At 46.9% G+C, this 71,458-nt stretch overlaps 1 protein-coding gene and 1 pseudogene across 4 annotated transcripts; one reads left to right on the top strand and one right to left on the bottom strand.

The window, feature by feature from the left end:
• Positions 1 to 13,793: 13,793 nt before the first annotated feature.
• On the bottom strand, positions 13,794 to 70,037 carry SMARCAL1 (SWI/SNF related, matrix associated, actin dependent regulator of chromatin, subfamily a like 1). 4 transcript variants are annotated; one of them, XM_059052784.2, is made up of 18 exons: positions 69,585 to 70,037; positions 68,579 to 68,615; positions 67,316 to 68,187; positions 66,464 to 66,514; positions 62,880 to 63,122; positions 59,415 to 59,465; positions 53,801 to 53,987; positions 50,054 to 50,204; positions 48,286 to 48,444; positions 46,484 to 46,549; positions 40,000 to 40,140; positions 34,118 to 34,336; positions 27,967 to 28,037; positions 23,429 to 23,531; positions 20,508 to 20,690; positions 19,278 to 19,378; positions 18,170 to 18,266; positions 13,794 to 14,665 (listed from the first exon to the last, which is right to left on the bottom strand). In XM_059052784.2, exons 3-18 carry the CDS (start codon positions 68,127 to 68,129, stop codon positions 14,447 to 14,449), a joined length of 2,856 nt encoding a protein of 951 aa, XP_058908767.1. In that variant the 5' UTR covers positions 68,130 to 68,187; positions 68,579 to 68,615; positions 69,585 to 70,037; the 3' UTR covers positions 13,794 to 14,446. The 4 variants fall into 4 exon arrangements, with proteins under 4 accessions (XP_058908767.1, XP_058908766.1, XP_066882932.1 ...); XM_059052783.2 differs by having other exon boundaries at positions 69,713 to 70,014; XM_067026831.1 differs by lacking the exon at positions 40,000 to 40,140 and having other exon boundaries at positions 69,585 to 70,014.
• LOC131750287 (tetratricopeptide repeat protein 23-like) lies at positions 36,279 to 38,113 on the top strand (annotated as a pseudogene).
• Positions 70,038 to 71,458: the final 1,421 nt, after the last annotated feature.

Here is a 71,458-nt window from a genome sequence, read left to right as displayed (position 1 = left end):
ATGAGTGGACCATAACTTCTAAGGTTCTTGGGAAGATTAAATAATTTCTGTGAGGTACCTAGTGGGCATTTCTAAATGATGGCTATTATGTTGAGATGGTGATGATGATACATGATTTCAATGTCTCTTGATGCCTTTTCAATCCTATTTTCTGTTCTGCCACACTCAGGGAACTTCAACATATCTGCTTTCTACTTCTTCTTAAAAATATGCGCATCTCAAAAAAAATGCGCATCTCTTGTCTCCTTAATTTCTTTAGCTTGAGAACAATGAGACTATTAAAATCATGGCTACTGCCACTGACTACATGGCTACTGCGGATGGAGTAGGGTGTGCTCAGTGTCCCTCAGTTTCACCAGAGGCTCCACCCACACATTCTCTGTCCCTTTAGGGTGGAGGATGGCAAGGGGCCAAGGGAGCAAGTCTCCTCCAGAAGAGAAACACACTGCCTTTGGGAGACGATGTCTGGAAACCTTTCCACCCAAACTATGCCCTGTCTCCAGAAAACTGTAAATTAAAACGTGTTAGTGCAAACAAACAGGACTGGTGAAGGAGTGTTGAGAAACAAGCACTTGGAAGTTCCCTGGTGATCCAGAGGTTAGGACTCGGCACTTTCACTGTGGTGGCCTGGGTTCAATCCCTGGTCAGGGAACTAAAATCCTGCAAGCCGTGTGGCTCAGCCAAAAAAAAAAAAAAAAAAAACCCAAGCACTCTCCTGGCCCTCCTGTTCCAGTCTGTGCCTCTAGGCCAGGCAGGGGTGGTGCTCACTCATCCAGGGAGGGTGGGTAAGCACGGCCAGCCTCGCACTGGGGCAGCCCGAACTGAGGTGAGCTCTCCTGGGCTGGCTCTAGAGTCTTGTTCAGATCATCTTTTAGCACATTTACCATCGCCCACCCCATCTCCTGTATAGCCTCCTATGTCTCTGGCCTTCAAAGGGACACAGAGAGAGAGCAAGAGAAGAGAGGATGCATGAGTAGAAATGCAGTAGAGTGCCTGAAAATGAGACACTCCATTATAAGAGGAAGTCGTTGGGACTCTCCTGGTGGCGCAGTGGTTAAGAATCCGCCTGCCAATGCAGGGGACACGGGTTCGATTCCTGGCCCGGGAAGGTCCCACACGCCATGGAGCAACTAAACCGTGTGCCACAACTACTGAGCCTGAGCTCTAGAGCATGTGTGCCACAACTACGGAAGCCCACATGCCTAGAGCCTGTGTTCCGCAACGAGAGAAGCCACTGCAGTGAGAAGCCCACGCACCACAATGCATGAAGAGTAGGCCCCGCTTGCCCAAACTGGAGAAAGCCCGCGCGCGGCAATGAAGACCCAAGGCAGCCATAAATAAATAAATAAAAGAGGAAATTGTTCATGTTCAGAGCAGTTTTTTCAAAACTCAACACTTCTCTTTAAATAGCATGCTTGAGGATGTACAAATAGCACTCTCATGAAATCAGCCCTAAGTGACTTCAGAGAATTGTGCGTGGAGTCTCAATTTGTCTTATCTGTGGGCTAATAAATCTCCATCCCCATTAGAGAATCATCAGGTATAGAAGTTGTTAACTGTGATGTGTGCCCATAAAAGTTTCCGTCAAAAGCTCTGCTGAGTCACCCCTCCTCCACAGGAGCCCTCAAAATTTACTTTTTGCCTTTAGAAAAATAAATAAGTTAAAAGTTGCTTCCGGAGAAGAGTTCTTGTAGCTGTTGTGCTGCATTGACCGGTTCTCTTGGGGGCATATGGAACATTTTATTCTTGAAAGAAATCTGAGGTGCAAGCATCATCCTACATTCATCTCATGCCAGAGACAGAAAGGGCTTATCCCGGGGTCCTGGGGCCCATGTTGTTTCTTCACTTTGTGCCTGAAGAGCTCTTGCTCGCCCTTCTCTGATAGCCATAGACAAGAGCAAAGTCTGCATAGAACTGTCAAAGAGTACTGTAAGCCAGGCTCCCCAGGGAAGAGCCAACTCAGCAAGAGGAGGGAGAGGCTGCCAAGGCCAAGGCCTGGACACCTGGAAAGAATCAGCTGTCTGAATTGGATTCAGCGCAAGAATTCCTTCCTTCCTCTCTTCTCTCTACAAATTTACTTTAAATTCATTCTAGTGGTTCGTTGTTTTTTGAATGGACATTTCATAGAGAATTGACACAGGCAGTTAAATCCATCAGGATGGGAGTTACCCGGCAACTCTTAAAAGGGATAAGGGAGAGCAATATGAAACAATGGCCAAATGCACTATGTAAAATGAGCCATTGTCAGTATGAAGCATTTGATACAACTTTTATAAAAGCAAATTCTATGTATATTTACACAGATTTGTATACATAGGGAATAAGTTACCGATGGCTTCATCCCAAATTGTTTATATTAGTTATTACCTCTAGGAAATAGGGCTAGGAGTAGGAGGGTTGAGGATGTAGGACTTTCATTTTTTTATTTAGGCATTTCTAGATTAGTTCATTTTTCTATAAAATTTATAGTAGTGAATAGAGCAATGGCTGAAGGGACAGGCTTTTCAATAAATGGTGCTGAGATAACTGCATATTCATATGGAAAAATATTAACCTTGACCTTATCTCACTCCATGTGCAAAAATAAACTCCAGTTGGATTGTACATCTAAACTTTAAAAGCAAAACAATAAAGCTTCTAGAAGATATTATATTCATAACTTTGGGGTCATGGTTACACAGGTTTTTATTTTATATTTTAAATAATATTTAATAGTATTATAATTATTTTATAATATTTTGTTAAGCTGTAAATTTGTTTCATGAACTCTTTTGTACTGTTTCATCCCCCGAAAGAGGAGTTAAAAGGAAGGGGAAGAGTGCTTGGTACTCAACGTATCTGTTGAATGGGTTGAGGGGGGGTGTGGGCAGAGGGTGTTACAAAATCAAATAATTGTTAGCTGTCATAATACCCCAAAGACCATGACTCACAGGCTTTTCAATGCTTTCTACTATGATGAGGAATCCATTTCTTTCGCTGAGACCCGCCCCCGGGAAGACGCAGCACCAAAATAAAACATAGGTATGAGAGATTGAGCCAGTGAATCCTCTTTAAGCTTCTAAGCCTTTTTTTACATTGTAATCCTGAACTTGGGTAAGAAGTCAGAGGATAGGGTAAAAAAATAAGGATAGACTTCTTTTCATCCCCTTTGCAGTTTAAATTTCACTTGAAAAGAGCTTCAGAAAACATCGGTTTCCAATAGACAAGAATGCACAGATAAGGCAAACCCCATGAGCCGGGAGGGAGGGGAGGGCACCTCCAGATCTGTTTCTCAGCTCTCCCTCTGACCTAGAAAAAGCCTCGTGGGAAGCCAAGACGGAAAAGACATGATTAATTCAAGCACAAGCGGATCAAGGCTAACAGGCTGCCTTTTGGAGTCTTCCTGACGCCGGCCCTAGAGGCAGAAATTAACCAGGGTCATTCAGGGAGCAAGACTTCACTTGCTGACCTGGTGAGCAGAGGCAGAGCAGCGGCAGTGAGCCTTTAAGGGGAACATTGATGGCGGGGAGAGGAGTTGTACCAGATTCCCCCAGATGTTCTTCAATCCAGCTGATGTTTCCAGAAAACATGGGAGGCCACTCTGTGTGGCAGGCCTGGGGCGAATGAAGCAGGTTATCTGTTAATTTAACTTAGAAGTGATTCTTCTAAGTGACACTGTGTGTCTCAAAACCTACACAGTCATTTTTCTTTTGAAGTGTACCCCTTGTATCCTAGCCATATCCCTGGAGTAAGGAGGGACTATTAATAGGAGTAGGAAATGAGATCCTAAGCAATTAAAGAACTTGACAGAACGCTGCCAGTGGAGGCTATAGAAAAGCTGTACCCACACTCCCCAGAGACTCTGATGAGGGTGGAGGAAGCAGCAGGCAGGAGGCAGCGTCTCCGCAGGTGTCCACAGACTCACAGGAGAGGGCTTCTGAACGTTTCTCAAGCTGTGTGATGTACGTGCGTCGAGCAGAGGCTATGGAGAGGCAGTGGGGTCGGCCAGGAAGAAATGCTCCTTTCTGAAACTCAGGATCGGACTGCGATCCAAAACCTTTCTCCTTCTCGGCCCTTAACTCATTCCTAACGAATTTCCCCTAATGAAGTGACTATATTGTTTCCATTAATGAGCTCCCAAGACTGCAGAAATCACATGGGCAAAGTTTATGTAGGATTGCTAGCATTTCTTTTTGCATAGGTTCTGTCCCCATTGGGCCACCTCCCAGCAGGCCACCCGGTGCACAAGTGAACATGTTATTCTCCATATCTGCGTTGATCACTGTGTCCACTGCAGATTATGAACCTCCAAGACCAATAGCCATGAAGTGATGTAATTGGCTTTCCACAGCTCCCACTCTTGAAGGGACTTAATACAGCTTATCTGATGAAACAGCAGCCACTGCTCTATGTTAATCACTCTTAGGAAAACATTTAAGTTGCTATTTAGGGGAACATTATAGTACAATTTATTTACTTATTTATTTATGAATTTTATTATTTTATATACAACACGTTCTTATTAGTTATCTATTTTATACACATTAGTGTATACATGTCAATCCCAATCTCCCTATTCATCTCACCACCACCCCTCCGCTTTCCCCCCTGGTGTCCAAACGTTTGTCCTCTACATCTGTGTCTCTATTTCTGCCCTGCAAACCCGTTCATCTGTACCATTTTTCTAGATTCCACATATATGCATTAATAAATGATATTTGTTTTTCTCTTTCTGACTTACTTCACTTTGTGTGACATCTCTAGATCCATCCACATCTCTACAAATAACCCAATTTTGTTCCTTTTTATGGCTGAGTAATATTCCATTGTATATATGTACCACATCTTCTTTATCCATTCATCTGTCATGGGCATTTAGGTTGCTTCCATGACCTGGCTATTGTAAATAGTGCTGCAATGAACATTGGGGTGCATGTGTCTTTTTGAATTATGGTTTTCTCTGGGTATATGCCCAGGAGTGGGATTGCCAGGTCATATGGTAGTTCTATTTTTAGTTTTTTAAGGAACCTCCATACTGTTCTCCATAGTGGCTATATCAATTTACATTCCTATCAACAGTGCAAGACGGTTCCCTTTTCTCCACACCCTCTCCAGCATTTGTTGTTTGTAGATTTTCTGATGATGCCCATTCTAATTGGTGTGAGGTGATACCTCAATGTAGTTTTGATTTGCATTTCTCTAATAATTAGTGACGTTGAGCAGCTTTTCACATGCTTCTTGGCCATCTGTCTTCTTTGGTGAAATGTCTATTTAGGTCTTCTGCCCATTTTTGGATTGGGTTTTTTGTTTTTTTAATATTGAGCTGCATGAGCTGTTTATATGTTTTGGAGATCGGTCCTTTGTCTGTTGATTCATTTGCAAATATTTTCTCCCATTGTGAGGGTTGTTTATTCATCTTGTTTGTAGTTTCCTTTGCTTTGCAACAGCTTTTAAGTTTCATTAGGTCCCATTTGTTTATTTTTGTTTTTATTTCCATTACTCTAGGAGATGGATCAAAAAAGATATTGCTGTGATTTATGTCAAAGAGTGTTCTTCCTAGGTTTTCCTCTAAGAGTTTTATAGTGTCTGGTCTTACATTTAGGTTTCTAATCCATTTTGAGTTTATTTTTGTGTATGGTGTTTTGGAGTGTTCTAATTTCATTCTTTTACATGTAGCTGTCCAGTTTTCCCAGCACCACTTTTTTAAAAAAAATTAATTAATTAATTAATTAATGGCTGCATTGGGTCTTCGTTGCTGTGCACGGGCTTCTCATTGCGGTGGCCTCTGTTGTTGCGGGGCATGAGTTTTTGGTGCGCGGGCCCCAGGAGCTGTGGCTCGAAGGCTCTAGGGCACAGGCTCAGTAGTTGTGGCGCACAGGCTTAGCTACTCCGCGGCATGTGGGATCTTCCCGGACCAGGGCTCAAACCCGTGTCTCCTGCATTGGCAGGCGGATTCTTAACCACTGCACCACCAGGGAAGCCCCAGCACCAGTTATTGAAGAGATTGTCTTTTCTCCATTGTATATCCTTGCCTCCTTTGTCATAGATTACTTGACCATAGGTGTGTGGGTTTATCTCTGGCCTTTCTATACTGTTCCATTGATCTATATTTCTGTTTTTGTGCCAGTACCATATTGTCTTGATTACTGTAACTTTGTAGTATAGTCTGAAGTCAGGGAGTCTAATTCCTCCAGCTCTGTTTATTTTCCCTGAAGACTTCTTTGGCTATTCGGGGTCTTTTGTGTTTCCATACAAATTTTAAGATTTTTTTTTTCTAGTTCTGTAAAAATTGCCACTGGTAATTTGATAGGGATTGCATTGAATCTGTAGATTGTGTTGGGTAGTATAGTCATTTTCACAATATTGATTCTTCCAATCCAAGAACATGGTATATCTCTCCATCTGTGTCATCTTTGATTTATTTCATCAGTGTGTTATAGTTTTCTGAGTACAGGTCTTTTGTCTCCTTAGGTAGGTTTATTCCTAGGTATTTTATTCCTTTTGTTGCAATGGTGAATGGGATTGTTTCCTTAATTTCTCTTTCTGATCTTTCGTTGTTAGTGTATAGGAATGCAAGAGATTTCTGTGCATTAAAAATTTTGTATCCTGCAACTTTACCAAATTCATTGATTAGCTCTAGTAGTTTTCTGGTGACATCTTTAGGATTCTCTATGTATAGTATCATGTCATCTGCAGACAGTGATAGTTTTATTGCTTCTTTTCCAATTTGGATTCCTTTTCTTTCTTTTTCTTCTCTGATTGCCATGGCTAGGACTTCCAAAACTATGTTGAATAATAGTGGCGAGGGTACTTCCCTGGTGGCGCAGTGGTTAAGAATCCACCTGCCAGTGCAGGGACATGGGTTTGAGCCCGGGTCTGGGAACATCCCACATGCCGTGGAGCAACTAAGCCTGTGCGCCACAACTACTGAGCCTGTGCTCTAGAGCCTGTGAGCCACAACTACTGAGCCCATGTGCCACAGTTACTGAAGCCAGTGTGCCTAGAGCCGATGCTCCACAACAAGTGAAGCCACCACAATGAGAAGCCTGTACACTGCAACGAAGACCCAAAACAGCCAAAAAAAAAAAAAAAATAGTGGCAAGAGTGGACATCCTTGTCTTGTTCCTGATCTTAGGGGAAATGCTTTCAGTTTTTCACCATTGAGAATGATGTTTGCTGTGGGTTTGTCGTATATGGCCTTTATTATGTTGAGGTAGGTTCCCTCTATGCCCACTTTCTGGAGCGTTTTTATCATAAATGGGTGTTGAATTTTGTCAAAAGCTCTTTCTGCATCTATTGAGATGATCATATCGTTTTTATTCTTCAATTTGTTAATATAGTGTATCACATTGATTGTTTTGCGTATATTGAAGAATCCTTGCATCCCTGAGATAAATCCCACTTGATCATGGTGTATGATCTTTTTAATGTGTTGTTGGATTCTGTTTGCTAGTATTTTGTTGAGGATTTTTTGCATCTATATTTATCAATAATATTGGTCTGTAATTTTGTTTTTTTGTAGTATCTTTGTCTGGTTTTGGTATCAGGGTGATGGTGGCCTCATAGAATGAGTTTGGGAGTGTTCCTTCCTCTGCAATTTTTAGGAAGAGTTTGAGAAGGATGGGTGTTAGCTCTTCACTAAATTTTTTTTTGTGTGTGTGGTATGCGGGTCTCTCACTGCTGTGGAGCATAGGCTCTGGACGCGCAGGCCCAGTGGCCACAGCCCATGGGCCCAGCTGCTCCATGGCACATGGCATCCTCCCAGACCAGGGCACGAACCCACGTCCCCTGCATCGGCAGGCAGACTCCCAACCACTGCGCCACCAGGGAAGCCCTGTTGGAAGATTTTTAATCACAGTTTCAATTTCATTACTTATGACTGGTCTGTTTATACTTTCTATTTCTTCTTGGTTCAGTCTTGGAAGGTTATACCTTTCTAAGAATTTGTGCATTTCTTCCAGGTTGTCCATTGTATTGGCATAGAATTGCTTGTAGTAGTCTCTTAGGATGCTTTGTATTTTTGCGGTGTCTGTTGCAACTTCTCCTTTTTCGTTTCTAATTTTATTGATTTGAGTCCTCTCCTTTTTCTTGATGAGTCTGGCTAAAGGTTTATCAATTTTGTTTATATTCTCAAAGAACCAGCTTTTAGTTTTATTGATCTTTGCTATTGTTTTGTTTCTATTTCATTTATTTCTGCTCTGACCTTTATGATTTCTTTCCTTCTACTAACTTTGGGTTTTGTTTGTTTTTCTTTCTCTAGTTCCTTTAGGTGTAAGGTTAGATTGTTTGAGATTTTTCGTTTCTTGAGGTAGGCTTGTAAAGCCATAAACTTCCCTCTTAGAACTGCCTTTGCGGCATCCCATAGGTTTTGGATCATCGTGTTTTCATTGTAACTTTTCTGTAGGTATTTTTTGATTTCCTCTTTGATTTCTTCAGTGCTGTCTTGGTTATTTAGTAACGTATTGTTTAGCCTCCATGTGTTTGTGTTTTTTACGTTTCTTTCCCTATAATTGATTGCTAATCTCATAGCGTTGTGGTCAGAAAAGATGCTTGAAATGATTTCAGTTTTCTTAAATTTACTGAGACTTGATTTGTGACCCACTATGTGATCTATCCTAGAGAATGTTCCATGTGCACTTGAGAAGAAATTGTAATCTGCTGTTTTTGGATGGAATGTCCTATAAATATAAATTAAATCTATCTGGTCTATTGTGTCATTTAAAGCTTGTGTTTTATTAATTTTCTGTCTGGATGATCTGTCCATTGGTGTAAGTAAGGGGTTAAAAGTCCCCCACTATTATTGTGTTACTGTCGATTTCCTCTTTTATAGCTGTTAGCAGTTACCTTATGTATTGAGGTGCTCGTGTGTTGAGTGCCTATATATTTATAACATATCTTCTTCTTGGATTGATCCCTTGATCATTATGTAGTGTCTTGTAATATTCTTTATTTTTAAATCTATTTTATCTGATATGAGTGTTGCTACTCCAGCTTTCTTTTGATTTCCATTTGCATGGAATATCTTTTTCCATCCCCTCACTTTCAGTCTGTATGTGTCCCTAGTTCTTTTTTTTTTTTGTGGTACGCGGGCCTCTCACCGTTGTGGCCTCTCCTGTTGCGGAGCACAGGCTCCGGACGTGCAGGCTCAGCGGCAGTGGCTCACGGGCCCAGCCGGTCCACGGCATGTGGGATCCTCCCGGACTGGGGCAAGAACCCGTGTCCTCTGCATCGGCAGGCAGACTCTCAACCACTGCGCCACCAGGGAAGCCCTGTCCCTAGTTCTGAAGTGGGTCTCCTGTAGACAGCATATATATGGGTCTTGTTTTTGTATCTATTCAACAAGCCTGTGTCTTTTGGTTGGAGCATTTAATCCACTCACATTTAAGGTAATTATCAATATGTATCTTCCTATTACCATTTATTAATTGTTATGGGTTTGTTTTTGTAGGTCCTTTTCTTCTCTTGTGTTTCCCACTTAGAGAAGTTCCTTTAGCATTTGTTGTAGAGCTGGTTTGGTGGTGCTGAATTCTCTTAGCTTTTGCTTGTCTGTAAAGCTTTTGATTTCTCTGTCAAATCTGAATGAGATCCTTGCCGGGTAGAGTAATCTTGGTTGTAGGTTCTTCCCTTTCATCACTTTACATATATCATGCCACTCCCTTCTGGCTTGTAGAGTTTCTGCTGAGAAATCAGCTGTTAACCTTATGGGAGTTCCCTTGTATGTTATTTGTCGTTTTTCCCTTCTTGCTTTCACTAATTTTTCTTTGTCTTTAATTTTTATCAGTTTGATTACTATGTGTCTCGGCATGTTTCTCCTTGGATTTATCCTGACTGGGACTGTCTGTGCTTCCTGGACTTGGGTGGCTATTTTCTTTCCCATGTTTGGGAAGTTTTTGACTATAATCTCTTCAAATATTTTCTTGAGTCCTTTCTCTCTCTCTTCTCCTTCTGGGACCCCTATAATGTGAATGTTGTTGCATTTAATGTTGTCCCAGAGGTCTCTTAGGCTGTCTTCATTTCTTTTCATCCTTTTTTCTTTATTTTTTTCCGTGGCAGTGAATTCCACCATTCTGTCTTCCACATCAGTTATCCGTTCTTCTGCCTGTTATTCTGCTATTGATTCCTTCTGGTGTATTTTTCATTTGTTATTGTATTGTTCATCTCTGTTTGTTTGTTCTTTAATTCTTCTAGGTGTTTGTTTTTTAATTCTTCTAGGTCTTTGTTAAACATTTCTTGCATCTTCTTGATCTTTGCCTCTACTCTTTTTCCAAGGTCCTGGATCATCTTCACTATCATTATTCTGAATTTCTGGAAGGTTGCCTATCTCCACTTCATTTAGTTGTTTTTCTGGGGTTTTATTTTGTTCCTTCATCTGGTACAAAGTCCTCTGCCTTTTCATTTTGTCTATCTTTCTGTGACTGTGGTTTTCCTTCCACAGGCTGCAGAATGGTAGTTCTTCTTGCTTCTGTTGTCTTCCCTCTCTATAGTAAAATTTAGATAGACAATCATTTGTCCTCTGGAAGCTTCCAGCAAGACTGGTCATGTTATAGACAAACATGTTGACAGCTGACAAAATTAAAAAATAAATACAGATTTGGGAGTGAGATGGTGTGAGACAACTTCAGGTGGCCCAAAGGAGGGCCCAGACAAGAGTTCTCTCCCAAGCCTTTGGCCCTGAATTTTCTCCAGACAACCGTGGGTAGTTCTCATGTCAGCGGGTGATAAGGATACCAAAATCCCGATCATTTTTGGATATCTGGGGCCCCAGCAGGGCTTCTCATGTCAGGATAAGCCAGCGGATGTAGGCTCAGCTGCTAATCTCCACAGTCCTTCTCGGAAAGACAGAAGAAGCAACTCAGGCTCCTTAGACTTAGGTGTTCAGGCTGGACTTTCCAAAGAGCTCTGACCCTGCAGGGAAGCTAGGAGCAGCGGATCAACACTGTGATTAATAGGAAGCACAATCACCAAAAACCAAGGTTGACAGAGGAAAGCAGAAAGGTCAGCATCTTCCTAGTTATTTCCTGAGTCTGGAGTTTACAGAGGACATGACCCCCAGTCCAGAATGTGCTGAGAGGTCAGTAAGCCTGAACAGCAGTGAGGGGGGTTGGTTGGCCCCCAAAGATCCCCCCTCTCAACTGGAGCTGTCTGGGAGCCCAGGAAAGGGCACTCAAAGGGATGAGAAAGGGGTGCATTCCAGGGTCTTGTTCTGGTTTGTTGAGCAGAGTGGCAAGGCGGCCAGGGGCCTGCAGGGAAGCCAGCACAGGTTCACAGCCAGGGCCGAGTCCCTCGGGAGGGGGTCGTGTAACAAAATGCTCACAGGCCCCCCCAAAGCACTGTGGGCCTCCAGCCCCGGCAGAACAGCACACTGACGCCTAGAGTGGGCTCTCGGGGGACGGCCAGGCTGCAGAGGCCACTCTGCTTCTTCCCAGCTGAGATGCCCTCAGCTCAGTTTCTGCATCTGCACAATGAAAATTTAACTACCTTCCTCCGAGGTGGGGTTCATTATGTCAGTATGAGAAAAGTGCTCATCCTGGTCAGGGCCCCGCATCTACTACACAGTTCAAAACCATTCAGGCTTAACAAACAATCCACACACCATCACACCAGCACAACTAGGCAGCTTTCACTGCCGCCAAGAACACTGGTCTCACTCCAAGCCCTCACTTACACTTGGGCCCTGGCTTCCTATAACACCAGTTAGAGCAGCAACTTCTTTATTTTTGAAACTTAAATAAAAAATCCCCATCCTGGACACCCATTTGGATGGCCTTCTCCTCTTCCCAACCCTAAAAGTTGAGCGCTCGGCTTTCGGTCAGATCTGCTTTTCTCCTGAAGCCACCGGACCCCTAGAGGATCTCATTTGGCCGCGTGACTATAAATACCAGGTACATCCGGTGGAGGCAGAAGCAGAAGACAGATACCCTACTGCGTACGGAACATCTCTGCTTGGACATTGCTACAGGCTGGGTTTTCCAGAAACAAACTGAGACGGAGTGTGGGGTGCAGGATGTTTATTAGGGATCACCTGTGAAAGGAGAGGGGAGGAAGCAGGCTGGGGAAGAGGGAGGTGAGCTGTGAGGCAGGCCTGGAAGAGCCGCTGACCACCCAGCGTGGAGTGGGAGCCATGCAGTGAAGACTGCCCATCGGCGGTGTCCCGCATCAGACCCACCTTGCTCAGTCACCGGTGCAGGCTGCCCCGGGAAGGGTGTAACCTCAGACAAAGTGGATTTCTGTGGCCTGAGACTAACCGGAAGTTGTGGCCAGGTGGAGGCTATTTGCTGATTGCACTTCTGCCACCGGGCAGCAAGTCCCTCCTCCAAGGGGGAGCTGGGTGGGCATCTCCAGGGCTGCCACACACTGCCCAGTGGCTATCTCAAATTCAGCAAGTCCACAACCAACCCTTGATTTCGCCCCCACAACTTCTCCCGTTTGTTTGTTTTTGTTTTTTAATCTCAAAGTGGCCAAGAGCACTATCAATTTGCTGAGGCAAAAACCCAGGTCTCAGTATTGACTCTTCCTCAGATGCCCATGGGCGATCCATCTGCAAATTCTTTCAGCTTCACACCCAAGATGTATCCAGAGTCCAACCACTTTCCCACCTCCTTCACACCCCTCCCTGGCTCAGCCCACCTCAGCATTGCCCCTGTGGTCAGCTGCAAGAGCTCAGTAGGCCCTCCTGCTCCACAGGTCCGTTTGCTCATCCTTCCTGACCTCTTTCCTATACACAAACTGGGCGATCTTTTTTTTTTTTTTTTGCGGTACGCGGGCCTCTCACTGTTGTGGCCTCTCGCGTTGCGGAGCACAGGCTCCGGACGCGCAGGCTCAGCGGCCGTGGCTCACGGGCCCAGCCGCTCCGCGGCATGTGGGATCTTCCCGGACCGGGGCACGAACCCGCGTCCCCTGCATCGGCAGGCGGACTCTCAACCACTGTGCCACGAGGGAAGCCCTGGGCGATCTTTTAAAAATATAATCAGATTGCCTCATACCCCTGCTCAAAACCAGTCAATGGTTTCCATTCATGTTCAGAATGAAATCCGAATCCTTACCACGACCCAGGAGCGCTACATCATCTGGCCCAGCTCTCTCTTCAGTGTCATCACCTTACTCTTCCCACGTGATACACCACTCCCCTCACCCCTCTCTAAACCTGCGCTGCCAACATAGGGGCTCCCGGGCACTTGAAACATGCCTAGTTGAGACTGAGATGTGCAGTTAGTATTAAATACACACTGGATTTTGAAGACCTGGTATGAAAAAGAGAATAAAAAGTTTCTCAGTAATTTTTTTTTTTTTTTCTTTTTTTTGTGGTACGCGGGCCTCTCACTGCTGTGGCCTCTCCCGTTGCGGACGCGCAGGCTCAGCGGCCATGGCTCACGGGCCCAGCCGCTCCACGGCATGTGGGATCTTCCCGGACCGGGGCACGAACCCGCGTCCCCTGCATCGGCAGGCGGACTCCCAACCACCGCGCCACCAGGGAAGCCCAGTAATTTTTAAAATAGTGATTATGTTGAAAGGACAGTATTTTGAATATATTGGGTTAAAAAAAGTATTACGAATTCGATCCTTCATTTTGAAAAATACTCTTTGGAAATAAAGAAGGATCAAATTAGCAATGCTAATATAACACATATGTGCCCTGTGTTATATTTCTGTTGGACGGTGCCGCTCTAAACCAGTGGTTAGCAAACTATGATCCGTGGGCCAAATCCTGCTCACTGCCTGTTTTTGTATGGCCTGTGAGCCAAGTACAGTTTTTAAGTGGTTGAAAATAAAAGCATAGTAATTTGTGACACATGAAAATTCTGAGAAGCTCAAAATTCAGTGTCCATAACAGAATTTTATTGGAAAAGAGCCACAGTCACTTGTTCCGGATTATCTAATGGTTGATTTTGCACCACAGAAGCAGAGCTGAGCAGTTCCAACACAGACATCCTGGCTCATAAAGCCAAAAGTAATTACTATCTGGCTATTTATAGAAAAAGCTTGTCAACCCCTGCTCTAAACCCTTAGCTTACTGTATTTTTTTTTTTTTAAAGAACATATAACTATTGCCTCTCCTGTTACATGATAACTTCAGCAAAGGCATGTACTTTCTTCTTTTCTTTAGTGAATTGCTGCCAGCACCTAGAACAGTGCCTGGCACATATTAGGTGCTCTATAAATATTTGTTGAATCAATCAATTTTACAAGTCTAGAGTTCCGGTGCTGTGTAGGAAGCACCTCATTAATTAAAGAACATGCATCACCACTACTACAGCCCACTGTCTGTTTCTCAGCAGGTTAAGCTAAGGTTAATTAAGACCCAAGCAAACCCACACATAATGAAGGGAAATGCTGACACATGCCCGCTGGGCTTGGAGACAGAGACCAACACTGTGGTAATGACCAGGGGAACATAGGCTTTCAAAAAAAAAAATGCCTTATTTTATTTTAATAAATTCCATGATTTTTAATGCATTTTTGGCCCCTCTTACAGAGGAGAGGTAAAGCTGTCCCAGTCATCAAAAAATTCAAATCTGCTCTTCTTCAGCGGACTGCCTGTCAATGCGCTTTCATCCAGTGTGTCTCCCATGTCCTGGGAACCACTTCCTGGGTCAAATGACTCCGCTGCCTCCAGGAGCTCCATATCGCTTCCGTCTTCCTCAAAGGACTTCTGGAAAAGGTCATAGATCTTCTGCTGCTTTGGGTCCTTCACCAGAGTAGGAAAAGACAAAGACATCAGCACCCAGGCACCAACACTGGCCCTCTCTCCACCACTGTTGGACCAGCTCAGTAAACTATCAATCACTCAGGCAGCCTCACTACCTTTGTGTCTGGCTTCTTAGCTTCTCTGCTGCTTGCTGGGTAAGGAAGGAAAAACACAAAACGAACTGTGTTGTGAAAGCAACACAGGACCTGCTCTCACACTAATTTATGTTGGGAATGTTTTCTCCCTTCTAACTTTACAAATCAGTCTTTCAGTATTGAAACGGCTCCCAAGCCTTTCTCCACTAAGAGGTTAGTTAGGCTGTAATTCAACTCCCAAATTGGTGTGTTCAGCCACGGTTTATATCTAGTTTTCAGAGCGGTTATAAAACACACACTTAACACATTGATAGGTAGATACATGTACCTGTTTCTGACTACCCTAAAGTTATAAATGATCAAAATGCCCTCCAATTGCATCTATGCATTGACAACGATGGTGCAGTGCTAAAATCACGCCCAGCTGTTATGACCACAGCAGACGACGGGCTTGCTCTCACCCCTTTGCTGATCTCTCCTCTGTCTAAATTCCTAACCCTGGCCATCATTCAACCCAGAGGCACATATTCAGTATCTCCATTGACCTCCCACAGGTCCATAAAACTAAGCCTGTCTAAAAACCACAACCATCTGTCATCTCACTCCTACATCCCCAAACCAGGTCCTGTTCCCTAGTTTTGATGGTCTCGCACTATTCTCATAGTCCCCCCAGCTTGCAATCACCAGGGCATCCTGAGTCCGTATCTCACACATCAAACTGCATCAGGTTGGTTTCTCTCGGTTCCCTCCCAGATACTTTGTAGGCAGGCTCTTTACTTGGGCCACATTGCTTTGTACCTGCCTGGATCTGCAATGGCTTCACTGCACTTCCCACCTCAGGCCTCTTCCCATGTCAACTGCTCACCGGTCTTTTCCAGGCTAATTTTTCCCTACAGACTATCCTCTAACAAGATATTCCTATCACATCACTGGGCACCCCTGTGCCTACCTCATCAAGTCTAATGCTGCTTCCCTGGCTTTCCAGGCCTTTTGTAGTCAGCTCTCACCCTAACCGGCCACTATTTCTTTGCTTTCACAGAAGCCCTCCACACTGGCGAAGTGAAGTTCTTGAAAACTGATCCTGCAAGGACTCTAGATTATTCAATAATCTGTACCCTACATTCTCTCACCTTTCAGGATCCCAGCTATTCGGAAGTGACATGAAAGGTCATTAAGGTCAGCCCCACACCAGCCGCATGTCCTCCTCTGTGACATCAGCTTTTGTCTGAGCAACTGCGCAAGGTCGAGGAAATGCCGCCCACAAGGCAGCCTACTCCAGGTAGAAATAGCTGTCCACGTGCATTTGAGGAGGTGACGGCAACGCTATGTGCTAACTTGGAGCATGCGTAATTAAAGGGAAGCAAGTTCCAAGATCAGACAATATTTCACTTCCCTTCTCAGAAGGCAGGCAGGCAGACATGACCTCTTCTGCTTTTGGCTCCTATACACGAGGCAACACTTTCTTTTCCTAATAGTTGATACAGTTTTCAGCCCTATTTTAATTTTTTAAAAGTGATATAATTATTAATCAAAATAAATATTGATAAACTCCACTTGTACTTTAGGCAGAAATGCTTTTTTTAAAAAAATTATTTTTGGCTGCATCGGGTCTTTGTTGCTGTGCGTGGGCTTTCTCTAGTCGCGGAGAGCGGGGGCTACTCTGTTGTGGTGCACGGGCTTCTCGTTGCAGTGGCTTCCCTTGTGGCGGAACACGGGCTCTAGGTGCACAGGCTTCAGGAGTTGTGGCTCACGGTTTTAGAGCACAGGCTCAGTTAGTTGTGGCTCGCGGGCTCTAGAGCACAGGCTCAGTTATTTGTGGCGCACGGGCTCAGTAGTTGTGGCTCACGGTTTCTAGAGCACAGGCTCAGTAGTTGTGGTGCACGGGCTTAGTTGCTCCGCGGCATGTGGGATCCTCCCGGACCAGGGCTCGAACCCCTGTCCCCTGCACTGGCAGGCGGATTCTGCGCCACCAGGGAAGTCCCTAGGCAGAAATTCTTAACTAATTCAAAGCAACTGAGGGTCAGGCCAGTGTAAATAAATGAGTTATAAATAAACCTATTCTCATTAGTTGAGAATCCTCTAAAAATAAGTCTCTTTCTTTTCAAAGGGCACATAACAACCAAGGCTCTGTCAAAACAGTCACCATTCAACTGAATTAGACAGTTCTTCAAAATGTTTAAAAGGAAGGTTGTTTTAAAATTGGCTTATTAATTATAAGGATAATTTGTACCCTGTGTTTAAAAATATGATCTCCCCCGAGTCTTATTTATCCCAGTAATTACATTACGAAGAAAGAATTTAGTTGCAAGCAAATGTAAATGAAAGATTATATCCTCAGACAAGTCTTAGCATCACCTACAAGATCGTGTCGACCTGACTCTGCTTCTGACGCCGGGCAATTCCACAGGAAGGAGGAGGCATGTCAGCTTCCTGAAGCGCAGGGCCGCCTTTCTACACGAGGCTCAGACCTCTGTCCATGCTCTCATTAGAAATAACCCCCCAGGGGCCCCCTCCATCAGGCAGGACCTCCCGAGTCAACCACCCGAGGACCTCCCGAGGACCTTCCTCGTCAACCACCCGAGCAGGTGAAAGAAGACCAGCCTTTGGGAGTTTTTGCACCTCTGGCTCCTCTACCTTGTTTCATTGAAATGGAGGGGGAAGGGCTGTGGCAGCCATGGGGCTGGAGAGCGAGGCCAGGGCAGGCCTGCTGGGCCCTGGGCTGCCCTCTCCAGAGGCAAAGGCAGGCCTGCTGGGCCCTGGGCTGCCCTCTCCAGAGGCAAACAGGCCTCCTCTCCGCACCTCTGACAAGGCCCCACCTGGTCACGGAAGGATGGCTCACCGGCCTCTTACTCTCCTTGACAATAAGAGGGGCTGTCACACAGGGAATGCTGGCTGAGTTTGGAAGCCTTCCGCCTGGGCTGGCTTCAAGTGACCCATGGCTGCGGGAGAGTCCTGCAGCTCCGCAAGCCTCTGCTCATCCCTTTATGAAATGGGGAGACACTGAGGATAAGGTGCAGCAACAGAGGGGAAAATATGTTACACAGAAGCAACACCCTATGTGAAACACTCCCAGTTCTGCGATGTCTTAGGGTGGTGGTGTTGTTGCTATGGACTTTTTGCAACAATTCAGCTGTTGCCATGGGGCGTTTTCTGTCAGTTTCCAACGGCCTGATGGAAGAGGCAGCATTTAGAGGCCCTGGTTTTTGAGGATCGAGGAGGGCATGTAGAAGCAGCAGGAGTTAATGCCAGCACTTCTCCATAAACGGATGCACACACACAGATTGACCCGAGAACGAATGCAGCCATCATTTTAGCTCCCCAGCTGGGGGAGGTCCCCAGGAGTGATTCACACCTTCCCGCTCAGGACCTCTGGACACCCCAGTGGCAGGGAGCCACATGCTGGTGTTACCTTGTAGAAATAATCTGCGGCTTCTGTCATTTCTGAAAAACTGGTCTCAGAAAGCCCGGCTTCACCCAGAACTTTAATCTTCTCTTGAATCAGGGGCCTGTTGGGGAGAAATGAGCTGCAGTGGAAACAACCTGCACAGTACCATCAGACCGATTACAGCGAGACCAGCCCCTGTTCTTGTGAGACACGCTCACTGTTTCACATCTCTCCATCTCTTCAGGCACAAACGCCCATCCTGAAATACTGACCTCCTCCTCTATGGTAAACCGATCAAGTCAGGGCTCACATCGTCAGGCTCAAAATTCTTTCTACTGGAAGATGTGTAGGAAATAAATGCTACTGCAACAAAAATTTGAACCTGGTGCTGTTATGAGCTGCCCAATTAACAAATCCATTAACAGAGAGGGAAGTAGGGGCAACCCACATGCATAATAAAGGTGAGATGCCTTAGTCATAATGCTGGAAACAGAGATAGGTAGTGGAAACTAATGAGAGAATCAAGAAACAATATGAGGAAGGGAGAAATGGAACTGGGGAGGGAGCATTTGGGGAGGAAGGGAGAAATGGAACTGGGGAGGGAGCATTTGGGGAGTTTTTGCCCAAGTAATGGACATGAAACCCCAGAGTTAAAAATCTGCCCCCATCTCTGCTAAGGAAGCACTACATGGCCCAGGGTGAGCCACTGTCCCCCGATGGCCCAGCAGTAGCACTGTAAGACGTGGCCTTACGGGTACCAGCACACCTCACAAGGGGGCCAAGGGGGCAGCCTCCCTGACTCAGCAAATGCCTTCACGTCTGGGAACAGAGTGTTTTACAAACAAAATTCCACCAACGTTTCATCCCAATAAGTTCTCCTCCCTTGTCTCAGGTCAGTGGGAAGGAGCCACATCCCCTTATTCCTACAGGATTTCCTCATGCCCCCTGCAGCCCCACCAGTTAACACTGTGCAGGAGGTCAAACAGGGTCATGAGGAAAGGGGGAGCGCACTACTAGCAGGTCTTCTGTGTGGATCCCTGGAGACCTGCCCCGAAGCAGAGGCTCTTCGGGAGCAAAGGAAATACGTCATCGGTGTCGACCCAACTGCCGGGCCAGCCAGGGGAGGCCTCACCAAAGGTAGTCATCAGCCGTGCCTCTCGCCACCAGGTAGTGGATGCCCACGGATCTCGACTGTCCGATGCGGTGCACCCGGTCCTCAGCCTGCATCAGCACCTGCGGGGCGGGGATCGGGATGCATGTAGCTCAAGGCTGGAGGCCGCTCAGCCCAGCACAGCAGGTGGCCTCCTGCCCCGGAGCCTCACCACAACCCTTCCTCCTCACTGTGTGTCACGTGGCAGGGGGCCTGCAAGCCTCTGTCCACAGACGGTCCGTCATCTGACAAGAGGGAGAAGCAAGCGCAATACCGGTCAGCAGGGGGGACCTCGAGCTGCAGCTGGGTAGCTGCGGATGACCCTTCAGGGCCGGGCCAGGTGCTGGGCGCTGCAGAGGGAGAGCCAGCTTCAGCTCTGCCACCAGCTGTGACGAAGGAGACCCGACACCCCGCCGCTCTTCCTCCACGGCATGAAGAGTTATCTTCTAACCAGACACAGATACCGCGCCCGGGGGAGAGGCCACGTGTGATCAGGGGGTAGGGCAGCTTTTTTATACGGTGGTAAACCCTACAACAAATCATGAAAACCGAGAACGTGGTTTCCATTATAAAATGCCTTCACGCTCTAAGCCCACCCATCGTTACAGCCGTCGCCGACGTGTGGTGGATGAGAGCCACACTGGTCAGGACACCAGAAGGGATACAACTTCTTTCTGGAGTTGAGGAGAAAACTTTTGAGTCCAAGCAAATGTCTTCCATCTGCTGCCACAGCTGATCAAGATAAGGCCAGAGGGCACGCTGGGCATGTTCAGGGAATACCCACTGCAGCCACCCTGTTGTGGCCCCACTGGTACAGTGGCTCCCGGGGGCGGTTGATAAAAAGGGGCTCAGGCTGGGAAGCCAGAGGCCTGGGGCCAGGGCTGCCACGTGCTCCCCTGAAGTGACAGCTATGCTCTTGAGCTCCCTGTGCTCCCATTTCTTCATGGAGAGATGGATCCTGAGACTCCTTCTAAAACTTCAATCTTCCCATTGGTAATAAGATGGTCGATAAGCCTGCTACTTAGCAGGTTGTTGTGAAGACCTAACACCTGGACAGTGGATGTGCAAAGTATAAGCGGGTTTAGCAGGCCTAACAAGAAACAGAGGGAAGATGGCGCAGGCACCAGGGACAGCGCACAGAAGCCCCACTACCCCGCCCCCACCCCCCCGCCACTGGCTCTGTCTGCCAGCAGCCAGGAGCACGCCCCTCACCCCTGGGTTCCAAAAGAGCTCCGCGAACACCACCAGGTCAGCCGAGGAGAAGGTGAGGCCCATGTTGGCGGCAGTGATGGACAGCACAGCCACGGCGGGCCCCTCTGACAGCTGGAACTGCTGGCACAGGTCCTCGCGGTTGGCCGAGGAGGTGGAGCCATCGATGCGGATGTGCTTCACACGCTGCGGGAACAGGAGAGGGAAGCAAGGTGGGCGCGGGTGTGGGGCCGCGGCGGCACGGCTCCTTGGACAGAGCCCCGCGCTGCTCTGGCTCCAAGCCAGGTGGAGCATCAAGCTCGCCACTCCGTCCTGCTTTCCGAGCTTCTTTCCTGGTCTTTCCTGTCCTTTCAAATTGAAACTTGTGCTGAGATAACTGTAGGCTCCCATGTAGTTTAAGCAGTAATACAGAGTAGGATTCCTCTTATGACTTGCCCAGTTTCCTCCACTGGTAATATTGGTGAAACTACAGCATAATATCACACCCAGGATGCTGACTTTGATACAATCCACTGACCTTATCCAGACTTCCCCAGTTTTACTTGCAACTCCTGTGTGTGTGTGTTCTATACGACTGTATCTCGAATGTGGGTTTTCACGTATCTGCCTTCACAGTCGAGACAGTGAACAGTTCTAACTGCACAGGGATGCTCTGTAGCCCTTTTATAGCCCTGCCCGCCTCCCTCCTGCCTCCCCCTCACCCACCCAGTCCCTACGGATCTGCCCTGCATTTCTACAATGTTCCATTTCAGGAACATTTATTTATAAATGGAGTCAAATACTGTGCAAGCTTTGGGGCTGGGCTCCTTCCACTCAGCATCACTGCCCGGAGAGTCATCCCCGCTGCGGCACGTACAGTCGGTTCATGCGCACCCGCAGCTCATTCCTTCCCATTGCTGAGCGGTGTTCTGTGGCAGGGGTGTACCATGGTTACCTATTCACCTTTGGCAGGACATGTGGGTTGGTTCCAGCTTTGCACTACTACAAAGCAAGCTGCCGTGAACATTGGTGTACAAGTTCCTATGTGAATGTAACTTTTCACTCCTCTGGGATAACTGCCCAGGAATCAACTGCTGAGTTGTAGCTGATAGTTGCATGTCTAGTTCGGCTTATTTTCTTTAAAAAAAAATTTTTTTTAATTTGCAATTAAAAATTTAATTTTAATATATATATTAAATGCCTCATAACCTTATGTAGTTATTTCTTGTTATTCACGGTAGTTATGTTCTATATAGTCATTATTATAAAATCTGAATTAGCAAATACTGAACAATTTCCCCTAGGGGAAACACAGGATTAGGTTCCTGAGATCAGCTTATTTTAAGTGGCATTTATTGTTTTCTAATGATAAAGACAGACATTATGAGGAAAATAAAATTACTGATCTATTTTTTCCCATCACTCTTTTCTCAATGTGTATGCTACATCTTTTAAATAAAAAGTTCTATATCTTGCTTTTCTCTGATAAACATTATATCGTAAATAAGCTGAATTATTAAAATGTTTTCTAATACATGATTTTTAACGGCTGTGTAACAGTTCATTATGCAACAATAGTATACTTTAACCATTTATCTATTTCCTCACATTTGGGTGGGTTTCTACTTGTCACTGAAAAAGGATGGGCTGTCTGCATGTCTCAACTAAGTCCGCATGCTGCAACTAAAAGATCCCACGTGCTCCTACTAAAGATCCCACAGGCCGCAACAAAGATCTCGCATGCTGCAACTAAGACCCAACACAGCCAAAATAAATTAATTAAAAAACAACAACAACAAAAAAGGATGGGTTGGCAATGTCCACCAACAGGTGAGTGGATAAAGTGTGGTACATGCATACAGTGGAATATTACTCAGCAATAGAAAGGAATGAACTGTTGATATATGCAGTAACATGTATGAATCTCAAAATATGTTGAGTAAGAGAAATCAGATTAAAAAAAAAAAGGAGTACACACTGTATGATCCTGTATGATTCCACATTTATATAAGGCTCCAAAAATGCAAACGAATCTACAGTGACAGAGAGCAGATCAGTGGTGGCCTGGAGATGGGAGGATGGGGAGAAACGGGGATTACAAAGGACAGGAGGAAACTTCTGGGGCTGACGGATATATTCACTACTGTATGGCTGTTAGCAAGACTGGCACCATCTTGGGCCCATGCAGTTCCTCCTGTCCTTCCAGTGACCTTACCTAGGGCTGTACTGTAGTACACTGTACTGTGCTATAGTAAATCTCTTCTTTGTCATCTAGGGCTTCTTAGTTAACAGGTACTGTTTAATGATCATTAGGTCCAGGTGGCCTGTATGCTCCGTTAGTCTCCAGTGATGACAACCTTCACTGACGCATTCCTGATGCTCGGGAGACTAGTAACCCATCATAAATCTTGACTTAGGAATGTACTTCCTGTCTCCAAGCACATGCCCCTATACCCCAGATTAACTATAAAATTGTCCCAGTGGCTCCTCAGCATTGCAGAGTGCAGCTGCAAATGCTCTGGGTCACCATCTACCCAGTCCTACCCTCCATGTGAGTTACCCTTTTAATAAATGGATCCACTGATTGTATGGAGCTGCCTGCCTTGTTTTTAGGTCTCAAGATACCTTCTCAGTTCAGTGGGCACTTTTTGTTCCTTCTGTGCAACAACTACCTCCACTCTTGCTCAATTGTGTACTTCAAATATGTGCCGTTCATTGCATGGTAATTCTACCTCAATAAAGCTATTAAAATAAAACATTTAAAAAGATGGGTTAAAACAAACCTGCTCATGGTTCTACAAGCAAGAACAATTATTCGGAAAGTCGCCAGAAATGTTTCCGGAAACTTTCATCTCATTTCTTTGCTCAGATCTGACCTTGGCCTGCTTAGCAGCTGACACACAAACAAGAAAAGCATCCTGTGCTGAATTTCAAAGGGAGCTTACCTTCCTCTCAAGCTCATTAGTAACTGCATCCAAAACCACCTTATGGTGTGCAAACACTAGAAACTTCTCTCTTCCACTTTCCAGTAGGTCCAGGATATATTCACTGCATTTGACAATGACAACACAATAAATTAAACACACATGCAATCCAGCTGAGGTTAATTACTGAAAAGTGCCTGAATCTGTACCAGATACCTTTTGGGTACCTGCCTCCCCAGCTCATTCTCTCCCTCCTCTGAGAGCTGACCTCTGGCCCCTTGCCCTCAGGGACCGTGGGGAGGTCCTCTTCCACCATATGCAGAAAGAGTTCATCCAAACTTTGCAGTCATCTCCCAAACACAAATAAATCAAAGTATCCTTATGTTTTACGTGTCTCTGATAGGTTACTGAAACAGTCTTACTACCTGGGATCATACAAGATAATTAACAGTTTGCACTTTGGCTGCTACTATCATTATAATGTGTTTTCAATAAAAACTGAAGTGTTGTTTGCAGATCTGAAAATGCCTGGGCAGGGACTGAGGGATTCTTGACAGTAATAAATTTCTGAAAATGCAGTATTGAGACGTAAGTAATAATACTGAAGAGACGTCAGGGATCGCCCTTCAGCTCCCTCCCACATCAGACTGCAAACCACACGGCCAGCAGTTAAGGCAGTGGTAAGTGAATTCTTTTCCAAGGCCAAGGAATATGGGGTGAAAAGGCCTTGTTTACATGGTCCTCATTCTGCTTTTAATTTACTTCTCTCCTCCATCCACCTTGTTTTTTCTGCTCCTCATCTTTAGCTGTGGCCTTAAAGAAAGGCAGCGACCCCCAAGAGCTGTAGGGAGGAGAGTCACCCAGTTGGCAGAATCCAAGCTTGCCCTGGCACTAGCGCCCTGCAGAGGGTTCCCAGTCCCAGCACAGGTCACAGCTCCCGCACGGGGCGGCGGGAAGATGAGCTTCCTCGGACAGGACACAAGGAGCCCTCGGCTCTGCCTGAGGCCATCCCCACACATGGGTGTGTCTGGGCAAAGGACAGACATTGCTCTCCTTGGAGAAGGACAAATCTCCAAGGTTTCCTATTGCAGTACAGGCAGGTGGGGAAAAGGTAAGTGGACTCTCTTCTAAACATCTAAGAATTTTTTCAAACAACACTATGACCAACTATAGTATGTATGGATTTGAGTTCAATCTGTGAATTGTTGGTACTAATAGAATCTACTTTAATTAGTTTGAGAGACATAAAATTTGCCACGATATAAGCAAAAAAGTTAACTGCTACAGCATCAAAAAGTCACAAGGCTTACCCTTCCCCCTCCCCATATCCTCAAGGCCATGCTCTAGTAGGTCTGTGTTTTATTCCTGTCCTACCCCTAGTCTCTTCATCACATTTTTTTTCTTAGATTCCATATATATGTGTTAGCATATGGTATTTGTTTTTCTCCTTCTGACTTACTTCACTCTGTATGACAGACTCCAGGTCCATCCACCTCACTACAAGTAACTGAGTTTCATTTCTTTTTATGGCTGAGTAATATTCCATTGTATATACGTGCCAGATCTTCTTTATCCATTCATCTGTTGATGGACACTTAGGTTGCTTCCATGTCCTGGCTATTGTAAATAGAGCTGCAATGAACATTTTGGTACATGTCTCTTTTTGAATTATGGTTTGCTCAGCGTATATGCCCACTAGTGGGACTGCTGGGTCGTATGGTAGTTCTATTTGTAGTTTTTAAAGGAACCTCCATACTGTTCTCCATAGTGGCTGTATCAATTTACATTCCCACCAGCAGTGCAAGAGGGTTCCCTTTTCTCCACACCCTCTCCAGCATTTATTGTTTCTAGATTTTTTGATGATGGCCATTCTGGCCGGTGTGAGATGAGATCTCACTGTAGTTTTGATGTGCATTTCTCTAATGATTAATGATGTTGAGCATTCTTTCATGTGTTTGTTGGCAATCTGTGTATCTTCTTTGGAGAAATGCATGGAGGGTGGATAGCTAGTGGGAAGCAGCCGCGTGGCACAGGGAGATCAGCTAGGTGGTTTGTGACCACCTAGAGGGGTGGGGATAGGGAGGGTGGGAGGGAGGGAGACACAAGAGGGAAGAGATATGGGAACACATGTATAGGTATAGCTGATTCACTTTGTTGTAAAGCAGAAACTAACACACCATTGTAAAGCAATTACACTCCAATAAAGATGTTAAAAAAAAAAAAAGTCACAAGGCCACAAAATCAACTTGGTCAGCCCAGAAACACCACGGCCCCCCGTTTTCCTAAATGCCTCTCATCCCTCTACATCTCAGACGTGGCGCTGCTGCTCTGCCTTTCCTCACATCCCTGAGCTACCGAGGTGGAGATATCTGCTGACCACAGTAACCTTGGCTTTATATTGAAAGATGTCCATTAAAATGAAAAAGAACAACAGCAAAAATGGGAAGAAAAGCAACTATCAGAGGAAACTGGGGTTTTAAGACTGATAATCTAATTTCCACTTACTAGCTGTATGATTCTGAAGTTTAGAGATTTACGTTAGATTTACTCAGTTTCTGCATTTTAACTTATTCTACTGATCTCATGAGGAGTCTATAGATGTGACATGACTTACCAGATGTCAAAACTGTTGGAAACTATAAATCACTATATAATTTGTCATGGAATTTTGAAAAAGTATGTATAAGGTATGTTATGATTGGAATGTTTGTGTCCCTGCCCCCCAGTTCATGTACTGAAATCCGAACCCCCAGTGTGAGGCCTATGGGAGGAGATGGAGTTAGTGTGCTTATAAAAGAGACCCCAGAAAGCACCCTTCCCCTTCCACCATGCAAGGACACAGCGAGAAGATGGCTGTCTATGAGCCAGGAAGAGAACTGTCACCAGACTCTGAATCTGCCAGCGCCTTGAACTTGGACTTCCCAGCCTCTAGGACTGTGTGAAATACATGTTTGTTGTGTAAGGTGCACGGCCTACGATATTTTTGTCATAGCAGCATGAATGGACTAAGACAAGGTATTACCGAAGTTATTTTTAAGGTGGAAAATGGTTAGATTTAAAATTCCTAAGGGAAATGGGTGGCTCTGGGCCCAGCACTCAATGGACCCTGGATTTTGTTGGTCACAAGCTGAGAGAGCGAGGTAAGGGGCTCACACCCATGCCGCGTGTTATTCAGCAGCATATGAGAAATGTCGGTGGGGGCTTCCCTGGTGGCGCAGTGGTTGAGAATCCGCCTGCCAATGCAGACGACACGGGTTCGTGCCCCGGTCCGGGAAGATCCCACATGCCGCGGAGCAACTAAGCCCGTGAAGCCATGGCCGCTGAGCCTGCGCGTCCGGAGCCTGTGCTCCGCAACAGGAGAGGCCACGGCAGTGAGAGGCCCGCGTACCACAAAAAAAAAAAAAAAAAAAAAAAAAAAAAAAAAAAAAAAAAAAAAAAAAAAAAAGAAATGTCGGTGGAGGCAATTCAGATTAGTGTCTGAGAGAGAAGTTTCCAGGCCATAAAAACCACATCTGGAGTTCACTGGTCTCTTAAGCAGTATCATAAATGAAAAGGGCAGTGCCCAGAGGGTGAAGGAGAGCTGCCCAACATTCAGGAGTCTTTGCGGAGAGTCTGTGATTTGAACGATGCAGCGAACTCACTCTCCAACCACATTTAAGGGTGCAGAGGGAGAGGCCGGTGAGGCTGGGAGATGCAGAGGCTGAGTGAGAGGGCAGGGCAGGCTGTGGGTCTCCATTTATCCATGGATCTCGGTCCCCACAGCCAATCTGGGACCGCTCAACCCACGCTAAATTCATTTCATTGTAATTGAATCAGTTGGACCATTATCCTGCCTGAGTCTCACACAAATGTTAAACAGTAGAAAATCAGGCAAGCTGCACATCATTGGACTTGCTTCAAGTTTCTATCTCAGTGATATGTGAAGAGCTGTGGGTTTTTTTTTCTTTAGCCAAGGCAGACAATTGAGATTTTTTTTTTTCAAGTCAGTGAATAATTTTAAGAACAGAAATTATTACACCAGCTTTAGTTGAGAAGGCAGAAGGAGACCAAGTGTGACAACAGCCACTTGCCCGTCTCTTTTGAGCAAACGATGATATTCACCTTCTTTCTTATTTAGGTAAATGACAGCTGAAACATGATGTCTTTGGAGACGACCACAGAATCTCCGTAAGGCAGCTTCCTGGTCTTCTGTGAAACCCCTCATTTTTTTCCTACAGGCAAGTGACCACAGTTCTCTTAGCAAGAGGAAAACTTACCTTCAGTGTTTGGGTCACCCAATCCTGCTCATAAGTGGCTACAGCTCCAGCTCACTTGGGTTAAGACGGGATCTCGCAGGGACCCCAAGCCCATCCTGGCGGGGCTCCAGCGACAAGCCTACTTATGCCTCCTGGGTGATGAGGCCATGGTGCCCTAAACTTTATATTCAAGGCAACTATCACTCAAATCTCGAATCATTTCTTACAGAGCAATAAAACCATCCTGACGGACTAAGATAACAGGTATTTCTTTTTAAAAAAGAGAGAGAGAGAGAGAGAAGTCGACACTTGGTGTCCACTTACATGACAGATGGGATTTTAGCTTCAGCTGTTCTGTTGAAGAAGAGAATGAGGGCTTCTTTCTGCTGCTGTTTCTGTGGAAGGAGAAATTGAGGGTTTAAAGTCTCCCACTCTGAGAACTCCGTGACACACTGACATAATCACCACCACCAAGAGCTTTACAAATCCCAATGTCAATCGCCAGAGCCAAGAGGCCCTGACTCATCCACTCGCTTTAGCCACGCCACAGGAACTGTCTGGACTCTGGTTTTGTACTGGGAGACAAAGTAGCATTACAGCTATGGTGTCACCCTTCGAGAACTGTTGTGAGAATCCAATGAGGCAAGGAACATGCAAGCTCTTTGGAAGGGCACTGCCGATAGCGCTTCACCATCCATACCAAGCTCATGTGCTCAGCGGGAAGGCAGCCCTGCTAAGCACACCTATTTACTATAGGTATTACGGCCTGGTGACAACTTACACGTGACAGTGGCCCACGATGTTCCCCCACCCCTTTCCTTCTGCCAACTTGGGTCCATACCCAACTGACTAAGCTCACCTCTAAGACTTACTGAATCATTTCCAACTGACCCCAACTAGTCTATTCTAGGATCATCTCAAAATGTTATTCACATGTTTCTGGCCTGTGTCCACAGAAGGTAATTGACTTCCCTCAAGAGGAAACGGGATTTTCTTTATAGTTTGCATCTAAATAAATCCCAATAAAGAATGCTAACACAGGAGGTGCTTAACCAGTTTCATAACAATATGAGATAACATTTACCACTACTCTTGGGTTCCCAGAGACGACAGATACTCTAACCATCCTTGGTAGGGCAGCCATCCCCTTCCACTAGCCAGCATGGGTTTATAGATGCTCCTACATTTTGGGCCTGGGCCCTGGGAGGCCAGTGATTGACATGGCAGCTTCCTCATGGAACAAAGAGGTGACCCAACAGTAAAATCGCCTATGGCCCTGAACTCATTAATAACTCAGGAAAGCAGCCACAGCTGGACTGTACCTTAAATTACGGACACCACAGATGGTGAGAAAAGCTACCTGGTCAAAATTGTTCTTTGGCTTTAAACAGCATCTCTCCTCTAGGCCTTGACAAGAAAGAAGAAAGAGACCCAGGAACCATAGGAATCCATAGGGGCACTGACGGGGTAGTGGATCCATTTCATTTTCTACATGTGTCGTGGCAGTGGTGGGCACCATCCCTCCTATTTTGTGGCAGCAGTTCAATTAAACAACTCTAACCTCCTGGGAACTCACACTGAAGATGTGATTCTGTGTGTGTGTCTTAACTTGTTTCTCAGCCCCAGGCCCAGTCGGGATTCTGATGAGGCTCTGGACACACACACACACTTTTCGCGTGTGGCCCATGAACTCACATGGAGTCCATTCGTGTCTCTCAAAGGGTCCCCTGCAGCAGGTTAGGCCCTCCAACCGAACGCGTCCCTAGTAGGATATGCTGAAGGGACAGTGTCTGGCTCCCATCTGACGACCTCACCCGCAGCGTGTATGCCTCAAGCAGACCGCACCCCACCCATTCTCAATCCACAATTAATCTCCTGTTCCTTCAGAGACTCTTGTCAGTTCCTTCCCTCCCCCCCCCACCCCCACACTCACTCCACACTAGCTCTTAGAAAGGGAGAGGGCAAAACAGATGGAGAGATGGTAAAAAGCACTTTCAGAAACCCTGCCCCAAGATTTAACATGCAGAGCCAATGTGGGTGTGAGAAAACAAACATCATTATTACACACAGCTTGGGGGATGGTACCCTGGGCTAATAACCCTTTTGGGGCTGATTTATCAATAGGTACCAAGAGTCTTCAAAATATGCCCATGCCCTGTGATGCAGCAACTCACTCCTAAAATGTATCCTCAGGATAGAATTGGAGGTACACAAATTCAGATGTAAACTGCTTTCTCAGTGTAGCATTACTTAGCACAGTGAACAACTGAAATAACTTAAATGTCCAACTACAAATGAATGGCAAAATTACAATATAGCCAGGCGAGAAAACATTATGCAGTCTTCAAATATTATGTTTCAAAAGAACACACAACAACATGGAAAAGGGTACAGGTATAGTTTTGTACTTGCTTTCTTCCCCACTTGATGCATCTTTATAAGATCCCAATTCTGCTTTAAAAATACATATGTTGCTTATTATGTACATAAGTTATAATATATGTAGAGAGATAAGTAATATATATTTTAAAGCAAAATACAGAAAAATTTTACAGAAAAAACTACTGAAATGATATATGCCAAAATTATGTAATATCAATAAAATAGATGGGTTAATCTTTTTTTATAGTATAGTGATAAAAAACACTTAATAAATGTTACATATTATACTTTTCTTTATTTGGCAGATTTTATACAATAGATATCTATTGTATTTTGTTTGTTTGTTTGTTTGTTTGTTTTTTTTTGCGGTATGCGGGCCTCTCACTGTTGTGGCCTCTCCCGTTGCGGAGCACAGGCTCCGGACGCGCAGGCCTGGCGGCCACGGCTCACGGGCTTAGTCACTCCGCGGCATGTGGGATCTTCCCGGACCGGGGCACGAACCCGTGTCTCCTGCATCGGCAGGCGGATTCTCAACCACTGCGCCACCAGGGAAGCCCTATTGTATTTTTAATGTGGGAGAAATCAATAGTTTTATCTTAAAAAAAAGCTCCCCAACTGAGTAGACATAATACTAGCCCATTAACTATCTCACTTCTTTTGTCAGCCATGGACTGGGAAATTTTAAATAACCTGCATTCTTTGTTTCTGCCTCTTAGATTTTTATTAAATTAGATCCACTGGGTTCTGAATTTATTTTTCTATGTTGGAATCTAAATGGATTGTCAAACGGCAGAAAGGTGAGCTGGTACTGTCACCAGGAAGTCTGCATGGACCAGTTCCATTTTTCTGTTCCTGGTCTTGCTGATCAAAAAACGGCTTTAGACAAAAGATGATTAGAGTCAGCTTTTCTTAGCCTGTGAAGAGCTATCTATTATTTTGGCTGAAAATGAGAAAAAGCTTTCACTGTACATTGTTTTATAAATTGGCTGCTTCACCTTGGCTTCTGTGATTTAAAGCTTTTTCAAAAATGTCTTCCTCCAGATGGGAAGGTGTGAGGGAACAAAGAAAGAAATCACTTTTTGACAGGCTAGCAGTGCTCTGCTGGAACCACCATAATGTGTAAAATTGCAGGGAAACTTGGGGCTACAGAGTCACTATAAAAATGGGGGTGGTGGGGTCCTTTCTGTAGATTCACAGACTAAAACCACAAAACCATGATTCTCCAACCACAAAACCATGATTCTCCATTTTAACACTTTCAATTCAGGATTTCACAGCCAGTCAGGGCTTGGAAGGCACGCTGATGGCCATCTCGCCCAGGCCCCGGCTGACACTGGCTCCCCTTCCTGGGTTAAGTTGGCAGGGGGGCGCTCCCAGTCAGATCCACGGTTTGCAGATGCACCAAATCTGGGGCTTTACAGTAAGAAAGGTTCTGATGGGGGCTTCCCTGGTGGCGCAGTGGTTGAGAATCCGCCTGCCGATGCAGGGGACGCGGGTTCGTGCCCCGGTCCGGGAGGATCCCACGTGCCGCGGAGCGGCTGGGCCCGTGAGCCATGGCCGCTAGGCCTGCGCGTCCGGAGCCTGTGCTCCTCAATGGGAGAGGCCACAACAGTGAGAGGCCCACGTACCACAAAAAAAAAAAAAAAAAAAAAAAAAGAAAGGTTCTGATGTTCTAAAGGGTCACGCTCATAAATTCATCTGCTACTTGGATTTTCCATTTAAAAAATTAATTTACATTAAAGAACACAAAAGAAAACCAAAATTTCAAGAATTTGTCTTATTATCTAAAAGAATTCAGTATCTGGCTTGAGCATCATGCTGAAAGCAACTTGTACCTATTCAGTTTCTCTCTCTTAGGGACGAACTTAGATTTCCCAAGACACCAAGGAAGCACACAGCAATTCTCAAGCACTGGACTGGGAAGAACTCAAGGCCCCTTCTCCACTGGATTCTTGAAGAATTACACTGCAAGTTAGGGTTTGTTTTCACAATGTGCAAAACAGTGTTGAGACTCTGGGCCGAAGAAGCAGAGACAACAATCACACACAACAGGTAGGACTCAGAGCAACTGTCACAAGTCCTTCATACTTTTCCAGCACCAAGCCTATGAGGCAGGTCGTGGCTCCCCTTTTTGGGGAAGAACGTATCTACAAATCCCAAAGAACTGAAGGGACTTGCATAGCTACGGGGAGTTATAAACACCCAATATTCCTCATTTCCATGGCTCAGCCTAGTCAATTTCACATCACTGTCGATAAACTCAGAAGTCAAACTTGCAGGTTACACATGAAGAAATCATCTTTGGAAAGAGCCACTCACCTAACGATGTACTCTGGCGGAAAGTTTAAAAAGTGCTTTCAAACCTTGCTGCACTAAGTTCAAAATTCCCATACTTCTTTTTCTTTTTGGCCATACCGCACAACTGACAGTTGCCTCTTGACCACTTAATGTGACTTTCCTCCTCAATTCTAATGCCCACAGACCGCTTTGTCAGTTGTCTACACTGGTTGCTCTCCACCACCTGGTACAGGAGATGGACTCGGTACAGGTGAGGGTGTCCTCTGGGGACTCCCACGAAATACTAGTAGACTTTCTTCCATCACACACACAAGGAACTAAAACATAGCATTTTATAAGCATTCAGACCTTTGCATCTAAAAAGATCATACATCTGAATTTTTCCCATTAATATTACATATGCTATACGTGTTCACTGGTTTCCTTGTCTGGTGGAGTTCACTGGTGGGCAAAAGGTAGTAGACATTAAAGGTTTAAGAGAGTTCTAAGAAAAAACTAAAATTGAGAAAAAATTTTTATTCACTGCCTTTTTTTCTCTAGAAATCAGAGAGAGACACCAATGCTGATTTTAGCAACAGAACACCCTGCTTCTGCTCGTGGCGCCACTGAAATATAATTTGACAACCATTGGTCTGTACGTCCACATCAATGTTAAGGAACTTCACTTGAAATCTCCACGGCAAAGAGATTATACCTGCTCACTTCCTCCAGGCCACCCTGATTACGATGTATAATACAGCATAAATTAAATACTGCTAGACAAGTTACCAGTGCATCCTCTACCCTACACTGTTTCTTAAAAATTACTAGCCAGTCTTGTTCATCACATGGTAAGATAACATTAAAAAAAAAAAAAATCACACATTCTGTCTCCTGTCATCTTATTTATTTTGTACTCTCCCAGAAGGCTGGTATCTCATGTTGATCTAAGTTTCTGTATACAGGGTAATATCAAGCCCAGGTAATGCTTTACGATAATGTCAGAAAATGTCAATGACTGTCATTTTCTTGGGAATGAAAATTGCAAGGTTTTTATCCCAAGAGGACAGAAACGGGACTGGTATAGACTACTTTAGAGCACTTAGCACAGTATGACACTAAAGACAGATGTGAAATGAAAGTGTTTTGAAAAGACAAAGTCACCATAGTGGAAAAAGCCCTAATATTTAGGGCTAACAGGCCTGGTTTATAGCCGCAGCTCTGCCACCGAGTAGCCATAAGACCTTGGGCAAATCCACTCTCTGTGAGCTTCAGTTTCCCCCTCTATAAAGTGGGGGTGCCAACTTGTTGCCAACCATAAATGACCGTAATAAGGATTAAAAGTTAAGAGGGTTTGAAAACTCTGTTATATAAATGTCAATTTGTTTTTTTGACTCAAACAAATGACATGAGATGGCTAGAGCATTAACATATATAACAAGTACACTTAGGACTAATTTCTAATGACGGTTACTAAAGGAAGTATTCTCAAAATACACCAAATATAAACTCCAACCTTCTCTGAGGGATTCAGAACACGTATCACCATTCTGCGGTTGCCCTGGGGTTTATCTCTGTGACTGTCCGTCAACAGTGATCTACACAAGTAGAAAACTGCAAATTAATACGAGATTTCGGAAGCAGGCTAGGTAGGCTGAGAAATGAAGCGGCCTCACCATCCTGCCCGGGGCGAGGGGGAGAGGTTACGGGAAGACAAGGTCGGCGCACTCTGGGTTGGCTCTGCAGTGCCCTCCCGGGCAAGGAACAGCTGTGCACAGGCGGACTCCCCAATCCCCATCTCCGGCCCCGGACTCACAGTGCTGTCCTTGGTGGTCATCTCCTTGGCCGCCGCATCCAGGGCAGCTCTGGTCCTGGCACTGATCCGGCCTGGGGCGACCACCACCATCTTGCGCTGTTTGGCTGGGAGCTGGCAGAGGACGTCGCCCTTGAGGCGTCGCAGCATGACCGTCTCCTCCAGCAGGAGCTTCAGCTCCCCCAGGTTGGAGGAGCCTGAGTAATCCCATCCCCAGGGCAGCTGTGGAGGCAGAACGGAGACACAGCTCGTGAGAGTCCCCAGGGCCCAGGACCAGAGCTGTCACCTCCGGGAATGGCCTTCTCCCAACCCTCTCTTCCCTTGGCTTTGTTCAGAGAACTTCAAGTGGCTTTAAGGGATGAATGCAATCTCACAGAAAACAAATGAGAAACAGGAAGGAAGAGGAAGAAAGTTAAGTCAGGAATGAGAGAACCGAAAACGTGTATCACGGCGTCTCACAATTTGGCGCTAACCTTTCTAGCAGCAAAGGCAAGATGTCAAGCGGTTTGGCGCCTGTTAGACTCAAGAACAAACGAGACACTCAGCTTGTCCGACTCTTCCCGTACACTAAATGCAGAAAGTTTCCCTAGGGCTTACCCGACAGAGCCTGTTGCACAAGGTGACAGATGATGCTGAAATATCTTTATTTGATGAGGTTTACAGGGATTACGAGGCTGCCCTTCCCCAGCATGGGCCTCACCATGTGTGACTGGCGCGGTGGCCATGGTGGAGGCGGCTGAAGGGAGGAACCCAGAACACAGGTGCTGCGGTCTTGCTGGAACCAGAGGTGGGTTTTAGAGCGCCCAGGCAGTCCTTCATAAAATTGGTTCCTGCATTGAGCAGCTCAAGGAGGCAGTGAGCAAGAATGTCTACTTCCTACCACACAGGTAGACAAGATGTTACCAAGTAAAATAAAAACCCCGTCTTTCACTAACAATCTTACCGGGAACAGGACTGACTTCTACGGTCTTGTCGAAAATCAGGGAGCCAGGGTGTCTGCTGCCTTAGGGTCTCAGCTGCTCATTTTCCCTCATGCCACACCCCACCCTGGAGTGTGAACCACCAAGGGCAGGGGCTAGGCTTGATCATTTTCGAGGGCCAGTGGGCCTAGTATAATGCTGGAGATGTGATAGGTGTCCTATAAATACCTCTGCTAAATTGAGAGCAGGAAGAGACAGCCAAAGGTGGAGAAATAAAATGATCAAGAACTGCTTCTTCTTTTAAAAAAATACACTCTGAAATCAACTGGAAGTTCTCAGCAAATGCCTTCACTGTATAGGGTCGAAAATGAGCTCGGCATGGGGTGTTTCTTTTCAGTGGCTTCTCTTAATGCAAGAATCTGGCCACAGTTAAAAGAAAAAAAAAAGTAGGGACTTCCCTGGTGGCGCAGTGGTTGAGAATCCGCCTGCCAATGCAGGGGACACAGGTTCAATCCCTGGTCCGGGAAGATCCCACATGCCGCGGAGCAGCTAAGCCCATGCACCACAACTACTGAGCCTGCGCTCTAGAGCCCAGGAGCCACAACTACTGAACCCACGTGCCACAACTACTGAAGCCCATGCGCCTAGAGACCGTGCTCCGCAACAAGAGAAGGCACCGCAATAAGAAGCCTGCGCACCACGATGAAGAGTAGCCCCCGCTCGCCACAGCTAGAGGAAGCCTGTGCGCGGCAACGAAGACCCAACGCAGCCAAAAATAATAAATTAATTAATTAAAAAAAAAAAAACTAGCCCTGGCCTACTGGCTGCATTATATAAAAATCATGCTAGGAACAAATGGATATCATAATTAATTTAGGTATAATGTTCCTACCTTCTAATATTATCAACTCTTAACCTTGCAGGTTAAAACCCAATAATACCAAAGGTTTTAAATGCGTAATACTGTAATTACAATCCAACAAGCTTTTACTGAAAACTTATCATGGAGCAGGCACTGGGCTAGGTGAAAGGAAGGATACAAAGATGGGGAAGGCAGTGTCTGACTATGTTTTCCTGGATGCTGGGGCAGCAGCAGGAGGAGGACAAGGGCGAATCTGAGGATGGCTTGAATGACTGCGGAGACGGTGGCCGGAGACTGGGAACCCAGGGAGGGACAGTGCAGCAGCAAAGGCAGGGAATGGCTCTGCCCTCAGCCCCCACAGCCCCTGGCTAAACATGACACCATGTGCCCAGACGGTCGAGGAAGGTAAGATCCTTTTCAGAAATCAAGTTGTCTTGAGGGATCAACACAACTACACATAACCTAACCTGGACTGATCCATGGGGAAACTCTGTTAAAGGCGTGTATGGCTTTAAATACATTTACTAATAGAAATCTCCTGCCTCAATAACCAGCTAAAAACGGTTTGCCATTACCTTTGCCAAGCACCACAAGTTACATTATGAGTACTCTGAATGTAAGTGGATATTTTTAAAGTACTTGAAAAGCTGTTTTTTCTTTTCAAGAAGTATTTTAAAATGAGGCAGATGATCTTATTAACATCACTAACTTGCATGGCAAGGCTTTTCTCTCCCAGGTGGCATGGGTGATGAGTGAGGGGCAGCCGTATCTCCAAGTGTCTGTGTCTTCGATGCAAACAGCAGCTCGGCCTATTTGTGACTTGATCACAAGACAGGAATCCTTAAGGTCTGAAGTAATGAGGCTTTAGAGTCCAGTTAGAGCCTCTGCACAGGGACACTGCCCGCAGGAAAGAAGCCAGGGTGAGCTGGAGTTGTGGCTTCAAGGTTACGGCAGAACAAGTGGGGAAAATGAGAAGTGATTTGCACTTGAGAGGGGCGCCAGCGCCTGCCATTCTAATTCAGTGCTACTGGAACCGCACGGGAACAGGGTTTAGGCATCTGAGGAGTCTACCTTGCCGGACAAAGGACGACTGTTGAAGGATAAATCCATCACCCCGGCCACAGTTTTGAAAGTAGAGATTAGAAAGAGAAGTGAGTGACTCTCCCTTTCTGGTTTTCAGATCGTGGATGTTCTGGAGCCTGGATCAGAGAGAGCTACTCGGGGCTCAGGAAGAAGATTCGAACCAGCCCCATCACCTCCCACCAGTCAGCAAGGACACCGACTGGGACTTCTGCTCCACCCAGCACAGCACACCAGGGCCCCGGCACACCAGCAAACAGATGAGACTGTATCCCACTGGTGGGTCCGGAGAGAGTGAAGAGGGCACAGAAGCCAAGAAGGAGGAGAAGGCCACAGACTGTGTCTCTTCCTGAAAAGAGAACAGCCCAGTGCCAGAAGAAAACAGCTCAACTGATTAAGGGAAAAAAAAAAAACAACGAACTCCTAAGCAAACAGGGAGCTAGTTCTGTGTGTCATCCTGTCTCGGGTTATTCTGGGGAAGAACACTGGAAATGTGCACAGGCTTTGGCCAACCCGGCTATGGCGACCTGACACTGAGAGACTCCCCATCTCAGGCCAGGAAACATGCTGTGTCCACCAAGAACATGCTGCCGAGCTGCAAGGGAGACACGGCCACAGACAAAGAGAGCGAGGAAATCCTGGGAGCTCTGGTCGTGCTCCGCCACACTCCGGGGGTGGCCTGGCTCCTGCCGAACCAAGACACAGAGGCCTGCTTCAACCTGCAGAGGCACAGAGAACACGGAGGAGTGAAAGAACTACATAAGGGAGGCGTTTGTGGATTACCAGTCTCAGAGAAGGACCAAGTGTTGCTTGGGGCGGGGCCTCCTTGGCCATCTGCAGGTTGAACACAGCTCTGGCATACTCTGAAAAGGTACTTGGCAACATTATTACTGCTAAGGGTGACAGGGTGTCAGAAGTGATTAGTCTACGGAGGAACCACGCCCAGACCCGCCAGCGCTGGCAGCAGGCTCATTCGACCCGTGTTTCTTTGTTCACTGACTCAGCCCCCAAACCGCAGAGGTGAGCATGTTACCAGTTGAGGCCTATGCCATGTCTGGAGGGACCCAGCACAAGGAATCTCAGCCAAGTTCACCTGCAAAGTGTGGAGATCACACACGCTATGCATGTGCCCTGTAATGCATCAGCTGACAAGGAGATTGGTGAGAAAAGACAAAAACACTGCCCTCCACCTCCTGACTCTTTTCCTCTGGTTTACAAGAGAGATGGTGGTAGCAGCTAGAATCTTCTTGATCTGTATTCAAAAGTGAGGTACTGGGGCATCCAGAGGAAAGCCCAGGGATGAATTTATCCTTCAGCAGTGGCCCTGTGTCTGGCAAGGTCATCCTTCTGAAAGCGGGGCTTTGGCAGAAAGGCACCGCTGAGGAACGTGGAGTCCCATGCTCAGCCAGATGGCCAGACTGGTGACCGCTAATGGAGTCAATGGCCTGTCAGGAGGAATTCGCATTTGTGACTAATGTAATGTAAATATTTTTTTAAATGCTGACTTTCTCATTTACGAAAGTAATCCATTTTGGCATACCTTATCTTCCAGTCACACATGAGAGAGACACACAGGGGGGTGAAGGAGGAGGGGGGGAAGAGAGGGAGACAAAGAATGAATAATTAACTATAGGGAAAGTTTTGCATCCTACTTTTTTCCGCTCTTTTATTTCCCCATGTCATTAAATAAACTTTTTTTCTTCAGCTAAAAAAAACTGAGGGGGCTTCCCTGGTGGCACAGTGGTTAAGAATCCGCCTGCCAATGCAGGGGACACGGGTTCGAGCCCTGGTCCGGGAAGATCCGACATGCCGTGGAGCAACTAAGCCCGTGCGCCACAACTACTGAGCCTGCGCTGTAGAGCCCGTGAGCCACAACTACTGAGTCCACACGCCTGGAGCCCGTGAGCCACAACAAGAGAAGCCACCACAATGAGAAACCCTTGGCAACCGGAGAAAGCCCGCACAAAGCCATGGAAGACCCAACGTGGCCAAAAAAATAAATAATTAATTAATTAAATAAATCTATTTAAAAAAACAGGTTTTAGAAATTGTGATTTAAAAAAATTTTTTATTTTTTAATATTTTTTGGCCACGTTGGGTCTTGTTGCTGTGCCCGGGCTTTCTCTAGTTGCGGCGAGCGGGGGCTACTCTTCATTGCGGTGCACGGACTTCACATTGCAGTGGCTTTTCTTGTTGTGGAGCAAGGGCCCTAGGCGTGTGGGCTTCAGTAGTTGTGGCTCGTGGGCTCTAGAGCGCAGGCTCAGTAGTTGTGGCTCACGGGCTTAGTTGCTCCGCGGCGCGTGGGATCTTCCTGGACCAAGGATTGAACCCGTGGTCCCCTGCATTGGCAGGCAGATTCTTAACCACTGTGTCACCAGGGAAGTCCAGAAATCACGATTCTGATTGCAATGGCATTTGTTTACAAGGCTTCCTCTGCCATTTTTGGAGGACGGAAGCTGTGCAGACTGTAGCTTCAGGGGCAGCTGCTCCATTGGCACCGTATTCATAGAGATAATTTGCAGGTCAGAGGCTTCTGGCCTGCTGACCAGGCACGATTCACTATAATGAGTCGACATTTACGAGCAAAGGCCCACTGATGAGAGCCCACCAGGGGAGCCTGAGACCATGCTTCCCACCCCACCTGTTCAAAGGCTTCCTCTGTCCTTTTTGCGCAGACTATGTAGGGCCTCAGCCTCACGTGGAGCTCACCTCAGTGCCCTTCTCTGAGGCAGGAGCTGTTGGCTTTCAGAGCTCCAGGCACCGACGCATTGGCCACTGGTCGCTCTACTGAAAACACTAATGTGGAATCACCACAAGCGTTAGAACTCGGAGGGGCTGCTCTTACCTTACCCTAGAGGACACGCCAAGGTCAGAGTCAGGGGCAAAGCAGAGCTAAAATCTGAATCCAGCTCTATGGCCAGTGCCCTTCTGATCACACCACAGCCGAAAAGAAGGAATGGAAAGGGAAGCGTGAAAATCAGGGTGGGGGTGGGCGGGGAAGAGGGGGAGTAAAGAACAAATACCCGCTTGGCGCCACAGTAGCGAAGTCCAAAGGTGTGGAACTGAGGGAAGAAAGTCGGCCTGACGGCGAGGATCTGCGTGTAGAGCTCTGCCGGCCGGGACATGGCTGGGGTGCCCGACAGTAAGATCACCCTCTTGGCAACCTAGAACACAAAAGCCCACGATGCTGAGACGCACAGAGGACACGCAAAGGATGTCCCCGGCACCCCCAGGAGTCGGGGCCGAGGCCCCCGGAACAGTACACCCCCGGAATCTTGCATGAACACCTTCACTTCCTCGCACTCTGACCGCAGGTACTTCTCAAGTTCATGCATCTTAGATCCAAGGTAGATCTAGATTCCAAAGACACTACGGCTGGCCTCACTCCAGAGCTCCGGGTGGCCACAACCTGGGAACTCTAAGCGAAGGTACCATGACCAGAGAAAAAGAGCATGTGTGCTCCAAGAACCTCACGGTGTGACCCGTGTGAGAGGCTGGGCGTCATCTCCTAAGCTGCCTCGGCCACACCCTCTGCCCGCATCTACGTTAGCACTTAGTCCCTTACACTGAACTCTAACTCGTCTGTCTCCCTCACTAGACTGCAAGCTTCTTGAGATCAAGGACTGGGCTGTGCCCACCTTTGTTTTCGTAGAACAGTGGCTGGCACAAAGTAAGCAATCAATAAATATTCACTGTATGCCTAAAAATATTCACAAGGAACCTAACTGGTGTCCTACGGAACGTGGAGTAAACTCAAAGAATCCAGCATGGTTAGAGGAAGGGGAAGTAGGAGAGACAGAAGCAGGTCCGAACTTTTTCCAGGATGGATTTCTGACACCCAAGCTGAACCTGTGATTAGATAATGACACCTAGGACCAGCCCTTTGTCAATCCCAGGAGAAAGCATCAGCAATGGCCTGTGTATAAGCCTCTATTTGTTTTCCTTAGAGGAAAAAAAAAAAAAAAGGCTGTCACTAACTCAGTTGCACAATGCTTTGAGCCTAGAGATCCCTGATTCAAGCTCATTTGGCAGTTAATAAGGACTGTAAAAGGTGGGACCCGGATACATCTACCCTACACTCAGCTCAGGCCTGCAGAGAAGCCTGCTCAGCTGAGGGCAGGATGGGCATAAACAGTTGTTCAATCCCAATGACAGAGTTCGGGTTCCTCCTTATCCTGACACCAACCTGACCCAAGAAGACCAGACCCCAAATCCTACCTCTTACTCAGATGAGAAAGAGGGTGAGATAAAAAAAGGAGACACCTCCCTACTGTACTAGAAAATGGAATGGCCAAAGATCACTAGAGGTAAAATCCATTTCAGCTCTGGGAAGGGACCCTACTGGGGGGGCTCAGTTGTCTAGAAACAGCTTGTTAACAACCACTGTAACCTTGAGTTAATGATGGCGGCCTAAGGCAGTCGCATGCAGTCAATCACCTAGGGGAGGAAATGAGGTTTTCAGAAAGATACACTGCCTCATGAAAATAAATAAATAAAGGTGCAGCAGAGGGAAGAAAAATGATTCTTCATAAATATACAATATATACCATTCTTGAGATGCACTTCTGCCCTCTCAGCGACTGCCAATACCTAATCCCATTACGACAGGAGAGCTACGAATTTCTCCAGCTATAATTTTCCACAGTTCAATTACCTGGGCCTCCTAATTTCCTACGTGGTTTAATGCAGACTCATTAAACTAACAATGAGCTTCTTGAATGACGCCTGTAGCACCACTTGCCTTGGCTCAAGACCATTTCAATGAGACGGGGCAAATGAAAAGTCTTATCGGTGAGAGAAAATCAGCTCATCATCATCACTGCTGGAGCCCGGGGATGGAGCCTGGGCAGCAGCTCACAGATCAGGTGCTGGAAATTAACTCCAGGGTTCTCTGCCCGATATTTATAGGACAGAGTTAACACGGAGTCAGATCTCCCATATACTGTCCAGACTAGGGGGGTGACGGGACCGTTGAAAAATGGATGCTTGTGGGTGTTAAAAAAGCAGAGGCAGCATTATGGAAAGAGAACAAAGGCCAGCTTTGAAAAGAAGCCAATACGGCGTCTCATCTATTACGGAATGACTTAGCCTGCTCAGCCCTGACACGTCTACTGTCATCACTGACATCCGTAAGGCCTTTAATTGTGCCCCGTTTCGCATGGTTTATATGCCACCCTCTACCCTTGAGAACGTCCGGTTTAGGAAAATATAAATGCATAAAACTACATAAATCAACCCTAAACTGAACGCCTTACAGGTAACTCTTCTAGCACCCAAGAAACCCACAATGGAACAATGCAAAAAAAAAAACGATTTCTATTTAGCATCAGAGAGAAGTTAGTTGATTCACACAAGAAGGGGACTCTTCCTGCAGCCTGCCGGATCACACTGGGGGTGAGAGCAGACCCTCCAGCGGACACCACCCCCGCTCTGGCCTGAAGAGGCAAAGAGCCATCTCTCCAAACGCAGAGGGACTGGGTTTTCTCTTCTAGGTGCAGAGGAACTGGGTTTTCGACTCCCTGCTTGTATATCACAAGTACTGCCATTGTACTGTACAAAACATCCAAAACCTGGTTACAAATCCGACAAAAGGGATCAGATGATACACATTCTGACAGATTTATACAATAGAATACTATCTGTAAGAACGAGGTCCAGTTATCGGGAATGAGGTGGCATGATTACCAAGATACACCATTAAGGGAAAAAAGGAAGGTGCAAAACTGGTTGTAGAACACTCTAGGGAGGGAGAAAGGAAAAACACGTTGAATGTACTGATATGGGCATAGACTAATTTTTACAACTAAACCCCAAAATCCAGTAACTGTGGCTGTCTTCGAGGAGAGAGATCAAGGGACTGGGGGATCCAGAGGGGGGAGAAAGAGTTGTTTTTCACTGTACCCCCTTCTGTACTCTTTGAATATATCATCTAGTTAAACTACTCCAATGAAAAAGGAAAAGAAAAAGCTCAGATACCTTAGACCACTATTCTCATCTGATCTAGCCAACCGACAGACATAAAAGGACTCTACTCCCACAAAAAGAGAAACAGCTGTTTATTTGGGAAGGATGGTGGGATTCTGAGGGCCTTTCTTCTTCTAAAGAAATAATCTAACTGGTTTAACAATAAAAAGCACTTATAAATTTAAAAAAACCACTAAAGGAAACTCAAACACACCTCACTGCTCACAAAGGAAAAGTCAGATACCCTTCAGGGCTGGAGTCATGTGGAGAAAAAGACCACGTGATTTGGCCTGAGCAGGAGTGAAGGTGGCGATGCATGGCCAGACTGGATCTCAGAGGCAACTATCAAAAGGTAAAACTACGACCCAGAAATTCTGAGTGGAAGAATTCGTCCTAAGAGGACAAAGTATACAAGCTATGAACATACGGATGATGTTCTCTTGCACAATTATTTATAATAGCTAAACAGTGTCCAACAGTAAAGGGTTAAATCATGGGACGCGTCCATATCACAGAACGCTCCCAAGCCATTAAAAATGATCTTGCCCTACAGCTGACATGTTAGAAAAATAACCAAACTGTTAACAGTGGTTTTCTGTGTTGGAGGGATTAAAGGTGATTTCAGTTTTGTTCTTTATAGCTTTCTGTCTTGCCTACTTTCACACAGTTGACCCTTGAACAACACGGGTTTGAACTGCACAGGTCCACTTAGGCAGATGTTTTCAATAGTAAATACTACAGTCCTGTACTGCCCGAGGTTGGATAAATCTCAGTATGTGGAGGAACCTCAGATATGGAGGGCCAGCTAAGTTAAAGGCACGTTGAACCCCCGCTGCTCAAGGGTCAACTGCAGACGAAAAGAGAACCACCTCGCTTCGCAGCCCAGGAAAACGGTGCTGTAGGGGAAGACAGATGCCACATTTCCCAGGGCACAACACCACCAGTTTCTTACAACCTAAGCAAAATGTCCTCTGCATGCAGCTGCTGTTTCCGTTCAGGAAACCCACATGCTCTGGCCTATCTCACAGACAGTAAGATATACCCTAATTACCTCATCATGAACATCTGCTGAAAATATTTTGACACATTAATTAACAGAATATAGTTCTAAGAGACGCACAAGTTAGAGACACAGTCAAGTGGTATTAAATTCAGCCCTTTGGCTCTTCAAAGGCATTATTTTCCTTCTTCCCAACTCTCCTCTTATTCCCAAAATACCTAGATTCACTCATTTCCTTAGAGTATCTGATCAGTGGTTCTCAACAGAAATGGGGAGGGGTTAATTCCTCCCTCCTCCCCCGGGACGCTTGGCAAGAGCTGCCAAGACAATTTTGGTTGTCACAACTGAAGGAGCCAGTGGCATTTAGTGAGTAGAGGCCAGGGATGCAGCTAAATGTCCTACGATGCCCAGGACAGCCCTGTGGATAACAATGAATTATCCAGCCCCAAATGTCACTAGTGCCAAGGCTGAGGAACTCTGATCTCCATGGAAATACAGCAGAGAGGTGAGAGGTTTGATGAACAGAATAACACAGGATGCCTCCTCCTCCTCCTCCACTCAACTGTGCCAACAGTCCAGCACACGTGAAGTCAATGTTATGGATGACAGTGGCTTTGAGACACCCATGAACAGGCTATATTCACGGGTCCTGTTTTGAAACATTAATTCATCCGAGTTCTACGGCCAATGCAGAGTAACACATACTAGTTAGCAGCTAAAATTTTGTTTTAAATGTGTCACTCTGAAATATACCCAAGATCTTAAAAATGTAGACACTGCTTTAAAAGGTCTGGCTCAGAAGCACATACTTCAGAAACCAATATTTATGTCCAGCTTGCCTGACCAGGCAATGAGTGCATTAACAAGACAGTTGCTAAGAAGCTTTCCTATTATATCTTTAATGATATCATCTATCTACTGTGCAGTTTCTTTTGTCTAAACAATCAGGGGTACAGATTTAATTTTACTTATGGCTGTAATATTGGAACCAAAGTATCAGGGTCTATTAACATTCTTCAATAGAAAACATATTAAAATTCCCCAAAAGAAGGGTCAGCACTTTGGGAAAAACATGTAAGTGTGTCCATAAATGGCTCTCAACCTATAAACATTTATAGGTAATTTGGGCAGAGAATCAAGGTTTTTAAGTAAAGGACCTTTAGGTTTGGAGAGAATGACATAATCCTGCTTTGGAAGATGTTATCATATTACCTGTTACTCTGAACACAAAACAAACTTGAAATGAGCAGACACTCAAGTGCGTTTTGTGGGGAGTTGGAAAAAATTAATTTTCAAATGCTATTAAGTTTCACCAACATTTAGCATATTTGTTTTCCCTAGCTTAGGTACAACTTAAAGCTTCTTTTAAGCAATAAAAGCTGCAGTTTTAAAATCAGGTACAACCCAAAGGCCACTTTACTAGAGCCCAAGATGAACATGCGCTTTTGTTTGCTCAGTTCATACAAACCAAAGGAGATTCCCCCAAAGTCACCTGTGAGATATTTCTACCTTGTTATGAGAGAAAAGACTACTTTTCTAATTGTACAACTTTTTTTCCCTGAAGTAGGAAAAAGCTCACCCCAAATAGATGGAAGGAAATTTGGGGGCCTTCCCTCTGTTGGGGATAGAGGGGCTGGGACACAAAATATAGACACCGAAGTGTGTACCATACAAAGCATGGAGCTTGCACTACACATACACACACACACACAAAATATAGACACCGAAGCATAGAGGGGCTGGGACACAAAATATAGACACCGAAGTGTGTACCATACAAAGCACGGAGCTTGCACTACACACACACACACACACACACACACACACACACACACACACACACACACCCCTTCTGCACACACACACACACACACACACACACACACACACACACACACACACACACACACACACACACACACACACACACTCTTCTGCTCTGAAACCAGGACTCAAGCAGCCAAAGGCTCAGCATACGTTCAGACCGCCCCAGAAAAGGATGTGGACGGCTGACCTTCCTGCTAACAAAACAGCCTTAGGGCAGCCCCAGAAAAGGGTATCATCATATTTATAAAGCAGGTCTCAGCTTTGTGGCACCTCTTGCTGATGCCCACGGCCTGGTTCTGAGTCTGCACCATGACAGCTTTGCCCCGCAAGCCACGTAGAAGACAGGCAGTTCCTCCTGGGCTGTTTAGAGGACCCGCTGCTGGAGGCTGTCCCTCTGCCTTGTCCAGGAGGAGCCCGAGGACACTCCAGAGTGAGTTCCAGCCTGGCCTGTGTCCTTCAACAGGTCTTCATCTTTGAGAGACAGACGACAGCACTGACCACTAGTTCCTCAGCAGGACGTTAGGAAGAAAAATGAATCTGGTACCAAAGTCCTAAGCAGAGATGCCCTGAGTCAATGCTAAGCCACATCCATGGCCTGCAGCCCTGGACTTGCAGCCCCTGCTCCCCTTGGACACCAGTCCAGCCCGAGCAAAATACAGCAGGTCTCAGGGCCGAGTGGGCGCAGGCACCTGCTGAGTGTCCTCGGCAGCACTCACCTTGAGGAGGGGCACAGCTGTACGACAGCGGGCAGTCTTAATGTTTTTGAGGAAGTGAGATTCATCCTGAAAAGAAACAGTCATGTAAGTGAACAAGGCCAAACGCTGAGCAGACGGAGAGAGAGCCCACGTCAAGCTTGACTCCGGTACGGCGTCGCGCTGAGGCTGCCTCTCTTAGTGCTTTCTCCTTCAGGAGACGGCTGGGGCCCTGGGCAAGGACCAGGCTCTGGGACATCTCCTCTATGACACTGTAATCCATGACATTGTAAGCAAGTCGCTTCATCTCTCAGGGACAGTTTTCCACTTGCAAAGTGGGGCTGGCGACTCCCCTGCCCTGCCCACCTCGCACGCGGCGCGGAACAAAGCCCTGAGAGGTGCTCTGCTGGCCTGTAGGATTGCACCGCCCCCCTGCACAGCACTAACGCCGCTGAAGACCCATGTGTGCCCCGAGCTGGCTCAAGGCTCTGCGGCCCAGCCCGCGCCTTCTCCCCCGCTTCCCTGAGCTCCCGCAGGCTCTGGCTCCTGCGTCTCCGAACGCCCTGGAACGGACTGTAATGATCTGCGTGTGTGTTGGTCTGTCTTACTGGACTGCGGCTCCCCGGAGACCAGGGGCTGACCGCTCCCTCCACACCCGCGGTACACAGCCCTGGGCAGGGCACAGAGCTGCCTTCAACCTCTGGCTAGCTGAGCCAGTGGACGAAGGCACCTCCCTCGCAGTCAGCCCGCTGCCGGGAAACCCGAGGCAGAGGCCCCACTGCAGTCTTGTTGACGCGAGTGACTCAGAGGTCCTCGAAGAGTTTCCTAAAAACCCTTTCTTTTCACTCCTTCTAGATGAGATGTGCACTAGACAAGATGAGCAGCAAGATCTGGGAGGCCACTGTAGGTAGAGAATCCTATTTTTAGAGGAGGAAACCACCACTGGCTTTTTCAAGTCACACATTTGAATAAAAAATCCTTTCGTGTTACCCGGAGGCACTCGGTTTCCCTGTTCTGCCAAGAGGAAAAGCGAGGATAAGCTTCCCCTGGAAAGCATCCACTGCAGGCTCCGCCCCAGGACATCTGTCACCTGGACTGCGGGTGGTAGCTGGCCGGACGGGGGCGGGGACGGGAGAGGCTCACACGTTTTCAGGGCTGTATCTGTGAGCCACGTAGACACACTGAGTACTGACAGAGGAGGCTGGAAGCCAGTCTCTCTAGACTTTCCTTCTGGAGTATGAAACGAGTTACAAGAAGGAAAGCGGCAGCTAAAAGATGTACCATCACAACCGGGAGCAGGACTCTAAACTCTAAAGCCTCCTTTAAACAAAAACAACTAGGGTAAAAAGTGCCTTTTTTTTGGTAGGAAGAGAGCGTCCTTATATCAGCTGGAAGAAAATCTATGAACCGTTTGAACTGCACGTCTGAGTCACGCCGACAGGAGGGCACCAGATGGAGGCACAGGCCCACGCTGTCCAGGCTGTAGCTCCTGGCGCCCCGGGCTGTCGGGGGTGCATGTGCTCGCCTCCATCATGATCCCCCCGTGGGGAGAGGTGGGCTAGAAACCCCCAGCACAGACCTAGTAAACCACAATTTTTCAGAAGTGCCCGCCCCTGCCCCAGAAGATCCTAATATGTAGCCAGGGTGGAGAACCGCTATTTGAGAGAAATGGAAGATCACTTCCCTACAAAATAAAGCCAGTGATTTCTACTCCCCTAGAAACCTAGTGAGGCTCCATGAGATTACAGATACGGACATTCTTGGAGCTTTCGAGCAGAAAGTTCCCCCAGAAATAAAGTACTTAAAGACTCTGCCAAGTCACTTACAACAATGACTACTCTGAAAGGGGGTGTTAGCTGCTTTTCTAACTTGCTCAGAAGATCAAAACTGACAATGTTGACCAAGCCAGCTGTCAGGCGGTCCTTCCCAGTCACCACGACGTTGATGTGGTCTGGGCTCAGAGACGGCAGCCACTGACGGAAGGCCTGCGGGTGACAGGAGAGAACAAAACCCAAGTGGTGATCCAGCCCGGCAGCTGCCAGCTAACCCACCCACCGCCTCTCTCCACGCGGACCAACGTTAACACTCCCTGAAGACAAACTCGGTCTCTTCCCCTCCCCACCCTCCTGCATTCAGCATAACCCTGTCCCCACGAACAACCGTCGCCTCCCAGTTCCTCCCACCCACCCACTCCCCTTCGCTTTCCACCAACGGGACACTTCCCTCCTCGGTAAGCAAGCACTTGTTAGCAGTCGCTTTGGGGTGTCTGTGGTTTCCACTTCTGTGACCTCTAGCTAGATGACAAAATTCTGCGAGGAAAGAATGCAACTCTCTTTAAGAGGAATTTTATAAAGGAATTTTTAGCAGAGCCTGGTACACCAAAGGCACTGATGATGATGAAAATGTTCAGTGCTTTCTACAAAGGCACCTGCTTTCCCCAGAAATCTTGCCATCTCTAGCCAAAGCCGGTACCTGGAGCCAGTGGACGGCCACCAGGAGCCTCTGTCATTGGCTGGGGGTCTGGGCGCTCCCGGTGAGCCTGGGCTGACACCATTCTGATTCTGGGAGCGCTAGGCCAGGCTCTGTCCTGCTTATAAGCCACTGACCATCTGCTCTTCCCTAGAATTTCCAAGGGTGCTGTGGGAATCTAACGTGTGTTGAACTGTTAGCTCCTAGAGGCTCTGGCACAATTCAGGTCACAAGGACAAGAAAAGAGTGAGGTACTGTTTCCATATGCACTTTTTTTAAAGTCTTGCTTTCTCCTGGGTTGGAAGGGCATGTCTGGGCGTCAGGCCTCCTGGCTGCAGGCAGAGCTGCCTCTTCGCCAGAAGCAGCTCACGGGGGCTTAGTAACAGCCTCGGCACGAGGAGGCCGACAGCCACCTCGAGCAGCACGAAGCTGGGAAAAGCTACGGACAATGAACCACGTCTTCCATCCTCACCAAGCTTGCTTACATAGCGTTTCATTCATTTCATGGGACCTCTCTGATCCCTGGATTTACAGGAGACAAAGCTCACAGCTGAGTGATAATACAATGGTCATGTCAGGTTTTTCTGCCATAAAGGCGCCCGGTAGACTGAACATCCTGCCCACACCACCTGTTACCGGTGTGGGCCCTGAGCCCAAAGTCAGGAGGTGAGACCTCAAGGCCCCGGAACCGTTCCTCGCTAGCAGCAAGCATGGTGTTTAACCTCTTGGAGAGGCAGTTTTCTCATCTGTCAATGGGGTTATTAATATCTTATGTCTGCTGCACACGGCTATTTAAGGATTAAGGGAAATAAAGTAAAACTATTTTGAAACTTAAGTGGGGTAGAGGTGAAAGGTGTTCTTCGCAGGGGCACCAGAGGTGCTCAGGAAGCGTCTACGGACAGACGGAAGCAAGTCTGAGCTTGGTAAGGCCTTGCCCTTCCTCCCGAAAGGCCTAGCCTGATTCTAACTCAGAAAACCAGGAGCCTGGCCTCAGCAGGCTCCCTTCCTCCTTCAGCTGAGACAGATCTTTCGAGCTCCCCAGGTCCTGTCCCCAAACTGTCATCTGATGACTCTGACACTGAGGAAAGCCTTCCTCGTTAAAATCAGGGCACCAGGAGAGCTGACCTGCTCCCAGGTGAAGCGCACAGATGACGGTACCACCACCAGGAGCGGCCACTCCTTCCGGTAATAGGCGGCTATGCAGATGGCTTGGATGGTCTTCCCCAGGCCCATGTCATCAGCAAGCAGCAGGCGGCCTCTTTTCGCTATGGCAAAACTGAAAGCAGACACGGTCAGGACAGAGCACGGCGGCGCGCTTCCCAGGGCGTCAGTTAACCCGCCATCGAGCCGCCACGTGAAGCCACACGGCTGCTCGGGTGTGGGCTACCGGCTCGCAAGAGACCTGCTCCGCCCAGAGGGAAGCCAGGGGCCGAAGAGGGGGCAGAGTAATAAGCATCAAAAAAAGACTACAAACAGGGACAACGTGAAATGGAGTCAAAGGGGAGGGAGAAGCTCTAGAAGACAATTAGGTCGTGGAAGCCGAGGGAGGGAGTTTCCAGTAAGAGGAATCACCCTCTGCCCGGCACAGGCGAGGTCCAGGGGATATAAAGGAAGAGCGTGGGAAACAGTCCCTAACGAGGGGCTGGGAGGGGCACGCTTGTCACATGAGGGATCTGCCGGGAAGGGAAGAAAGAAGAGACGGTGGGGTGGAAAAATGGCTTTCTCAAGATCAGAGAGGACTCTGTACGCATAAAGCTGGCAAAGACAGAAAATGTTGGAGAAGAGGAGTATGGCCAGAGAGAAGGATGGAGCAAGAGTGTTTGTCTCAGAGGAGCACCGACCTCAGCAACGTGTCTCATTACCTGGCAGCCTCCAGGGTCCCCAAGCCGTCCAGGGCAGCAGCCCTTGCTTACAGTTTGTGAATAAAGCATGGAATTATTATTCTACTCCTTCGGAGCCCGACTGGCCTGGGTTGGAATCCCAGTTCCACCACCTGGGAGCCATGTGCCTTTACGCAAGTTATCTGACCTCCTCGTGCCTCCGCTGTAACGTGGAATAACGACGACGCCTACCCCAGAGAGTGTTACGGGGGTTCCTGATGTTTAAAGCACTTAAAACAGCGCTTGGTGCCATCGTAAGTGCGGGGGAAGTGCTTCCCTTATAACAATTATTCCCCCAAAGGAGAAAAATAACCAAGACACAAACAGTGATGGTGACTTGCTCGACTGGCATCGGAATCAGTGAAAAGCGAAAAGGATCCCCAGTGCCAGATGCCTGGTCTCCTGCTCCAAACACCGCTCCTCTTTCATCGGAATTCCTGAAGAACTGATCATTGGCTCAGCACCTGATAATAAGCCAGTCGACTAGCTCTTCTCCTTTCCTTCTCACCCAGAAAAGACAGAGAACGGCCCCTCTTCTGACCAGCAGCTGCTATTGGCCCACAAGAATTCCGGCTGCACGTGGCCTTTCTGAATTGCCTGGAAACGGCGTTTCCGCCCTTCAGAAACCAGTGCCCAACGAAGGTGGGAAAGTGAGCAGCGGGTCTGTGGGTGGCGTGAGCCCAGGACACCCAGGCTCAGCAGACAACGAGCATCCTGTCGTGGTCCTGGCACTTCTCTGTCCTCCCAGCTGCCACACGGCCCACCCGGTGAGAGGTGGTGCCCCCCCACCCCCACCCCCCACCGTGGCCACCAGACTCCTGCGATGGCGGGGAAGGGAGCCCACCCTCCCCTTGTCATGCCGACCTTGGTGAAATCTTCCGGACCATTTCCGGGATCAACTCAGACAGACACATGCAGAGAGACAAGTATAAAAGACTTATATTTTTACATTACTTTCTGATTTACAAAACTGGTGGTCAGGATAGCCAGGGGTACCTATGCAAGGAACCAGGGAGGGCCTTTTGTTTCAGCCTCCGAGGCGTAGCAACCATTTACAATGTCTGCACGGCTTCATCCACCTGGTCCCTCCCAAAGCAGAACAGACCCTTGAATTTCATAGCCTTTCCTTTTACTCTGCCTTGAGGTAGTCCAACTAAGGAACAAAGTGATCACAACTGAGAACAAAGATGTCGCCTGGATAAGAGAGAGAAATCACACAGCTGAATGCCGTTTTCGACAGTGTAGTTTGGTATTAACACAAAAAACGCTGCACTCATCATCGGAAGATAGGATTTCAGCCCCAATTCCACTTTTGGAAACTGAGCAGCTTTAGACAGAGGACTGTCTTCCTTGGTCTCAACTCACTCCTCTATTTAAAGGAACCGTTTCGATATTAGAGCAGGCTGACATCTATCGAAGAGATTTTGCTCCGTACATTTAAATGAGTTTCCAGCTGTAGTACTTACATACAAAACAAAAACATGGCATTGACAGCCCTTCCCTTAATACCAAACTCCTCCACTTCAGGGAATGAAAGTTAAAATCTGGAATTAATGCAAAGTTTTGAAGAAAGGCTGCAAGTACCGTTAGCAGTTTCAGAGCCATAGAGAAAAAGATAGAAACAGCTGGCTGTGCTCTGCCTCTGATGTACATACCCTGGGGTGCCTCGCACCCAACCAGCTCTCAGCGTGCACCGCACGTGCCCAGGGATCTCCAGGGGAGCCACGAAGAACCTGATTCTGAAGACGGGGGCTGCCCAGGAGCTGGGCGTGGGTAACCTCTCTCAGCATTAATGAAGGAGACGGAGGAAGAAAGATGAAAGGGAAAACCCACCTTGAGCCTGGGTAAAACAAGGCCCAAAGGACATCTCAACAGATGAAAGAGACGGCAAAGTGTGTGATCGCAGAGAGATGGCAGCTGGAAGGCAAAGGAAGGAAAGGGTGCGGGCACAGCTGGGACCACGGGGATGCAGTGGGGTCCCACTGTACCCAAACTGCACCCAAGAACAAACTCCTGCAGGGACAGCAGCCAAGCTTTAACCAAAACACCACAAGTGGGCTGCACGCGGGCAGGCTGCCTTCGTGGGCCATGTCCATCGACAATGTAGGTCCTTCCTTTGCATGGGGCTCTATCTCCAACCACACCACCTGACATGAGATCTAGCTCTTATTATTTCTACACAGAGTCTCAAGACAGCCTCTTCCCTCTCCTCCACCTCCCGTCTTTCTACTAGAAGGCGAATTCTGGGGCAAACCTGTCATTTTGTTTCTCCTAAGATACTCTGGAAAAAGGGACCGGTCAGGACACGGGCTTACCTTTTTTCTTTCTATCAATATAGTAAGAGCACTTTCTTTTGGAAAACCACTACCTTACACTCTCAGTCCAAGTAACTGGGGTGAGGCAGCCCCTACCCTTTCGCTCCAGGGATGGGTCTGTTACCTGGTCTTACCAGTAAGACCTCTGAACCCCCCGGAACACAGTGACTGACCAGTTCAAGCGTCAGCACCAAATTTCAGATATTTCAGTGTGGGACCCACTAGAAAAGAGGTGCTTCCGCTGGGCTGCAGAACCGATGGGTACAAAATGGAAGCCCCTGGCTGCCCCCGCTGCCACACTTGAGGAGCACCCGGCTGAGAACAAAGCAAACTAAGAAGAAAGCAGAGCTGAGAGGGGTACAGAGTCCTGCTGAGCTCTTTAGAGACCCTGGGCTTTCTATTACACGCAAGGAGAAATCTCTTTTCTTACACTGCTTTGAGTTGGGTTTCTGCACACTTGCAATACAGAGCCCTAATTAACTTATGGAATTTGAAATCAGCGGTTACAATCAGGCTTTGGTGACAGCACACCTGGGCTGTTTAAGGCTAATACCCAGATGCTTCTAGACGGCTGTGAAAGAGGAGCATTCATGAAAGAGGGAGCATCTGAAGCCAGTCCGTGGTGAGCGATAAATCTGAACAGGAGAGAGCAAGAGGAGGACAGAGGAAGAACCTACTTGACTCCAACTCTCTGAAAGGGCAGCAGGCTAGACACGAGCTTGGAATCCACTCTGGACAGGTCTGCCTCAGGGATGTCTGCCACGGGACACAGAGACGTCTTCTGGAGCTGAGCAGCGAAAGCCAGGGTGAGAGTCTTGGGCAGAGGATCCAGCTGAACTTGTGGAAGGCAGCGTACCCTTTCCACTAGAAAGGAGAACAGAGGTGTGTGAATTGGAGTGTTAATGTCCAAGATCTCTGGGGGGAAAAGAAGGGGCTTTTTTTTTTTTTTGCGGTACGCTGGCCTCTCACTGTTGTGGCCTCTCCCGCTGCGGAGCACAAGCTCCGGACGCGCAGGCTCAGCGGCCATGGCTCACGGGCCCAGCCCCTCCGCGGCACGTGGGATCTTCCCGGACCGGGGCACGAACCCGCGTCCCCTGCATCGGCAGGCGGACTCTCAACCACTGCACCACCAGGGAAGCCCAAAGAAGGGGCTCTGAGATACAAAGTTCAATGGCTGGAATTCTGCTGCATGCTATCTTCTCCGAAAAGTAACTGGAGAGAAAACTGGGTGCAGACAGATGCATGGCAGAGAACCAGTTTTCCCTCTCTATTCCTAGTGTCTGCAAACAAGAGGGCACTCGGTAATGCAGAACTGATCTTCACTACACTACACAAACACCGGAAAGAACTAAAGTGTTCTTGCGACCGATCTATTTTTAACCAAGTCGTTTAAAAAATTATCTTAGTATTCCCATTCAATAAATAGGGATGCATTTTCTTCAAAAATCAGCCCAGGAAAAGCAAGGCCTAAAATGAATAAATCTTGTCTTGTTTTCATTCTCCTTATGTTTTATTTCGGTTTCAATGTTTGAGAAGATGGGGAACTTTAAGCTATATGCTGTCAACAGGCAAGGAAGCACTGTGGTCTATGCAGAGAAGCTGTTAGGGATTTCCAAGAAAGATCAGTAGGACAGTAGTGCTATTTACAAACAACAACAGAGGGCAGAGTCCATGCAAAGGCCACCAACTGACACCAATGCACGTGGCCCTGCACACTTTTGACCTTTTCCATAAGAGAATAAGCAGCTCCTCTTGAGAGAGGTGAGTTGTACAGGTATCGGCAAGCTAAGGCCTGTGGGCAAATCAGTCTACTACCTGTTCTGGTAAATAAAGTTTCACTGGAACACAGTGGTGCCTATTTATTTATGGACTGTCGTTTACTGCTTTCATGCCATCATGGTGGACCTGAGTCACTGGGACAGAGACCGCATAGCCCACGAAGCCTAAAATGTTTACTATCTGGCCCTTTACAAAAAACGTTTACCAACCCCTGCTAAGCTTAGAGTCTAAACTATTACTAAGGGTCACCATGACTATCTTTCAATTAAAGCTTATATTTAGGGGTCTTTACTTTCCTTCCATGTGTGCTGGTTCCAGACCCCAATATAATGGATGGGGAAATCTCTTCTAGTCAGAGTGTTTAACCCATGTGAGAAAAATAAATGACCTCGGATCTACATGGAAATAAAAGAAAATCAATTTCACTGATTTTTCTTTTTGAAGGAATTTAGCTTCACCTGATTTTAAAATTAAGGGGAAACCCCCACCCTTTATTCAATAGAGAAACAGAAAAAGAAGAAAAAAACCAGAGATATAAATAAAACATAATCCTGGGGGGTGGGGGACGGCAGGAGAAGACAAGTTAAAAATTAAAAAGTTAGAGAAAAGATGAAAGACCTAGAAATCCCTGGTAGTAGAATTATCATTAAACTTCTGATCACAACCTGCTGTCCTACAGTTGTAGCTTTCAAGATGTTCTTCCCTTTCAATATTTCCTTTGAAAAATCTAATTAGAAGAGTTAGGAGAGGGCTTCCCTGGTGGCGCAGTGGTTGAGAGTCCGCCTGCCGATGCAGGAGACACGGGTTCGTGCCCCGGTCCGGGAAGATCCCACATGCCGCGGAGCGGCTGGGCCCGTGAGCCGTGGCCGCTGGGCCTGCGCGTCCGGAGCCTGTGCTCCGCAACGGGAGAGGCCACAACGGTGAGAGGCCCGCATACCGCAAAAAAAAAAAAAAAAAAAAAAAAAAAAAAGAAGAGTTAGGAGAGTGATCACTGTTTACAGATCCTTGATTGCTCTTTACCTTTTACCTTTTTTTTTTTTGCGGTATGCGGGCCTCTCACTGTTGTGGCCTCTCCCGTTGCGGAGCGCAGGCCCCGGACGCTCAGGCCCAGCGGCCACGGCTCACGGGCTTAGCTGCTCCACAGCATGTGGGATCTTCCCGGACCAGGGCACGAACCCATGTCTCCTGCATCGGCAGGCGGACTCTCAACCACTGCGCCACCAGGGAAGCCCTACCTTTTACCTTTTCGGGGCACCCTGAGATAGTCATAGTAACCCACCAAGGGGCTAACTGAGTTCTCCAGGAATCCAGGAGAAGGAATTGGATAGAGAACGTGTGTCTATTTCACTTCTACCTGATATTACTTGAAATTCTAAGGTTGTCAGCTCTCTATGCCATATGGTCACAAGGTATTCCAAAAGTCTTCTGCCGCAACCATCAATTGGCAACTGGAAATACTGATGTGAATATGGAGGGCTGAGCCAGCTACTGCCACCTTAAATTGCCTTGCCTTTTCAGTATATTTCAATCCATCTCTTTCTTTCCCTAAATATAGGTATCAGTTATTTCTGGAAACAGTTTGCATGAATAGAATCATCACGATAAGAAATTAGGTAAGGTTGATGGCTTAATATAAAGGAGAGTGTCCATATTGATGCAGAAATACACTGCATGCTTCCAAATTAAATCTGAGCGTGCCGATTTCTGCACACCTCAAGAGACTGAGAACTGCATGTGCTTTCAGAACCCATTTTCATTTTCATCCTAGTGATCTTCAGCACTCAAATACCTGATGAAAGCTAAGAAAGGGCTAAGGATCCAGCTGCTGTGTGAAACACAGTGCTTTGTAAGCATGATGTCCTTTCAGCCACTCAAGAGGAAAAAAAACCACTTTCTGCTCCGCTTCCTATCGACTACTATCTCCCCAAGTCCTATGCTGCTGGTTCAGTCAACTGAGTGTGTTTCTGAGACAGCCTCTATTTGCTGTCAGCGACTCACTGCTACCCCTTCCCTGTGCTGGAAGACGACAGGAATGTGCAGTCTGGCTTCGTGAGTCATGGAGAAGTGTTTCTGTAAAATAGCTCTCTGGCAGAACGCTGCCGGGCCACGCCGCAGAGAGATGTTGACGTTTTCAAATAGCAGCTGACAAGATCATTGAGGGGGACGAAGAACCCTTCTGGACTGTGACAGGTGGGGGGGAAAACAGAAGGCTTTACGCCAATTTCACTGGGGCCACGCGGAAGCAAGTCGCTTAGAAAGGAGGGAGGAGGATCGCTCTGCGACTGGCCTGACCTGCAGACTGGAGTCACCATGTTAGCAGTGAGCACTCACACACTGAGTTCTCACCGTCATTTCGTAATTCGTTTCATACCCACACGGTCACTAGCTCAGCTCAATAATCTGATTTCCCATACGAGACCTAGGGGTGAGGAGAGAGGTGCAAATTCCCCAGGTTTACAATCGGTTAACAGTGGAGCGGGAACTGCAGTGTTCCGCAGCACCTCATCACCTCGGTTTCTTAGTTCATAGACCTGGGCTTCTAAGTTTCCTAGCGGGTCACATCACAAACTCAAAATTGCAATTTTAGTCAGACTTCATTGTGACCCTGACAAGGCTTCCTGACAAGGAAGACACAACCGTTTTCCTTCTCTGGGTCGAAATTTTTCCCAGTCTGTGAAATGGGGAGAATCAGTCCTGTATTCTATGAACTCTTCTTAACTCTACACCCAGGGAATTATTAATATCAAAGGCAAAATCTTATGTGTGGCTGTTATGTGCTTTTTTCTGGGTGAAGAATCCATTGTTTTCAGCAGATGTTTCAAGGAATCTATGGTCCTCAAGACTTGGAACCATTACATAACGCTATGTAAGTTGCAAATCATGGTTTTTCAACATTGCATTCATCTGCTAGTGCTGTAAATATCCTGCTTTTTGTTGCTCCATAAAAGTCAAAGCCTTTATAGCTCACATATTTATATGTCATTCTGTGGTTGAAAGACAAAGGGGTGAGAGGAAAAAACTCACTCCTACCGCTCATCAAAAATTCAGCTTTGGGGCTTCCCTGGTGGCGCAGTGGTTGGGAGTCAGCCTGCCCATGTAGGGGACACGGGTTCGTGCCCCGGTCTGGGAAGATCCCACATGCCGTGGAGCGGCTGGGCCCATGAGCCACAACTACTGAGCCTGCGCGTCCGGAGCCCGTGCTCCACAGCGGGAGAGACCACAACAGTGAGAGGCCCGCGTACCGCAAAAAAAAAAAAAAAAAAAAAAAAAAAAAATTCAGCTTTGGCCAAATAATCTGCTCTAAATCACTATTTCCAAAGCGCAGCAGCCAAGGGGTCTCAGATCAATGTCAGCCATCCTTCCTGCTTCAGCTAGTGGCTGCTGATACTAAATAACTCATCATATTCAAACTTAACCTTGAGTTTGCAGCAAGTCTTTCCTCAAGAAATCAAAAGCTCTTCCCTTATATTTAATTTCTGTCAGTAGGGCAAATATGGATTAAACACCCCATGTTTTACTGAAGGGACACATGGGACCCAGAATATTCAATTACCTACCTGACGCTGCATAGTAAGTCACGTAAGGAGGAGACAGAGGGAAGAGACCCTCTTCCTTAAAGCCCTAGCCTGGTGGTCAAGACAGCCAATGATATGGATCCCCACTCCCAGCCCCACTGAGCTGGAGCATGTCTCTCCTGGCCGAACCCTGGTACCAGAAAGTTCTCAGGGGGTCAGGCAGGAGGAACCTCCATTGTGCCAGCTGGACACCCGCTGCAGAATATCGATGGTCTGGAAGATGGGTAGCAGACTGGTATTCCAGGACAGGCTGAGCTATGACCATACCCCACCCCCTTTCTCTGGCATATTGGAATTCATTCACTGCCCCACCCAAGCAGAGCACAGAGAAGAAAAATGATACGCCCAAACTGGCTTCCCCTTCTTGGAGTTACATCTGTACACACGGCCCTTCCCTTGCTGAGACTCCAAAGCGCTTATTAATTGCTGATGCGCCCTTGCCTTGGCTTCTGCCTCTGGCAGAGCTCAGCCCATGATGAAGCCTGTAACCACTAAGGCTCTCCAACTTTCACAGACCATCTGGTCCTAGAAGTAAGCTGAGAGAGCCTGTTCTTAGAGGGAATCTAAAGTAGCTTCCATCTAAGCTCAGCAATCCTAGCTTGCCTCTGATTCCCCCAATCCACAAACCCTCACTTCTAATACTTCTATGATGGGTGTGAGGTTTCACAGGCCTCAAGAATTTGACTAGTACTGCCTCACTCTGATGCAAGAGGAGACCCTGCATTGGCTTGGGCTGCTGTAAAGCCACCATCCCAAAGCACAGGGACATGGCTGCCCGAGACCAACTTTACCTTTACTAGTCCTGTACGCAAGCATGCGAAGTTATCGCCGTGGAGGGGAGGAAGGAGGTGATTCTTTCAAAATACATTAAATTTAAGGCACACAATTAAGGCTTAACAAACAGCATGATACAAAACGAGCAAGGTGGTCAGCTCACTTAGTTTACTGTACTCTTCCAGAAGAAAGTTCCACTTCCTGGTCTTGACATCTGCAATGACAAGAAACAAATAGGCAAACGTGACACCCTGCCCTTCTGCAATGTCACCACACTTACTCATTCATTCCCTGCTTCCACAAACCCCCGGGAACCTCGGGTGACATGGCTGATGTGGTGCCCGGCCCTGAGGACACAGAGATCAAGAGTACCAGTAATCGAGGCTTTCACAGAATTCAGGGAGGAAAGACAAGCAACATGAAGACAGCACTGGGCTGTCAGCGTGCTGATAAAGGGAGCTACGGGCACACAGGACTGGGGACGGCCCAGCAAGTCAGAAACATCCTGAATCTCCAAGGTGGGGATAATATTGTAGCTTGCACTTATTCACTGCTTACCTTAAGCCGGGCACAGTGCCAAGAGACTCATATGCACCATCTCATCAGTTCCTCAATAAGCGATAAGCTGGGCACCATTATTAGCTCCATTTTTTTTTTTTGCGGTACATGGGCCTCTCACTGTTGTGGCCTCTCCCGTTGCGGAGCACAGGCTCTGGACGCGCAGGCTCAGCGGCCATGGCTCACGGGCCCAGCCGCTCGGCAGCACGTGGGATCCTCCCGGACCGGGGCACGAACCCGTGTCCCCTGCATCGGCAGGCGGATCCTCAACCACTGCGCCACCAGCGAAGCCCTATTAGCTCCATTTTGTACATGGAAAACAAGCTACATGTGGTCAGTGAGGTCAAACAGTCTATGTTCAAATCCCAGGTCTGCCGCTTCCTGGATGTGTGACTTTGGGCAAGTTATGTAACTTCCCTGCGCCTCAGTTCCACATCTGAAAAAGGAGCCTCCTATAGCCCCTGACTCACGGGGTTCTTGTGAGGATTACATAACACTTAAATGTAAAATGCTTATGAAAGAGTTTCTGGCAAACAATGCACTCAAAAACAAAGGTAAACAATGATAAATTATTATTATTATTCCATCTTCTGATTATGTACGCTGTAGCATAAACTACACATAATATTAACTAACAAGGGTGAGCATCTGGCTACCCAACATTGAATAATTACGTAGGTTTTCCTACCAATTGACCTTCTGAGAAAATCAAGCAAGCTTCAACTCAGCAAGTGCTTTCTGGGCAGCAAAAATGAATTCTTCTCTGTCTGGTCACTGAAGAAGCAAGGCAGTTAGGGAAAAGGCATCATGGATACTTTGAGTCCACTTCAGGAGCAAGGTGGCCCAGGTGTGACCTGACAGAAAGACCAAAAGCAGACCGACTACTCTTGATGTGGGAAGAGTGCAGGAGATCCTTTCTGACAAGAGCTTGATCCCGACAGTGGCAGGGCAGCAAATGGGAAAGTCTGTGAATAAATGCAATGGCAAAAAAAAAAAAAAAAAAAAAAATCCAATGATGATGTTTTAATGTCTAGGGGCCTGGGCAGGTTTGGGTGTGAATATTTTCACTGTTCTCATTCCTCCCCAAACAGCAGAGCATGTCAGGAGTGTGCTTTCAAAGGCCACAGGTCAGAAGACACAGGTGATCGGTACTTGCCTTTTGAGGGCCACCCCAGGCGGAAGCCGAACACCTGAGGGGCCAGGGGAGGCAATCTCTGGACTGAGGCTGGGCCCTGCACATTGTGCCTAAACCCTACTCCCCAGCCTGCTCTCACCAGTCAAAACTCTCTCCACCGAAGGGATAAAAATGCAACAGCCAGCATCACCCGCTCCTGAAGGAAGCCCCAACCTTGATGGAAGCTCACTGAGCAAGTCATCCCACAGAGGCTTGCCCCATGATGCTTGCCTGCACGTGATGTCTCAAAGGCAGGAGGTTTTAAAGGTTTGCTTTCTACTTGCCTAGGGAAAGCTAAAACCGTTTCAAGAATGGGAATGGGGCTTCCCTGGTGGTGCAGTGGTTGAGAATCCGCCTGCCGATGCAGGGGATACGGGTTCGTGCCCCGGTCCGGGAAGATCCCACGTGCCGTGGAGCGGCTAGGCCCGTGAGCCATGGCCACTGGGCCTGCGCGTCCGGAGCCTGTGCTTCGCAACGGGAGAGGCCACAACAGTGAGAGGCCTGCGTACCACAAAAAAAAAAAAAAAAAAAAAAAACCCCAAACAAACAAACAAACAAACAAACAAAAAGAATGGGAATGCACAGACCTACTAGAGCATGGACTTGAGGATATGGGGAGGAGGAAGGGTAAGTGGTGACGATGTGAGAGAGTGGCAGGGACATATACACACTACCAAATGTAAAATAGATAGCTAGTGGGAAGCTGCGGCATAGCACAGGGAGTTCACCTCTGTGCTTTGTGACCACCTAGAGGGGTGGGAGGGAGGGTGATGCAAGAGGGAAGAGATATGGGAACATACGTATATGTATAACGGATTCACTTTGTTGTAAAGGAGAAACTAACACACTATTGTAAAACAGTTATACTCAAATAAAGATGTTTAAAAAAAAAAAAAAGAATGGGAATGCAAATCCATAAAAGCCACACTGTTTTGTAAAACAACAGGGCCCAAGCTCAGAATGAAACCCAGGTGTTCAGAATTCTTCTGCTCTTTATTCTGATGCGGCAGCTTTTGAAGAACCTCACAAAAAACAAAGCAGGGGCTTCCCTGGTGGCGCAGTGGTTGGGAATCCGCCTGCCGATGCAGGGGTCATGGGTTCGTGCCCTGGTCCGGGAGGATCCCACGTGCCGCGGAGCGGCTGGGCCCGTGAGCCATGGCCGCTGGGCAGCAGGGCCCGTGAGCCATGGCCGCTGGGCCTGCGCGTCCGGAGCCTGTGCTCCGCGGCGGGGGAGGCCACAGCAGTGAGAGGCCCGCATACCGCAAAAAAAAAAAAAAAAAAAAAAAAAAACAAAGCAAAACTGCTTTGCTTTAGCTGGTGGTTTTCAATCCCGGCTGATTATTAGACTCACCTGAAGATTTTTTTTTAAAACGCCAATGCCCAGGCCCCACCTCAAGCCAATTAAATCAGTAGCCCTGGGTGGGAACCAGGCACCGGCTTTTATTCTGGGGATGGGGGGTGGGCAATCTGTGATGTACCCACCCCTCCAGGTGGTTCGGAGGCATGCTCAAGTTTGAAAACCATTGGCTTAGTCTACCCAAAGGCATTTATTTTTATGGCGAATGCCTATTTTTCAAGCTCTACTAAGGACAAAATAAAACTAAATGGGTTTATGTGGCTGAAGCAGGAACTGACCTGCTTCTACCAAGAAGACAATGCCCAGGTGACTGGGGAAGGAGTCTTCTCTTTGCAAGGCCTTTAAAGACAAAGCAGGCCCCACTACGTGTTCAACAATCTGGAAAAATTTAGGGAGCACCTTTCTACAGGAAGAGGAGAAGGTTAGAAAGGCTCTACCAAGAAAGTTACTTCTGAACATTTAAAGAGAGGAGAACACCCTAGTCTGAGATCACAGGCCCACTCTGCATCCTGGAAATCAGGCAGAGGCCAACTACTTGCCGTATTTTCTGGAATCCATCTGTTTAAACAGCACAATCAGGTCTTCTGAATAGCTGATGTCTGCCTCAAAGCGGGCCCGGGAGATGAGTATGCACTGCCCTTTGACAAAGGCAAGGGAGGGAGCTACAGGAAGGCAGGTCTGGGCTGCAATGCTGCTGCTGCTGGTGGAGGGCGACTCCATGTGGCCCTCGGCCCCTTCCAAAGGCTGCAGAGTGACAGCCTGGAGGTGCTGGGCTGCTTTCACTGCCAAAGAAGAAAAGGACAGAGGTGACAACCCGAGCTATGACTTTTACATGGCCCTGGAATGCTAAGGCAGGCACAGGAGGAGGGCAGGAGCAGGATGAGGAGGAAGTTCGCTGGGCAGGCAGGAGAGAAAAAGCATAGTCAGATGCGGAAGATGTGCAGGTGTGCTTTAATTGGGGCTTCAGGTATTTCAGGATTTCCTGAATGTAACCCTTCTATTCCTTAGGTTTCCCAATTTAAAAAACTTAGAATTCAGAAATGAACAGGGGGGACAGGGATCTCACCAGCATGAGTAAACTTATCAGATAATTTCTGTGGCCACGTCAGAGAAGCCACCGAAGGAAGTCAACACACCAGAAATCACCCCCTTAACCCTGCTCCCAGGTCACCGTCTGTCCACCACTGGGAGGACAAGGAAGGAGACACAGGATCATCAGGTCACAGAGGTACAGTGTTGACCCTTATTTTCTCTATTACTGAGGCATTTTATAGATTAATAGATTTGACGACGTAGAACTAAACTGTCAAAAAACACCAACTGAAATGAAAGGTAAAAGTAGTGAATAAAGATATTTTCAAGAAATATGAACAGAGCTCATACTTTAAAAAAAAATACTAAGACCACATAAGATAAGAAGTTAGGCAACCGATCAAAAAGGGGAAAATGACTAATAGACATTTGGAGAAATGTGCAACTCCGCAAACAATCAGAGTGATAAAAAGCCATTTTTAACTTATCGAACTTGCAGGATTAGAAAAACAGGTAACAGATAGGAATAAAACCTTTTGGAAAACAATCTGGCAAAATACAGCAAGAGCCCTAAAAAGTGAGTGTAATGATTCAACTTCTAGGAATCTATCTCAACTCACACAAGTTGAAAAAACAAATATTTATAGACCAAGGTGTTCCTTACAGCTTTGATACTGGGGAAACTAGGAGCAAATTAATATTAAACAAAAAGAAAATGGTTTACTCAGTGTATGACACATTCCTTTTTTTTTGTTTTGTTTTTGGTTGCACCGTGCAGCATGTGGGATCTTAGTTCCCTGACCAGGGATCAAACCCGAGTCCCCTGCATTGGAAGGCAGAGTCTTAACCACTGGACCACCAGGGAAGTCCCTATCACACATTCTTACAATGGAGAATGCTATATAGCCATTACTTTCGTTTTTGGAAGAAATTTTGGAAAAGACAAAAAATGCTATTAAGTATGAAATCATTTTTTTGGAGGTCAAAGTGGTTCAATAATGGACACGCACGTTTTCATCACCCAGAATTAACTATTTAACATGCACCATTAGGGCTTCCCTGGTGGCGCAGTGGTTGGGAGTCCGCCTGCCGATGCAGGGGACACGGGTTCGTGCCCCGGTCCGGGAGGATCCCACGTGCCGCGGAGCGGCTGCGCCCTTGAGCCATGGCCACTGAGCCTGTGCTCCGCAATGGGAGAGGCCACAACAGTGAGAGGCCCGGCAAAATAAATAAATAAATAAATAAAATAACATGCACCATTAAAATAAAAGTGCTTTATGCAGGAACATTAAGTGAAAAAGGCAAGATACAGATTACATTACATATAGAAAACATTGTATATCTTAATGCATAGGAAAAAAAGGCTGGAAGGAACAAAACTAAAATGCTGACAGTGGTTGAGTAGGGACAGACGGGGGTGGGGGAGGATGGCTGGCTTCTCTTCTTTGCACATTGACATACTTTCCACAAGACCTACAGTGAGTGTGTGGTAGGGTTAAAAAGGCAAAATTCAGAGGTGGACCCAAACAACAGAAAGACTGAAAGTCTTCATATGTTACATTAATAAAAAGTATAATCTACTGAGATGACACAGTAATCATCAACTATCCGAAAATTAAGACACAAGGGTAAAGGCACAAATCCACAGTCGTTGGGAGAGTGTTCCAGGTATATCTTGGTAGAGAGCAGACTGAGTATGCAAAACGTTGAGAAGGATACAGAGGAGCTCAACAATTCCTAATCAGCAAAATTCACCTGAAAGCTACAGACAGAATTTTGTGCCAAATGAACAGTTAAAAAAAAAAAAATACGTGGAGCATTACCAAAAACAGCCATACTGCACAGAAAACCTAAATGAATTTGCAAAAGCATTAGTCATCTGAGTCACCATGCATTGTGGTCAGAGGACAGGAGTAAAAAGAGGACAAAACAAACAAAACAGAGACTTTTAAACAGTCTCTGTAGGTTACTTTTGTATACATATATAAAAGTATAAGAAAAGCAAAAAAAAAAAAAATTGACATGACATGAAAAAAATTTCACAACAGTGGAAATCACTGGTTTAACATGATCAGTAACACAACACCAGGTATCAAGACCTACAATGTTAACCCAGAGCACTGGCTCTCCTCCCTCCAACACCTACTAAATTGATTAAAATAATGGGAAAAGCGAGCTCCCCCAAACCTAGTGTCAAACATTTCAAAAGGTAGAGGACAAGGAGAGAAACAGGAAGTTCTGCAGGGAGCTGTCCCACTACCCCCAGAAGGTGTACTGGTGATGTCAGAGGATTCCACCTCGTGCCCCAAATCTGTGGAGGAGTGACATCACCATGCATCCTCCGCTTTTCCCTTTTTGAACTGGGTGGGGACAGAGAGGGCATAGAAATGGCTGCTGGGAGGGAAGAGTAGAACGGGAGATGAGGACACTCAGGGCTGACTCTAACAGAGGTGGAGGCTTCAGGCACTAGGATAAGGTGACAAAAACCTTGGTGTAGGACAGTCAACAAAATCTCAGAAGACAGAGTGGTGCGCACCCAGGGGCCCTGACCACCACCAGACATGACACAGGCTGGAGCCAGCCTGGGCAACACCCGCTCCCCGCACTCTCGGGCTTGTGTTGTCTGCTGAACTGTTACCGTTCCTGGGAGCAGGGCCGGCACAGCTGCCTGGCATGGCTGGAGCCTGCAGTCCAGTGGGCATATACACTCTGCAGTCAGGTGGCTTGGGTTTGAATCTCAGTTGTACAACCGATTGGCTGTGACCCTATGTTAGTTACAGAGCCTCTCTGGACCTCAGTTTTCCCATCTGTAAAATGGCTGTTACAAGGAATAAAAGAGTTAGCATAGATAAGGGGCTTAGAACAGCCTAGCATGTAGCAGGTCCTATAAGTGCTAGCTTTGGTTAATATGACCGGTGCCCTCCTCCCAAGGACCTGCCTCATTAGGCTGGCCACTGGGAGAAGGAAGAGGAGGGCTGGGATGGCGTCCCAAAGCCACATCTGACCCACAAGCTAGACTGTATCTGCTACTCGAGGAGCTTTTCGATACCAGCATCCCCCTGCATGAGGGGGGGACCACACACCTACTTACTGAGGGCACCGTAGTCGGTCATGCTGAAGTTCCACGTCTTGGTGGCAGGATCTGAAATGAAACAGAAGTACCTGGTTTGCCCACAATAAGGCTGATGACTGCTGGTATGAGCTGTACTTGGACATTCAATAAGGGTTTGTTAAATGAATGAATGAATACTAAGTTCAAAACAGTTGACTGAAAAGCCCCTTCTGATGTACAAAATCCCTATAGAGGGTCTTCCCTGGTGGTGCAGTGGTTGAGAAAACGCCTGCCGATGCAGGGGACGCGGGTTCGTGCACCGGTCTGGGAAGATCCCACATGCCGTGGAGCGGCTGGGCCCGTGAGACATGGCCGCTGAGCCTGCGCGTCCGGAGCCTGAGCTCCGCAGCGGGAGAGGCCACAGCAGTGAGAGGCCCGCGTACTGCAAAAAAAAAGCCAAAAAAAAATCCCCATAAGAGGACAAACAACAAATATCAATGAGGATAATGCTTTGGCTCTGCCCTTCTGGGAGACCCAAGCTGAGCGTGCCACGTCACCTGGCTGAGCCAGTTCCATCGCCTTTAAAATGGAAACACACCTACTTCTCACAAAAAACTGTTAGGCTTAAGTGCTACACTGCACACAAAGCACCTGGCAGGGGAACTATTCAGCCATTCTCCATGTGGCCATGTGGCAGCCCCCAAGCATGGCAGCTGTTTGAAGGAACGTCTATTATAAAAGGAAACATGAGCTAAAACAGAAAATTTTTAACAACTGGATGGACATAATGTGCCAATGCACTCTCTTCGTATTTATGAGAAACTGTTAGATTTAAAGAGACTCTAGAAGTAGGAAGAAACATCTGAAAGAACTAGATGGAAGACTCATTACCGTAGCGTCTGCTGGGCAGACTCTTAAACACTGCAATGAGCTCCTCGTTGTACCCAATCTTCACCTGGAAACGATCACCGATTTTTATGCATGTTCCCTGCTGGGAGCCTGCTGCTTTGTGGAGTGGGGTCCCTGATTTCTGTTGTAGTCTTTCTTCTGCCCTGGGCATCACACTCCCTGAAACGTTCTGCCCAGAGGTGGAAGGTCTTGCCATCCTGGCCTCTAACTCAGGATCCCTGGGATCCTGTCCAGAGGAAGCAGCTGCTGTCTCCTGGAAATTCTTTGCTCTGGCCAAAGGCTCGTGAGTTGTGTTAACAAAGGGTGCCGATTTGGTCTTGTGTGAAGCCTGAATCTGACCTTGCTCTAACCCATGAACCCAGAACTGTTCGCTGGAGACCTCTGGAGGACTGTTTGCCAAGGGAGGGGAGATCCCAGCGAGAGTCACTTGATTTGGTGGGCGGTGGCTTGGGCAGGATGCAGGCATCTCTTCTTGCCTCTGCCATGTCCCCTTTGCCTGCTCTGAGGTGCTGAGTTGAAAACTGTGGGAATTTTGAGGTCTCTGGTCACCATCAGATGAACTCCCGGGATTCTGTTGCTTCAAAAAGACACCATGGCTCCCTGACGTAGAAGGATCCTGGTGGAGGTGTCTGGAAGGGCCCTGCTTGGACTGGGAAGGTTTGGCAGCAATGGAGGAGGAGCCCGAGACTGTGTTCTGATGCTGTTCTGCTAATAATTTCTCAGCTCTACGGGCCAGAGCCTTTTGCCGATTCTCTTCAATTTTTTTTCTCTGCTCCTCTGTAAGAGGCAAGGACATTTTAACAGGGAAATGTTCACGCAGGAATGTCAGTCTTTAATTGGAAACTTGGCAAAAGCTGAGAAAGGAAAAACAATATTGAAATAAACATTAAATGTATGTATTTGCTTACCTTGATTTTAACAAGCTTTTGTCCCAGGAAATGCACAAGAAGCCAAAGGATATATGAAAGTTTCTTTTATAAACACATACCCACACAGATAAGTAGGTAGCATGTGCCAAAAACCATGACTCTGACAAAAAGTAAAAAGCAAGGTCGATCAAATCCAAAGCCAAAAAGGTATTTCAACTGCAGTATTTTTCTCCCTCTCATCCACCAGCCAACATGAGTTATCAGATCCCCAAAAGTTATATAGTGCAACCTAAACCCATCAGATAATGAGAAGGGCGACATTTCAAACTAGAAAGGATAATGGATTAGACTGACATAGACCAAAACAACCACATACCATGGCGTGACACTTGCTAAAACAGCCTCTTTCCAACCTGGAAGAAGGAAAAAAGCATTAGCATCACATACACTGCACACTAAATTCACCCGTCGAATACCATCGTTTTATCATTCCTGGCAAGTCAATCTGCAGGTGGTAAACCCACCACCATACCATAGAGCAATGAGTGACTCTTCTGGAAAAATAAGGAAAAAAAAAAGTAATACTCTCATTGTACAAATTCAGACGCTACATAAAGATGTAAAGAAAAGAGTAAATTTAATCTGTAATCTCAGTATCCATCAATAACCACTGTTCATAGTTTAGAGTACAGTATAATTCTGATGTTTTTCTATCCATATCCATAGATTCAGGTCATGTATAATATTTGGAAGACAGATGATTTATTACAAAATAGGATCATTATATATGTTCTGTTTTGTATCCCTTTCCCGATTTCTTTTTTCCAATTAATTTACTTAGGTCATTTTTCTATGAGCTGAGCCACTTTTACAATACTCTAGACCCAGGCGCTAGACACCAATTTCTCTGGCTTGATTCGAACTGAAGAGCTGCTACCCAATGTAACGCCACGTAATGTTTATAATGATGACAAGGGGGGGGGGGCCTCTGAGAAGCGCCCGAGGGTAAAAAGGTTTCCTTCCTGCTGGGACTCTCTTTGACCAGAACTCATCGATCCCTAGAAACCTTCCACTTCCTCCAACCACCAGCAGTTAAGAAGGGGTTAGGGAAAGGCATCGTTCCCGGGCTCGGCTGCAGTTGTCAGGCTCCCTGGGTAAAACACTCCTGCCTAACTTTCCAACCAGCGCTCTGCTACGCCCCCAAACTCTCCAGATCCAAGGCCATGGGCGCTGCCTCTCCACTAGACAGGGGAGACGACGCCATGGGATGAAATCCCATTGATCAGCCTCAACCCATAAAGCCATCCCACTACATGGACGCCCCTCTTCTTTGTGCTGAGACCTGTGTTCCACCCCATTTGGGGGGCGCGCCTCTCCCCGACCTGGCAGTATGGGAGCGCCGCTCCCACGCCGATCATCTCCACTTGGATTCACCCTTTCCGTTGGCCCACTCCCTGCTCCAGGGTAGCATTTGGTCTCGTCCGCCACCGTCGCCTTCCTCCCAGTTTACCTTCTCACTCGGTGAGGCCTAGAACGCGAGCCACATTCGCGCCCGACCCCGAACCCAGGCGCGTCTCCAGGGCCCTCCCGAGCCAGGTTACTCTTCCGGGTGGCCGGTTAGGCCCAGTTATTCGAGCGCTGCCAGTTCGCTCGCCTTATTTCAGCAGCCAGGCCTCAGAAGTAGTGCTGGTGGTGGGGTCGCTCCCCTACACTTCCGAGAGGGCAACGCGGCCTCAGTTACGCTTTAAGAAGTGAAAGACCTCAGACGGGAGACCCGAGCGGTGCTGCAGGGCCTTCTGGGATTTGTAGTTTGAACTCGGAGCCTGGTGAGAATTAGGAGACGCAACGTCGTGGGCGGGGCTGAGATGGTGCACCCTGGGAATTGTAGTCCTCGAGTCCCTCAAAGGTTTCAGCAAGCACCGGATCGTGAAAGCCTGGGTTGGTGTTTCCAAAACTGGAGTCACGCTGTCAGGAGTTGTAGGAGGTTTTTGTTTTTTGTTTTTTGTTTTCCATGCACTTCCTTATTTTTATTAGCACCCAGGAAGGAAGCAATATGAGCTGTGCAAAATGTACAACATCGTAGTAACACAGAGTTTGATTTGACAAAGCCAAAGATAGTGCAACTGTGGCTAATCTCATAGTAATACGGAGAGACGGGCAGACGGATTTGGTCGCTCTGAACAAAAGTATACCCAGGGGTATCCATTCCTGATTTGATAACCTTGCAATTTAAGCACCACCTGCTGTTCCAACCCCGACCTGACCTTCTTGGATCAAAGGAGAATTAGCATTGTCGTCACTGTCATCATTGTCTTCATCAGGCATCGTGCTGAGCATTTAATGTGAATTATCTCATTTAATCCTCACTACAACCTTAAGGAACACACAGTATTTGTATCCCCCTTTTACAGATAGGAAAACTGAGCAGCTATTGGATAACTTTTTCAAAGCCTTGTTAGCCTATTTGTGATTCTGACTCTGGAGCCCACACTTTTGAGAGAAAATTAGTAAGCTGACACTATCAGAGTCAGTTGACCCCATTTCTGAGCACCAACACCCTTTCCATTCCATAATCAACTCCACTATGAAATATTGGTGGTAAATATAATATTTCCCTGTCATCAGTATTCACATAAATGTTGCTATTCTATTTTCAAACATGGCTCATTTAAAAACAAAGAGGTAGATCTCTACTTAAGGATTTGGAAAAATGGTCAAGATGTATTGTTAAGAAAAACAAAGCACATCAATGTGTATAGTTTGAGCCATTAAAAAAAAAAATCCCTACCTCTAAATGCATGTAAACTTGTAGTTCAGGGACAGGGGAGGATGGGATACACTCCTCTCCTTTTTAATCTATATTTTTCTGAGTTATTTGAATTTTCTTATAATAATCATATAGAACTTGTGTGACTTTTGAAAAAGTAAATTGGGTTGTATTTTTACATGACAAAAACATTGGCCTGGCTACAGGCCTTGAGTGAAGTTCAGCACTAGATAGTGTTCAAATCTCAGCTCCACCCCTTTTATTGGCCACATCAACACACGACCACGCCTCTAAGTTCTCATCTGTAAAGTTGGGATGAGAAAACAGTGCTACCTTTCTAAATCTCCTTGTTGTGGTGAGGATCAAATTGAGAAAATACGGGAGAAGCACTTAGTGAACTGTGAAATCCCAGAACAGATGGGAGAGGTATGTTGCTATTATTTGAGGTCAATCTTCTCAGGTCCTTCATTTCTCTACACCCAGCAGCCA

This window comes from Kogia breviceps, chromosome 2 (genome assembly GCF_026419965.1).
Source record: "Kogia breviceps isolate mKogBre1 chromosome 2, mKogBre1 haplotype 1, whole genome shotgun sequence".
Classification (NCBI taxonomy): domain Eukaryota; kingdom Metazoa; phylum Chordata; class Mammalia; order Artiodactyla; family Physeteridae; genus Kogia; species Kogia breviceps.
This window is presented reverse-complemented; position numbering and strand designations above follow the sequence as displayed.

Bases quoted from the DNA above. Each gene is read 5' to 3' on its own strand.
- SMARCAL1 (XM_059052784.2), bottom strand. From the start codon at position 68,129: ATGTCCTTGCCTCTTACAGAGGAGCAGAGAAAAAAAATTGAAGAGAAT. The intron at 59,466-62,879 runs GCAAGTAGTTGG...TTGTCATTGCAG, and splicing joins GATGGATTCCAGAAAATACG to ATGTCAAGACCAGGAAGTGG. The intron at 40,141-46,483 runs GTGAGTGCTGCC...TTTGTGTTCTAG, and splicing joins CAGCTGTGCCCCTCCTCAAG to GTTGCCAAGAGGGTGATCTT.